This window comes from Centroberyx affinis, unplaced genomic scaffold, assembly GCF_046629955.1.
Source record: "Centroberyx affinis isolate AG114_WGS23_722 - 3 ecotype Tasmania unplaced genomic scaffold, CSIRO-AGI_Caff_v1 ptg002696l_1, whole genome shotgun sequence".
Lineage (NCBI taxonomy): Eukaryota > Metazoa > Chordata > Actinopteri > Beryciformes > Berycidae > Centroberyx > Centroberyx affinis.
The window spans coordinates 195459-267547 of NW_027280874.1; the positions used below are offsets into that span (position 1 = coordinate 195459).

A 72089-nucleotide genomic window follows, 5' to 3' on the forward strand; every position below is an offset into this window, starting at 1 on the left:
GAAGCACTTTGTAATTATGTTTTGAAAGGTACTATACAAATAAAATGTATTATTATTATTATTATTAATATTATTAATATTCATATTATTATTATAGCTTTTACCTACTGTGTACAAAAGCATGAAATCATGGGCGTATGACAAAGCCAAAGTGGGTCCAAATTTTATCTTGTTTTATCTTTGTTTTTATCATTATACCACAAAACAAAGATAAAGCAAAAACCACCAGAAATGTATTTGGAAGCTAAAAAAAATATCATCAGGGGAGAATCAGGACCAGTGTTCTCTTTGAGTTTGTTGACCTATGACTAATAATTTATCACATTGAGTAAATAATACTATCTTCTCATTTCCTATGACTAATAATTTGCCTATGTCTTTGTTAGGGATTTATTTGTCTGCATAATAATGCAGTATAAGACCACTGACTGTCCATTTGGGAAATCAGATGCCCCTTTTACAAGCCAGATGCGCTCTTTCTGAATCTGAATCAAAATGGTTTTATTATCATGGCCAATATGGCTACTTGTGTTGCCAAAGCATTCATGGATATGAATTAGTATTAATATGAAATGAACACAAATAAAAGCAAGTTTATACATGCATACAATATTTACAAAATGCATAAAAACAGTGAATCGCAATCTTTCAGGGACTACAGGAGTTTTTTCAGCTGGTTAATATTCACGTCTTGTTTGTTATTCTTTAATACATGATATTACCTGCAGTAATGCCAGTTGTCTTTCTCTCCTCAACTCATACAGTTTCCATCTTTTGTTTGAAGTCCTTGATTCAAACCACTAAACATCTCTGACAGGAAGATATTTAGGAATTTAATCTCCAGTCTCATTTAGTTTACAGTGTGAACAGAGCCGTTCACATCTTTCTTGCCAGGAATTTGAATGATGGCTTTTTTCAGTTGCCTAGTTGTGGTTTAGATTCAGTAGGGGAGCACGGGGTAAAATGAGCCACTTCTTACATTTTGTGCTACTATACTTGTTTTGTATACATAAGCTTGTGGGGCATTCATGCAAATGAAAACATTTTCTGTTACGACCCATTAGAAAAGTTGGTCTTTTGGCACAACTTGCCCCAGGCTTAGGGGTAAGTTAACCCAATGGGTTTCAACGTGGGGTCCGGGGACCACCAGGGGTCCTTGAGGGGGTTCCAGGGGGTCCCCAGCAAATGGAAGAAATGTTAAACTTCAGTATTATTTAATTTACAAGAAGTTAACACAATTAGAGAATGTAGAAGAATGACTGTTTTGATCATAGTTTCTCTGTTATCTCTCTACCTACAATACAGATAGTCATGGAATTCTGAACAAAATCATATCTGACAATAAAAATATTCTCAGATTTGGGTCCGAGAGACAAAATCTTATCAAATGGGGGTCCGTGGCTCTAATGTGGACTAAATTAGGGTCCTTGATATAAAAAATGTTGAGAATCACTGAGTTAACCAAGTTGAGCCCTATGGGGGTGAAATATTACGCAACTTAAAGATGGCCAACTGAGTTTTCGGTCATTATTTGTGCTTCCCCCGAAAACAATAAAAACAGCCCACCAAGTGACGCAGTACACAATATTGTTCCAGACTGTTTTCCCTCTCCACTCACTCAATAACCATGTTGGCAGAAGAAAGAGACACAGCTGAGTTTGGGAAAGCTGGATGTAAATGCTGTAGCCTTGTAAACCTTTTAAATCAAGACTTTGGGAACGTCTTTGAAGGTAATACGGAGTCATTGGGGTCTAACAACATAATCTATGTCTGCACAAGTGAAATTATGAATGGAAACAAATCCATGTTGTTTACATGCCCTTTTCAGTCCTTTCACTAGGGCCTTTCCAGCCACTAGAGGGCAGACAATCTCTTCTGAGAGTCACATTCTACAACATAAGTGATGTTTACGTCTGCATAACATGGTCATAATTTCTATTGTCAAAAAGATAATGCACAACTTGGCTCAACACAAGTGTGTGTGTGTGTGTGTGTGTGTGTGTGTGTGTGTGTGTCATAACCTGTTCACGGTAGTTCTCCTTTGTCAGTTTTCTCAGTGTATCTCTTTAGTGTCATTATCTCCTCTGTTGCCTTGTCACTGATTGATTTGACTTTTCACGCAGCAACTCAGGCCCACAGTTATGAGTTTATGGCCTCATGTTTTACAATCTTATAAAGCCTCAAATGCATCTACTACCATTTAGACACAAGAATCATGACATCTTTAAACATGATGAAATCACCTGACAGCAAAAAAAAAAAAGCAGAACAACAGTTTTTGACCTGGCTCTCTTTCCACTTTCTGCATGTGTTTAATTAATTTTTCTTCCTAAATCTGTGATCACATAATTGATTTTGTGTACAGTTATCTAGCTACAAGAGGTGGCTCAACTTACCCCATTGTCCCCTACTTTGTTCAGTATTTTCGTTTGAAGTCTTTTAATGAGACAAGGTATTCTGCTAGATTATAATGTCTATAACTATCTATCTGGCTTTATTTTCTTTATGAATGTGCTTGTATGTCTCTCTCTCTCTCTCTCTCTCTCTCTCTCACTCTCTCTCTCTCCCCCCTCCTCCCTCCCCCCACCCCCTCTCTCCGTCTCTCCGTCTCTCTCTGTGTCTCTCTGTCATTGCGCTGCTCTTACTAAGCCAGCCAGCAGCAGTCTTTACTGTTCAGTCCTTGTCTTTATCTTCCCCTGTCCGGTCCGGTTGGCTGCTGTTTCGGAAGGGAAAACACTGGAAAGTTCCGATTTCTCAGCCTGGATTCCCTCATTTTCACCAATGGACAGAGATTATTCACCAGCAAGTACAGTGACATCTTAAAAAGTGAGTATCCTTTTAACAAAAACTTGAAAGTTTAGCATCTGCAGGTATGTAGCAACTGATTAACAACTACGGGATAATGTAAAAACTTGTCAAATTGTAATAAAATGTCCCTTTCAATTACTTAAAATAATTTAAAAAAAAAGGTATCTAACTGATTGCCACATAATGTAATAAAATCTTCAGACTTATGATAATTATAAAAAAGTTAGGCTACACCCTTTATAATGTAATATTTATTTGTCAATGTAGTAATGCATTACAATCGGGAAAAAATGACTACAGTAGCAGGTTTTATCATATTTGTGACTAATTTGGAAGGAATTTTTTTCACAATATGAAAAGTTATTACATTATCCAACGTTTATGACAGTATCGGTTGCTACAGGGCATTTACGTAAACCTAGATATGTTCATTCCCTGTTATACAGAAGTTTTGTATTTATTTTTTATTGAACTGTTTATATTTTTTATTGATGTATTTTCATGTCGAGACTTCCATTTGATCATATTTAGTTCCAGGGACCCATGTGGGAAGATTTTAGTTACTGATTTAGAAATGAATTACAGAACTGTCTGCACTGTACGTGAGGAGATAATAGTGATTATAGAGATAACAGATAATATACTGATTAAATACTGTATATAGGATAATATGTAGTATATAGGAGATCATAATGATAATACATAATAGATAATATATAAGTGATAAAATAGTGGTAGTAGATTATAGAGATAATAGGTAATAGTGGTGTGAGTGAAACCTAGGATTACAATAGTCATTCTTATACATTCTCTAATTTAGATAATTCCTAATTAATTATATTACAGTGAAATTAAACTATTCCTTATTTTTACTGGGGATCCCCTAGATTAGAACCTCCTCAAGGACCCCTGGGGGTCCCCGGACCCCACTTTGGTGACATTAGTTGGTGACATTGTTTGTCTTCTAACCTCAACATCTTGGTGCGATTATTTGCGAGTTCGTTTTATTCTGGAGAGAAAAATTGTGCCGATATTTCCCAGTCTCTCCATCAACTATTAAGATGCAATTGCATGTTACTGTAATAAAATGTCTGCCCAAGCTGCTGAGGGACCGTGGTAAAAGTTGCTTTCAAGTCTTTCTTTCTCTTTTCTTTAGTGACACTCCCTCTTCCTTTCACAGCACTTACATTGCCACTAGGGAGCGCCTATGTTTTTTGTTTTAGATGTCATTTTAAAATAGCTAACCAGTGAAACTTCCTTTTTTACAGCCTTCGCTTTACCACTAGGGAGCATCCATGTAGCTATATGGTTTTGAAATAGGATATTATTATTATTATTATTATTATTATTATTATTATTGAAATATTATCAAGCCAACGTCCTCTTGTTTTCACAGATCTTTAATAAAAATATGGGAGTGAGTAAGATAATTTCACAATTCCATGCTTTATGGTGTAATAGGACACATTTGACAACATATCAGCTTCAAACCAGCTCTCATCTGCTTTTCACAGGTGTTTATTTGTCACAAAGCCATATATGAGGGACCTATTACAAAACAAAAGCATGGAATTGTATAAATAATCACCTAGCCTATCCAGGCATGTATAAAGACTTTTCTGACAATCAATCAATCAATCAAATACAAAGTAATAAAATAAAATTGCCAGGTCGCCATTGTAAATAAGAATTTGTTCTTAATGACTTGCCTGGTTAAATAAAGGTTAAATAAAATAAAAAAAATAAAAGTAACGCATACAGTTGGGAGCACAGATTACTTAAAAGCTACAGTAGGTAAAAAAAAATCAAGGTCAGATCAGCTATAAATGTATTAACACATACTTATGTAAACGCTAAATTAAAAAGGTATGCCTTAAGATTTTGTTTAAAAGTGATGACATAGGACCACAGGAATCGAGAAGGAACATTGCATACCTTAAAATGACTGGCGCCCCTCAGTGGCAATCCAAAGAAGAGAGGGTGTTACTGATTATACTAGTCTGAAGTTTCTATAACATAAAACAGAAAAGCTGTTCAAGTATATTTTAAGATGTAATAGCTATTAAAAATGGCAATGCAAAGGCTGTGGAAGGAAGAGGGGGTTTCACAGATGATGACAGAAAAACCCTAGGCTTTCTCAAAAGCAAATTATAAGTAGCAAATTATTTATTTGCTCGCTGGCGCCCCTAGTGGCAATGTAAGGACTGCGAGAGGAGGAGCGGGCGTCACTGATCAAATTGGTCAGTGTTATTTTTATTAGAAAACAAAAGTTACTGCAATTTGAAACTACCTATAGTGCACTTTTACCACGGTCCCCAAGCAGCTTGCACGGACGTAGTGTTGGGTTGACAAAGCAAATTACACCTCCAAAGATTGCCCATCTATCTAGCCCCGATACCTTCCGTTCTCTTCAACACAACCGCTCGCCAAACTCCATTCAAAATTGTGACAATTGAATGCTGCCTTGCGTATCAGCAAACGTTCTCGCCGAGTAGAACATGACTAAAATCATTTTACGATGCGAGAGAATCCGCTGTTCAATTCGGCATACATGCAAGCCGCCAAGCAGCGATCATTTATATAAAATGTCAACTTTTAGAATTGGATATTTCCACAACCTGCCACCGAAACGACACCGCGGTGGGCGGTAGCGAGCAGTGTGAATCTGTTCTAAAAGTTGAAGTTTATTGAAATAAAGTGCGGCTTGGTGAGTCACGCGTATGCCGAATTTACCAGAATATACTCAAGATTAAAGTCATGTCTTAAGTCATGTTTTACAAGGTGTGTATGTGTGCCAATAAGCAAAGAAACAATTAATTGCCAGATTTTTGAATGAAGTGTGGCATTGGAACCATGCAAGAGAACAGCACGTATCGGGACTACGCATCTATCTGGCTCCTGTCAAGCCGGACTTATCCCATCAGTTAGAAACTATCCCATTCATCAACACTGAAGTCACTAGCCATAACACAACACAAAAAAAAAAAAAAAAAAAATGATGAACGAAAATAGAGACAGAAAATAGATTTATTTTGAGTTCACAGACAGGAGGATGATGACGGTTTTTCAGGATCAATATGACAGCGCTATATGATTTAAGTGATATAATATGATAATATGATATTGATATGGTATTATGATTCCTCCAGAAAAATGTGGCTTTCATTGTTAAAGGTAGCAGGCTGTAGGTTTATTTCTCTAGTCACCTCATAAAGAAAAATGAAATAATAAAGAGACTATAATGTACTGTATATCTTGATGATGATGATGATAATGATGATTATTATTATTCAGTCTATTATTATTAGGCCTGTGGGACGTGGCTTTATGCCATGCAGTCTCCTGATAGGTTTAGGTGTATTGTTTTGTTTTGTTTTTTTAATAACCAGAGAAAGCAAGAAAGAAGAAGGCAAAGACAGACAATAAAGGCTCTAGATTTCAATTTCAGTCAATTTCTAGTGAATCCAGTTCCACTGTTTTTCACTGAAAAATTTAAAAATGAACTGATTGATTCTATTCTATTATGATACCTATAGATCCTCCAGGCGGTCTGTGTTTATTTGGTAAAGAATAAATATAATAGAATTTCTGAAAAAGAAGAAAAAAGAAGCAGGTTATGTTCTCTGTGTATTAACTGGAACGTGTTTATGACTCTACAGTAAATCCATTTGGAAAATACTGAAAATACAAATAATAATCTAGGCTATGCTGCTAAATAAATGTTGTTAACTGTCAGCTGAACGCAGATACAGGCCTATAGGAGTCTTCTGATGTCTTTCCTTATCTTTGTCTGATGGTATGAAAAGTTTATCTCTGCTTCTAATTGGATTCTAATCTTCTTGTAACGCATCACTCTGCACTCTCCGCTCGTGTTACCAACATGGTCCTGCTCTCTGATTTAGGTTGAAGTTAATCAACTATTCATTTAGCCACATTTAAGCGGTTTAGTGTGGGGTTCCTCTGTTTAGTAGTAGCACATTGTAAGGTTGGTTTAGCGGCTTTAATGCACAGTGAGCAGGGATTTCAACAAAGCACTGAAGTGGGTTTCTTTAGCTTCTATTTAGCAAGTGCTGATTGGTCCCATCGTTTTATTATGTAGGGTTAGGGTTTAAACAATTTCATGTCACAGACTCCCATTCGATCAGATTGAGATTTAGTTGTTGATTTACTATTGAATTGTACTGTCTATACATGGGGAGACGACAGTGGTGAAGTTGAAACCAAAGGTCAGAATAGTCATTCTCTACTTCATTTCTAATTTATTAAATGATAGTGAAAATAATCTATTCCCCATTTTGCTGGGCCCCCCCCGGACTCCCTGAAGGACCCCTTGAACCCCCCTCAAGGACCCCTGGAAATGCCTAAAGCACCCCTGGAACGCCCTCAAGGACTCCTTTAACCCCCCTCAAGGACCCCTGGATCCAACCCAAAGACCCCTGGGTGTCCCCCGATCCCACTTAGAGTGAATAAATTCTAAAATTATTCCTCGTTTTGCTGGAGACCCCCTAGAACTCCCTCAAGATCCCCTTTAACTCCCTCAAGGACCCCCTGAAACCCCTTCAAGGACCCTTAGAACCCCTTCAAGAACCCCTTGAGGACTCACTGCGTTAGTCTAAGATACTGGGGATGTTTACTGTGTTTGTTTCTATGTGATTTATCAGTTGGAGGCTACTGAGTGCGACTGTACATTTGGCTTCCATGTGTGCCAGTAAAGTGAATGGAGTCTGTACTGAGAGTGTGTGGTCTCAGTACGCGTCTGTACAGACTCCCAGTGTGTCGCTTGAAGTGGTTTTGTGTGTGTGTGTGTGTGTGTGTGTGTGTGTGTGTGTGTGTGTGACCTTTCATAAACCACGACCAAAGTCTAGCAAGAGCTCATACTTTTTTTTTTTTTTACTGCAATAATTGGTTGAAAATATTAACAAACTTAGAATTGATATTACCATAAACATTCTAAAAGACTATTTTAGACTACTGATTAATATTCAAGCAGCAATAAATGTAACAGTATACTTAAATATCAACATAAAAATAGGTTTTTCATATTGGTATCTCAATCAGCATAGGTCTGTTTTTTCAAACATTTTGATTCCTAACCTCAGATTAATATTTATTTGAAGATTTATATTGTATTAATCACAAGGTGAATAAAAGGCAAATTGCTTTAATTGCCACACAGAAACATTGTTGGAATTTTAATCAGACATGAATGAATGAATGAATGAAAAAATAAATTGCCTATTGCATACAGTAACCATAACCATATAGTGAGATGCATATGAATGTATATACTAAAGATTATATATGTGCTATTTCATTTTTTTTCTGTCATTTTGCAATATATACAGTTGCTACATAACTTATTCATGTAGGATAAAGGAAGCCGTTTTGCACCAAGAGACGTTCAACAATCATACAGGGAGAAATCCATTATAGAAGAGGAGAGAGACCAATTTCTGGAAGTTGATGAAAGGCATTCTGGGAAATGTAGGAAATTGCTAACTGAAGTACAAGTAGACGAGGCAGGTTAAGGGAAAGTGGGCATGCCAAAAAAAGTAAATTACAACACTACTACGTCTGGAATGCATTAACATCACAGATTGATGAGATATAAGTATCTGAAGTTTTATTTTTCCTTTAATGTTGAAGAACACAGGGGGAAAACATCTGTCTCACTTCGTTACAATCTCTTAACGTCTGTGTGTGTGTGTGTGTGTGTGTGTGTGTATGTTGTGTGTGTGCATGTGTATTGGTGTATCCATGTATATGGATATGTGTGTGTATACATATCACTGTAAAATGTTTGACTGTAAATTTACAGTAAGTTACTGACTACTAGTTGCATTACTTTTACAGTAATTTACCTTAAAAATTTCACAGTAAATTACAATAAAACTACAACTGTATACTGTGACTTCACAGCTGACATGCCCATGGAATTACTGTGATATAGCCGTATGTAGCTGTGGAATTACATTAACCTGCTGTACCTCAATTACAGTAATTACCTGTATTTTTACACATATACTGTAATAGTAATGCAACTCTGTAGCCAGTAATTTACTGTAAATTTACACTTTAAATAATATTGTAAAATATTGTAAATTTGACTTTTTATCACACTCTCACACTCACACTATCGCCGATTTTACCACAACTTACAACAAAAAAACAGACAATATCCATTTCATATTTTTAATTCAGCAGTATTCAAGTGCAAGTACAAACACATTTCAAATGGACAATGAACTATGTGTCTATGTATGTGCATACATTTGAGCAAAAAAAGCATTTGACAGGGAAAATGTGATCACCACTACAGGACAGTTTGTTTAATACAAACATATTGTACAGATTGTATTGTCCAATTTTATTTTTTTATTTTTTTGGGGACTTTTTTTTCCTGTTTTCCTTCTCAGAGTTGACAGTATATCGGCCTACAGTGGTCTCATCCTCTGCTTCTGTTATTCAGTGCACTTGCATTTTAAAGGGGCTTTAAGTAATCTATGACTTATATCGCCCTCTACTGGCGACTTGTGGGAATTGCAACAAAATGGACGGGCCTCTGGGGGCAGGGGAGTGTGTGAATGTGTGGCGGGGGGTAGTGTTGGGGGGTGGGGGGTTGGATTGGCAGTGTGTTGAAACTCCAGTGGTTGGGGAGTTTTTGTTCCAAAGCAGAGTGCAGGCCAGGAAGTGAGTTTTGAAAGAACAGAAATCTCAGCAGCTGGCCAAGTAATCACTGAGTCACTTGTATTGATCAATTACCCTATCCACCCCCTGCAGATATATTATGGTCATTTTGTGTTATGGAACATATTAAAAGCACAGCACTTACTTCCCCTTTAACTTTCAAATGAATGGAACTGAATTTGATCTGCTCCTCCCATCCAAAGGGGAATTGTGGTAACCTGGAGTATGTGCAGTATATGTAGCAGTAGTCCTCTGCTGATGTAAAGAACTATATGGCAGTGGTTCTCAATGTGGGGTCCGGGGACCAACAGGGGTCCTTGAGGGAGTTCCAGTTGGTCCCCAGCAAACTGATGAATTGTTAAGCTTCACCATTATTTCATTTACAAGAACTTAACACAATTAATGTAGAAGAATGATTATTTTGGTCATAGTTTCACTGTTATCTCTCTACCTACAATACAGATAGTCATGGAATTCTGGACAAAATCATATCTAATGATAAAAAATATTCTCAGATTTGGGTTTAAGAGACAAAATCTCATCAAATGGGGGTCCGTGGCCCTAATGTGGACTAAATTAGGGGTCCTTGATATGAAAAAGGTTGAGAATCACTGCTATATGGCATGCAGCACATGTTCCTATCATCAAAAAAGTATATTATTATGAATATCTTTAGTTCACATTGGTGGCTATTCTCCATACAATGACTCAAGTTCTTAATCACATCACATGGCAGTATATCATGTCATATAGCAATTCATATAATATAACCTTTTTACACTAGTACGTGTTTGTACAGCATCATTCAGCAGGGAAAGGGATGTAGTGCAGGGTAAGTCCACAGAAACCTTTATATTTGCTACATAGTCTACCACCTTTTTAGGCCTGACCTAAATTTTCATGACCTAAATTCATAGTATACATAGAAACTAGTATCAAAATCATGAGTTATATAAAGATAGGGTACTGGGGAAATAGGCATAAATTAATGCTCTTCTCAAAGATTGAATTTGTTTATATTAGAGGTTCTTAGCCTCATGATGATCACCGAATGTCATAGTTGACCTTATTGTTCTAATATGTAGTATTAATGGTTAAAATTAATGTGCCGCTATGTGTGTTTCTGTGTACTCTTTCAAACCCCATGGCCGTCTCTCTATTTTTTTCTCTCCTCCCTTTTAAGTCTGGTAATAATTCCTCCCTCATTAATGACTTTAATATTGCTCTGGTTAGGAGGAGAAAAGAGGAAGGGAGGGTGGGTGGGTTGAAGGGGGGGGGGGGGGGGGGGGGTTGATTATAATCCAATGCCTGCTTTTCCCAAGTATTCTAAAAATGTGTTTATTAAAAGCAGACCCGACATGTATTGCGGAGGAAAAGAGAGAGAAGAAAGAGCGGTGACTGGACTAGACCGGACCGGTGTTGTGCTAAAATTCGTACCCGCTAAATAATGTGTCTCCCTGGCCGCGTGTCCTCGTTTTGTCCTTGGTTTGTGCTGTTGTTGTTTTGCCGGTGCACAAGGAAATCATCATGGAGAAATACACTTAATATATGACAAGTAGACTAATTTGACAACTTTTAGTATCAACAGTGGACATTGTGGTTTGAGATAATAAGATCATAAACAAGCTTGATCTCTGTTCATTATGAGGCAACTAGGGAGGTCACGTCTGATTCTTTGTAATCCCGTAAAATGTTTTTACAACGCTTCACCATTTGAAACCAGCGAGGGGAAAACAATCCACAAAAATTGAAATTATGTTATTTTCTTCTCTGACGTAAAATCAAGGCGGAACACAATTTTTGAGGGAAACAAATTTTGCCGCAACACTGAACCAGACAAGGGGTTGAAAACTTCGGAGGTCTCTGGTTTGGTGCTCTGGAACATGCCCAGCAATGATTGAATCTAGTTTGTGAGTAGCACTTTACAATAAGGGTACATTAATTAAGGGTTAGTTAAAGCTTAATAAGCATTAATTAACCCTTAATTAACAGTTAACTAATGTGTCTGGTAATAATTTACTAATGGTGTTCATGTTAACTAAGGTATTAATTTATACATTATTTAATAGTCATCTTTATAAACTATTAAATAATGTATAAATTAATACCTTAGTTAACATGAACACCATTAGTAAATTACAAATTAGTTAACTGTTAAACCCTTAACTTAGTGACCCTTATTGTAAAGTGTTACCAATAAGACATAATAAAACGGAGTCTTTTCAAGTGTTACCCGATGGGGAAACAATCCACAAGAATTGAAATGATGTTATTTTCTCGCCTGGCGTGAAATCAAGGCGAAGACACAAGGCGCAACACATTTTTTAAGGGAAACAAATTTTGCCGCAACACTGAACCAGACAGGGGTTGAACACTTCGGAGGTCTGTGGTTTGGTGGACTGGAAAATGCCCGGCAATCATTGAATCTAGTTTGTGACAATGGATTGATGAGTAAATTAGCGAAGGCAGCGTGGGCTGGTATAACAACAAGATCAACATGGAGTCATCTTGGTCATTTCAAAATAACTGCTCTTAACGAGTTGGGAGCAGTTGATTAATAGGCTGGAAACGGCCAATGCTTTGGATGTTTTGGATTGGAGGGAGTCATTCCTATGTTCCCAGGGTCCTATGTTCCCCAGATTTATATGGCACATAATGGGAACATGACAAAGGGTCCTATGTTCCCAGGGTCCTATGTTCCCAGGGTCCTATGTTACCAGGGTCCTATGTTCCCCAGCTCTATATAGCACATAATGGGAACCTGAAAAAGATGTTCCCCAGCTCTGTATTCGCTTAATATGGTTAGTTAGGGTTAGGGTTAGGGTTAAACATAGGACCCTGGGAACATAGGACCCTGGGATAGCACATATGTAGAACTGGGGAACATAGGACCCTAGGAACACAGGACCCTTTGTCATGTTCCCATTATGTGCCATATAAATCTGGGGAACATAGGACCCTGGGATCATAGACACGCTCCCGACATTCAGTATCTTTTTGCATTCAGCCCACATGGCATACAGTGTGGTTACAGTGGTAGAGGAAGTGTAGCGAGTGTCCATAGTGCCTTGTGTCCAGGGGGTTGACAAAATAACGAACAGGAAGTGATGCGTTTTACGTTCCTGGTTTGTTTGAAAAAAGTGATATCACACACACACGTTGACCAATATGCTGTGTTTTTGATTCTTGTTTTATTGATTGTATTATGTATTGTTGAACTGTTATGACTATTGATAGTCATTATATGATGGAGTGCTAACCCAGCACACACACACTCACACACACACACACACACACACACACACACACACACTGTACCTTCATGCTTTGGCAACATTGTTTGTAAACTTTCATGCCAATAAAGCAAATTGAATTGAATTGAATTGAATTGATATCTTGGAAGTGCAGTGCAAAAAACACCAGTACCTAAATCACTATTACAAAGGCATCACAGGCGAGACATATTAAGTTCAATGCCAATTAGCAGTGTGTGCCAGCTTTAAAAGAGCTCTGACAATCATCGCTTTTATAGTTTCCAAAGCAACATGTGGGAAACAACAGAGGCCCACAGAGGCCAAAATAGTCGGTACCTGAATTACTGGAGCACCAGTCACAAAAGCTGCAAAATGATTTAATGTCAGCAGGAACAGTCAGTGACAACATTTACCAAACACAGACAAAGGAACAGCAGTGACAAGTGGAATTGCTCACTGACAGAGACTGACAACTAGGAAGGAGAAGGGAATGAAACGGCTCTGAAGGCAAAAGGCCCTTGGTGTTTCCATATTCTGTCCATCTCCTATACATCAAATGTCAAAGATAAATGCGTCTATATAGCTCAAATTTGGAAATTCTTAAATGACATAGTGGCCGGTTGATGGAGAGCGATCTAAACATCTCGTCCCCAGGCAGTAGGGAAAGACAGAATCCCATGGGTGGGTTTTTTTCTTTCTTTTTTTTTTTTTTTTTCCAACAAGCAAAGCGGGGAGGGAAGGCCTGGTTTTGCTCCATACTGTATAATATTTTGTTTGTGTTGGACGGGCTTTTTTTTAAAGGCAGCTATTAATTTTGCATGTGTGTTTTATTGTAATCATGTGCCGCTTTTTTGGGGCCCCGGATTCATGTGTCGCTGCTGGCTTTATGGTCATGCCGTCGCAAACCGCACTCTGTGAGGAAAAACACAAAAGCAGAGAGAGCAAGGCAGCAGACCGCTTTCCTAAAGATACAGTTTATTTGGCAAAGCATTATGCTGCGAAATTTGGGTATAATCATAATTTTTTTTTTAAAGGGTTTTTGACTTGGAAATGTACAAAATGCTGTTTTTAATCTTCGGCTTTTCACAACTCAGAGTACAAGTGTTTCTCTTACAGTAAATGTCTACAGACACCACCGCTTATAATTTAAATATACATGTAAACCTCATGTTTACTGTCAGTCCTTGGGTTAGAACAGTGATTCTCAACCTTTTTTTATATCAAGGACCCCAAATGTAGTAGATGTCAGATATGATTTTGTCCAGAATTCCATGACTATCTGTATTGTAGGTAGAGAGATAACAGTAATGCTATGAACAAAACAGTCATTCTTCTACATTCTCTAATTGTGTTAACTTCTTGTAAATGAAATAATGGTGAAGTTTAACAATTCATCAATTTGCTGGGGACCCCCTGGACCCCCCTCAAGGACCCCTGGTGGTCCCCGGACCCCACGTTGAGAACCACCGGGTTAGAAGATCAGACAATACATTTCATAGTGAAAGAATTTCTTTAATCCAATAAAGCACTCGGCAAGGAAAGTCAGTGGTTGGACAAGCGTGTTTCGAAAACTTCTGCCATACCGTAATTACTGCAGTAGATTGGGCCTTTAACAGTGAAAAAGGCCAGATACAGGTAAATCAAGCAGTTTATTGTATGAAGTGCTGGCTCTTCTCTGTTTGAAAATAACACGTTTCAAAATGTATTTTTATATTTGCCAAAGTATGAAGTGAAGTGAGAGGTTTGTCAGGTTAAAGTATGCCATCGTTCAAAGCTTCTGAGATGCTGGCATTTGCCCGCACAGTATTCACTGCATTTGTTCTTCTCTATACTTTTGGATCAGCACTCATGATTTTCTCTTATTTTTCATATTGTATGACAGTATGGGCTCAAGCACCACCATCTACAGTCAGACACCTCACATCCTTATACAATCAGGCACTGAAAATAATGGACAAAAAGCCTGTCCGGTGGCATCACTATCACATAGCCTACTAAAAAGATACAATCTACTTAGCCTTGAGAACTTTACTCATTTTTGTTTTCTCAAATTAGTTTTCAAATGTATCAACAGTCGAGCCCCAGAACCTCTTTCCAGATATATCCAAAGACAAGACAGTAACAGAGTAACTAGGAGCATGGTGAATGGCAAGTGTAAAATATCACATTGTAGATCTAAATTTGGACAATCAGCTTTCTCCATAAAGGGCTGTCAACACTGGAACACATTACCAACTGAAATCAAATTCATTCCAGATAAACCAGAGCTGTACTAATTTTTTTTCTAAATTACTATTGGTGTATGGTGTATGTGTATTGGTGTATTGTGGTATGTGTATTTTATTGTATTTCCATATCTGTAGTGTATTGTGTTTTTATGATACTGAAAGCTGTATATTTTAATTACACTGTACATGTAAAAGCCCAACTAGGGACAAGAGTTGAAAATTAGCAATAGCTATAAACTCTCTGTGCAGCACATCAGTTTCATGCTCTGTATTGGAACTATGTTAAATTGCATCATATTATATCATCTTTGATTTCATGTCAATCAATCAATCATTCAAGCTTTATTATTTATTTTATTAATATTATAGCACATTTCATGCAAACAAATGCAATGCAATGCGCTTCACATTAAAATGAATAAAATATATATAAAATGAATAAAATAATTAAAAATACAGATAAAATAATAAAATACAGACGGATTTCTTTGGCAGTCCAGAGAGCAGTCATATTTCTGATATGTGCATCAAAGCTTATAGGTAACTTAACTGAAGAAAATTTTGTGCCATCCATAGGCTGATCTCAGAAATACAGTTACTAAGGACATTCAAAGGACGCAGCTTGTCTGGCATGACTGAGATATAGAGCTGTGTATCATCCACATAGCAGTGGAAACTGATGCTGTGTTATGAGTGGTGTGAATAATGGCCCCAATGGGAGTGTATAAAGGCAAAAGAGAATTAGGCCTAAAATCGAGCCTTGGGGTACACCACATGTAATACCAACTCTCACCCAAACAAACAAAGTCACAATTTATCAAGTAGGACCTGGCCCAATTTAAAACCATGTCATGGCCTCCCATGTCATGTCATGTCATGTCATGTCATGTCATGTCATGGTGATAAACACAATATCATATTTTATATCATGCGATTGTACCTGGGCCCAAAAAAACAAGCCCGACCCGACCCGAGCCTGTGCACGTTTTGTCTGAGCCCGGCATGGGCCCGTCCCATTGGCTGCATTTATGGGCCCGAGCCCAGTTTAAAAACGGTTTAAACATTTTCTTAGTAAGTTGGCTGTTTATAAGTAAACTAATTCCGAGTTGTTTGAATGACAAAAATCTGTTCAGAATTACGTGCGGGATCTTACTGAATAGCCTACTTCCTCTCGAGTGGTGCCGTAGGCAGCGGAAACCCGACACTCACATTTCAAATCGTAACCTTTGATTGACTGGTGATAAAAACATAACTGACACGAGGAATTAACAATCAGACTTTGCGGATTACAGAGAAATTTGAATGACAGAAATCTGTTCAGAATTATGCATGGGATCTTAATGAATAGCGCAACATGGAAGCAAAACTTGTTTCAGTTGGTTCAACAAACTAACAAAAAAAAAAAAAAAAAGACGTTATATCTGACCACGAGACCTGCCCGGCCCATGCCCCGAGGACCGAGACCGGTCTCGGGTTTGGGCAGAGAATCAAACCTCTGGTGTCCATGTCCGTGTACATGGTACATTTGGACTGTGAGAAAGTACTGTAGAGGGAAAGAGTAGGGGAGGCACAGGGGGGAAAGCTCTGGAAGGACTTAACCACTCAAACATCACTGGGCACGTAATGCCATCATTTATACCATTGGCCATTACATCTGCCCAGACATTTTAGCTTCTATGTGTTTTTTGTTTGCACTTTTGACCATGTACATTGTTATATGGTATTCCCCACTAACTTTTATGCCTGTCATCATACTGTTTTCTTGGCCAGGTCTCATATCTGGTTAAATAAAGGATAAATAAAATAGATGTATTCAGTCTAAGAACCACAGGCACTAGTCAACTTCATTTACCCAAATAAAGAGTTTGTGATTTGGCCCAGATGCCCGGGGCTGTTCTGTTTGTCTGTTGTGGTCGTCCCCGCCTCGTCATCTGTAAATAAAAAGTAATGTGTTCAGCATGGGCTGGGGAAGGGAATGACCACAGCCCCCATGCTTGTCACACAAGAGTTGTTGATGGAGCAGTTAATCCAGGCTCCCTACTGTCAACACCGGCTAAGTATGGGAGATGGTACTTGATGTAGGCAAACTTCAGCACCACCGTTTCAGTTTGCTTAAAAAGATGGTCAGTGGTTTGTTTTTGTCAGCTCTGAGTTTTTAGTTCACTGAGATCAAGAGGGGGGAACCACAACTAACTACACTACTAAAGGTGACATGGCTGGAAATCTAACGTTTTCAGGTGGGTCTAGATTGGACTTCGTAGGAGATTTAGGTTAAATACTACCGTATTTCCTCTAATATTGGCTCGGGCATTTATTGGAAGCAGGCTTATATTAGAGACAGGCCTTTATTTCTAATTCCCTCTGTTTGATAAGTATATTTGCTCATATTTTAGTACGAAGCCTCCTTGTTTTCTGATCTGCTTCTGTTGGGGTTCGTTAGGTAGCCGTTTTTTTGTTACTGCAACGCATTACCGATAATTACGGTCATCGACGACGGCACGCTCCAGAGATTTCCGCCGGCCGAGCCGTGTTGTGGCATACTGCCATCTTGTGGCGCTTGTACGTTACTACAAACTACAGTTACATTATATAACAGGCACCAGGACTTTACCGGTATCCACCGTTGTTTTTTCCTTTGTTTTTTTCCCGGGCCTGTATTTGGGGCCGGCCTTTATTTGTTCGTGTCGACCACGGCCCCGGCCATTATCGGAGACCCGGCTTTTAATTGACTACCGGCTACTATTAGAGGAAATACAATCGTTAGTCTTGACCTAACCTCAAAGTCCTTACACCTAACTCTAAATAAAAACTGAAAAATACAATCTGTTTTCAACGATATAGAAGGTACAATTTTTTTTACTTTGCAGCTTAGCCAGGCAGTGAAAACCTTTCCTCATGTTCTTGACCGATATCAATATCTGACCAATAGCAATATTTTTGGATTGAAGCTGACGGTAGTCAATGCTGTACCAATGTATCGATATTCAGCACCTATAAATTTGGCTGTATTCATCCCAAAAATTACAAATATTAAGTGTTTCCCACAGAATTGTATTCTTGGCAAGGTAGAAAAGCCTCTGAAACTATAGTTTTGATAATAATAAGCAATATTCATGTCTACTTGGACGTGGAATCCGATCAAACTGTTGCATTAGAATGAGTTCAGGTTAAGGGCTTCCATGATGGACAACCCGACAGTATTGAGCAATCTAACTGTATCATATCCATCATACCAGAGGTGGACCACCCTGACTGGACCAGATCTGATTTTCAATAAAAGGCCGATATCAGTCTAACCTAAGTTCTTTTATGTCTCCTCCCAGCTCCAAACACTGTGCTGGGTGCTCTCACCGGAGTTTGCAGGGGGATGGAGCAGCGAGGAGGAGGAACAGATAGCTCCGGCCTTCGGGACAGCACCAGCCCGGAGGAGAGAGGGGAGAGAGGTGAGAGCCCGGTGCCCAGCGGCCCCCCGCCGGGCAAGACGGGCCGCCTGGAGGTCAACGGCAGCCCGACGGGGCCACGAATTCGACACAACGGCACACTGTTGAGACCGCTAGGAGGTGGGGCCATGAACACACACATACCACATGAGTACAGACACACTAGGGTTCAATTGAAATAAACAAAAATTCAAAAAAATTACAAGTAGGGCTGGGCGATAATTCAATATTATCGTTTACCGTCTTTCAGTGGAATCATATTGTGATGATATGAAGATATTTTGATATCGTTGTCTGAATTGATGATGACAAGCAAATTTTACTTAAAAACTCTCATAAAATGAGTTATGGTAGGAATATTATTTGAATATTTCTGTTTTGTTTGACATCACACTCATTACCATTCAGTTCAATGAGATGAACATTAATTTGATTATTTAACGTGATTTTGCATACATGAACCATATCGTGATATATATTGATATCGAGAAAAATCCTTATGATTACAAGTATTGGTAACATGTTATTGCTGGGTCTGCTATTTCCTAATAAGTTCCTTGAAAGGAGTGGATATGTTTCCCGGAAAGAACCATGACATTATGTACTAATTGGGAAAATGGAGGAAGAATTCAATTGTACCTGGCAATTTCTTTAGGAGTTTCCAAGAAAGAACCATGAAATAACGTAATAGTTATGTAGATAATAGAAGAGCTCAGTTTGGTAGAGTTGATAAGAAACTCACCTGTCGAACATTTCTATATATTTATTGTAGAATTGATCAAAATCACACTTGTCTATGGGAAGCCCATAACCTGAATTGATTCTAGTGCAACATTTTGATTATGATTATTATTACCATTATTATTATTCTCCTGGGTTACAGTGGAAAGTTTTAGTGTCCCATAAATGTTGTTTCAGAGGCTTTTCCACACTGACAAGAATACAATTAGATAGATAGATAGATAGATAGATAGATAGATAGATAGATAGATAGATAGATAGATAGATAGAGTACTTTATTTATCCCCAAAGGGAAATTACAGTGTTGCAGCAGCAATTCACAGAAATGATGAAAAACACACACAATGAGGTAGGTAAAAAGTCAGAACACGGAATTACAAAATATATATATATATACACAAAAACTACACTACAACTACTATATACTATACAACTACTATACTACACTACAACTACTATAAACTATACAACTACAACTACTATATACTATACAACTACTATACTACACTACACTACAACTACTATACTAGATCATAATAAACAGAATATTCTATATACAAATTATATATATACAAATATTCTTTATACAATTCTGGGGGAAACACTGAATACTTGGGTAGCGCTTTATTTTCCAGGCCCGCAATTTTCCTAGAAAGTAGTCGATATGTCACTCTTCATTTCTTTGAATGTTTCCTATCGTTCATCAGAGTGAACAATGTACCAGGGACACATCAATTATTTTGGTGATGTTCGCATCACTTAACAGCAAAGTGGACAAACAGGACAAAGGAAATCGGTGTGTTCCTTTAACATTGCGAGAAAAGAGAGTGGAGGAGAGAGTGGAGCTCGCCTTTTGTAGCTGAAGCTCATTGGCTGGTGTTGATGAGGGCTCTTTCTCTGAACTGAGGAAAATCAGTGTGACTCTTAAAAACCACAGCTTGGCGGTGGGGAGGGGTAAGGGGGGGGGGGGGGGACCACACACACACACACACACTCACACAGACACATTCTGCATCGATACTACAGGATACACGCTGGCACGCATATTCTACAAATACATATCGCAGAAAACACACTCGCCCGCCATTCTCTCACGCAGTTGACAACGCGGTCACACAAACATTTGTAACAGCGCATACATACACACGCCCACGCAAACAGACATCATGCTGGTTTGCCTCCCTCCGCCCTGCCATTCAGGGGTTGAGTTATTGGCCGATAGCGTGCGTGACGCTGGTTTTGGGTTTTGGCTGAGGCAGATCTGTCACTGCTTCGTCAGGAGGAGGATTGATGGCTCGTGAATTAGCAGTTCCGTCGGGAGAGCGCAGTGTGCAAATGGATGTGAATGGTTCCAGGCTCGGAGTGGCTCTGAGCTCTCAGTGCTTGACGAATAACCTGGGGCCGGATTCACCAATGTGTTCTTAAGATATAGATGACAGAAGAGGATATTTTAGGAAGTTCTTAAGAAGGCTCTTAAGTGCAATTCCTCAATATTTTCTTAGTAACAGTCTCATTTCTTACGTATTTCTTTAATTTTCCTACTTAAGAACTTCTCAGAATAGGGCCTGAATGAATTCTGGTTAATAAACTTTAGGCTTACTGCCATTGAGGCTAGGAGACAAGGCTAGGAGGCAACCCAAAGTGCTTCCATCTACAAAACAATTGGGGAAAAACCTATTTAGAGCAACTAGAGCAAAGATTTAAATTGGTTGCTGTTGGTAACTGTAAAATTTGCAGCTTATTTTCAACAGACATGAGACAGAGGCCTACCTGGCCCTACACCAAATAAAGCTTTACAATAAATGTTCATCTTAATGTTAGGTGTAGGGGAACCTATGAAGACTTTGAACTATAACCTACTTGTCTAAAATGTGTTTAAATATATGATATTAGAGCCTTTTCACTGTAGGAGTTTTAAGACAGGTGAAGGGCCGTCTTAAAGTTAAGAAAAAAATCAAGAACAAATTTGAGAACTTTCATTTCAAGAATACCATTTACTTGTAAGTTTTTGCTTAGGAAGTAACATAAGAAGAAAGTTAAGAAAATATATAAGAACTGTTTTTGAGCATAGCATTTTTTCCTATTTTTTTTCTTAAGACTAACGTTACGAAAAAAAATGGCACTTTTTTTCTTAAGAGGGTTTTGTGAATCCGGCCCCTGGTCCATAGGAATCAGCCTCACTGCTGAATTTCCCCAAGGGGATTAATAAAGTGCTATCTTATCTTATCTTATCTTATCTTATGGCATCTGCTCCTAAACTATATAAGTATTATACTCAGTAATATTTGAAGAGCGGTTTCTGGAGAGAAGGCTTATTCCTTGTGGCTTTTGATGTGTTGCAAATAGGCTTAGGCGATATCCCAAATATACGATATTATCGCTCAATTTGCTCATTCCTGCTATTTCTAGAAAAACGGGCTGATTGTGGAAAAGGGAACCCACTTGAATTAAAAAGACAAATTTTTCACTTCAAGTATGATTATTTTTGTTTATTTTTTACCGTCCTATCACTAGTAGATTATAGGTTTATATGTTTAAAAGCTTGTACAATTGTGATCTAGGCAACTCGATATCGTGGGAAACATTGCGATATTCAGTAATAACGAATATCGGCCCAAACCTAGATGCAAATGGAAATACACTTGTATAATCTTCCCTTTCCGCTGTAGTATGATGACTGATGTGAAATAGCAAGGCAAATGTCAAACCTATCTTTTTCTTAACCTTTATTTATTATAGGTAATGTTGACTGAGCATGCATAGTCTTTAACCAGCAACACCCTGCTAGACTGAGCTGCTCCACTAGACCTCTAGACCAGTGGTTCTCAACGTGGGGTCCGGGGACCACCAGGGGTCCTTGAGGGGGTTCCAGTTGGTCCCCGGCAAATCGATGAATTGTTAAACTTCACCCATTATTTCATTTACAAGAAGTGAACACAATCAGAGAATGTAGAAGAATGACTGTTTTGATCATAGTTTCACTGTTATCTCTCTACCTACAGATAGTCATGGAATTCTGGACAAAATCATATCTGACAATAAAAATATTCTCAGATTTGGACCAGAGAGAAAACTCTCTCATCAAATGGGGTTCCGTGGCTCTAATGTGGTAGGGGTCCTTGATGTGAAAAAGGTTGAGAAGCACTGCTCTAGACTACCACCGTAGCCAAAGAATTCAGACAATCAGAACCAGAAAGTGATAATTTACTTTGATTTGAAACACACTGTGAGATAGACTTAGTTTCTCCAGGGTATGTACGGTAATTGTAGTCATTATGAGCTATTTGTTCATTTTAATCCTGTCCGGAGTGACCGTGTTGGTGATTTTCCCCCTCGACCCCAGTATTAATTTGCACTGTTGTACAGATGTCCTGATAGATGGTTTGATCATTTTAGTCCGCTCTGGGTTTCAATTCATTTACAGATGATGTGGATGCTATAACATTACTTCCTTCCTTTTTGTCTGTGAAATATAATAATATGAAATAACCTACACCTAAACCATACACTCTTTACTAGAAGCTGATAGAGAGATAGATCCTGCAAGCTTCCATGATGAGTCACTGTAAGGACAGCCATCTGTAGGCTAACCAGGATTTTTTTTCTTGCCCTTTTTGGATGCCATGTTGAACTTTTGACTACTTTTTGTACTGGAGGCAATTTGCAGGGTTTGCATCCAGGAATGTCTGACCAAACAAGGCGCCTCTGTCTGCAATTTGGCTAAAAACTGTCCAAAATGATGTGTCAAATAACAGGGGAGCTTGGCTAATATTTTATTACCCTTGTTACCCTGCAATTCTAATCCCATCCCAATGGGGCTTACAGTAACTCCCTTCTCCTAAATAACTAACTGTGTCTTCTCTCTGTCTGTCTGCCAGGGGCCGGATTCACCAATGTGTTCTTAAGATAGATCTTAAGAAATGACATAAGAGGAAATTTTAGGAAGTTCTTCAGAAGGCTCTTAAGTGCAATTCCTCAATATTTTCTTAGTAACAGTCTCATTTCTTACTGATTTCTTTAATTTTCCTACTTAAGAACTTCTCAAAATAGGGCCTGAATTAATTCTGGTTAATAAACTTTAGGCTTACTGCCATTGAGGCTAGGAGACAAGGCTAGGAGGCTAGGAGACAAGGCTAGGAGGCTAGGAGACGAGGCTAGGAAGCTAACCAAAGTGCTTCCATCTACAAAACAATTGGGGAAAAACCTATTTAGAGCAACTAGAGCAAAGATTTAAACATTGGTTGCTGTTGGTAACTGTAAAATTTGCAGCTTATTTTCAACAGACATGAGACAGAGGCCTACCTGGCCCTACACCAAATAAAGCTTTACAATAAATGTTCATCTTAATGTTAGGTGTAGGGGAACCTATGAAGACTTTGAACTATAACCTACTTGTCTAAAATGTGTTTAAATATATGATATTAGAGGCTTACCTTTTCACTGTAGGAGTTTTAAGACAGGTGAAGGGCCGTCTGAAAGTTAAGAACAAAATCAAGAACAAATTTGAGAACTTTCATTTCAAGAATACCATTTACTTGTAAGTGTTTTCTTTGGAAGAAAGTTAAGAAATTATATAAGAACTGTTTTTGAGAATAGCATTTTTTCCTATGTTTTTTTTCTTAAGACTAAAGTTAAGAAAAAAATGGCACTTGAGAAGATTTTTTTTCTTAAGAAGGTTTTGTGAATCCGGCCCCAGGTCTGATGATCCCGGTCTACTGTGTGGTGGAGCACGCGGACGTGGGCGTGGCCTCTGACGGCGAGGGGCGTGGCGACCGTCACGCTGAGTTTGTGTTGGTTCGGAAGGACGTCCTCTTCACACAGCTGGTGGAGACGGCGCTGGTCGCCCTGGGATACTCCCATAACTCAGCAGTACAAGCACGAGGCAAGTAGTGTGTGTGTGTGTGTGTCCATGCATGTGTTTGCATGGAATGTGAATGGTTCTCACCTAAAGCTGGACTTTTGATGAAATTCTATTCTGCTTTGGCATGACAGACCAATTTAGTATTAATTGGTTAACAGTAACCAATTGAGGTGATATTATACACTTCAACAGATGACTTATAATGAAGCAAAAATCAATAAATATCAGTCATCTGTGTTTATTAGAAATAAACATTCAATAACAATTTAATTCATTCAATAATTCAACAGTTTAAGTCAGTGATTCTCAACCTTTTTCATATCAAGGACTCCTAATTTAGTCCACATTAGGGCCACGAACCCCCATTTGATGAGATTTTGTCTCTCTGACCCAAATCTGAGAATATTTTTATTGTTAGATATGATTTTGAATTTTGAATTCCATCACTATCTGTATTGTAGGTAGAGAGATAACTGAAACTATGGCGAAAATAGTCTTTTCTTCTACATATTCTAATTGTAACTTATTGTAAATTAAGTAGCCTAATGGTGAAATTTAACACTTCCTCAATTTGCTATGGACCCCCTGGAACCTACTGAAGGACCCCTGGTGGTCCCCGGACCGCACATTGAGAACCACTGCTTTAAGTCAATTAACCAATTAACTCAGTAGAGCGCAAACCTCTGCCAACGCTGAACAATTTCTCCAACTTGCAAAGCTGAAGCCTCTGTAATGGTTTATGTTTGTTTATCGTTTGTCTTCCGTCCGATTGTTTGATTTTCTGACAAAATGGCATGTGAACGCAATGCAGCTGACGTGGAAGCCCCAGATCCTGGACTTTTCCACCAGTACAGGACTGCGGCATAATAGTAGTTATGGCAAAAAAACAAAAACAAAAAAAAAACGATAACGAATCCCAGATCGGAATGTCACCAAAATCTTATCAAATAAACATTCGTCCAAGAGCTGTCTGTCCACCAGATTTCAGCCAAATCTGTTTGTTACTTTTTGAGATATCTCGCTAAGAAACAGACAGACGATTGAAAACATAACCTCCTAACTTCACTGGCGGAGGTAATTATAATGTCCTCCCTGTAATATATACTGTATGTGGGATGAAAATGAGTCCATATAGAGATGTGTGTTTATATATAGACAGACAGACAGACAGACAGACAGACAGACAGACAGATAGATAGATAGATAGATAGATAGATAGATAGATAGATAGATAGATAGGTACTTTATTCATCCCCGAAAGGAAAATAGAGCATTACAGCAACTAATAACAAGACAGTGCAAAATAAAAATTGAGTAACAGAAAAAACAGTAAAAACACAGTACAGTACAATACAATAGGGACACAGTCAAGTTAAATACAAGTAACACAGAACATAAAAACAGTGCAGAAGATAACAGTCAATAAAATAATAACGGATATTTCTGTAATAGAAATAGAAACAAACCGTTCTAAATAAGAACAAAAAGTACCAAGTAATATACAGTACATACACACCCGCTCCCATCATATATGCATAATGTGTGTATATGTGTATAGTATATGTGTATTTTTGAATGGGAAATTCATGATATTCTTTTGCAAAGGGAGAAACTTCTAATCTAAAATATTACAACCACAAAGTGAAGTGAATTACACAGTTAATGACTGAGCTGCAGCAATCAATGGTCATCAGTCCTGGGATAATGCTGCCTTCACTGTCTCCTTGTAAGCTTCTACTTCTGGTCTGAAGTTGTAAATATTGACTTGTCCCTGCATTGCAATGCATTTGGTAGGAAATAACAAAATTGAATTTGCAATAAAAGTAGTTTTAGTGGTACAGATCTACTTTGTAGTTTTAGTAAACAAAATCTGAAACATCCTACAATACTAATTATTCACATAGGATGCCAAACAATAATATACAATAATAAAACATCAGTCGTTGGCTTTCATGATCTCTATCCCCTAAACCAGTGATTCTCAACCTTTTCCATATCGAGGACCCCTAATTTAGTCCACATTAGAACCACGGACCCCCATTTGATCAGATTTTGTCTCTTGGACCCAAATCTGAGAATATTTTTATTGTCAGATATGATTTTGTCCAGAATTCCATGACTATCTGTAGAGAGATAACAGTGAAACTATGATCAAAACAGTCATTCTTCTACATTCTCTAATTGTGTTAACTTCTTGTAAATGAAATAATGGTGAAGTTTAACAATTCATCAATTTGCTGGGGACCCCCTGGAACCCCCTCAAGGACCCCTGTTGGTCCCCGGACCCCACGTTGAGAACCACTGCCTTAAACATCCCATCTTGGTAACTCAGGTATCAGAGAAAACCCAGATTTTCCCATTATTATACTGTATGCTATCATTATGTTCCCCAGTCTTATTTAACACTTTTTTGGGTCATTCATGAGTGCTCAACTCGTAATTATCCTATTTCCAACAGCACTTGAATGCAGCATAAATAGTATTGGCAAACCTACTTGGTGGCCAGATGGGTGGGGTTTGCCACATGAGTACAAAGAATGCCAAAAAAGTTTAGACAATCACAGGAAAGTATTTGAAAGTCAAAGTAGTACGCGTACCAATTTTCCTGATACGCGAAACCCCACCCACCTGGCGCTCCATGTAGGATAAACCAAACTAATGATTAGTCAGTTATTTTCGATGCAGGCCTGAGACACACAGATACGGAGCGAGAGAGAGAGCAAAAAAAAAAGGAGTGCAGACAGCATCCAGTCGGCCCTGAGACAACAACAGTCACACACACACACACACACACACACACACACTCACACTCACACAAAGGAAGGCAGCTCCTTTCACATTCCTGCTGTGTCCCGTAAACACAGGGCGCTCCGACCGAGCCGACCGACGCCCTGCGACCCCCCCTCGCCTCTCCCAAATGGATAGGTTTTTGTCCTGCGAAATAAGCCTTTTCTTCTCAAATAAATAATTTCTGGCTGCAGTCATGCATTTTTTCCCCCAGTGTGGTCACGACCAAAATTACACAGAGCCTCTTCTATTTTCTTCCTCCGATTGAATTGTGTCTTGCATAACTTTGGCCGGAGCAGTATTTTTAAACTCGGCCTGGCGCGGGGGGTTTTTTCTTTAATTAAGTTGCAGCAGTATACCTTATCAAAAAGAGGCTATTGCTTATTTAGAGTCTATGTTTTGCGCTCTGGATTTAACATGGATTAGGGGAATTGCTGGGCAACACAAAATAAACTACATTTAACTTGAGTCCATGTTTTGGTATGTATTCATTTGATATTTGAAATCATCTGGCAAAATAACTCCTTATTTTATGGCCTGTGAAAAGGTGCTGGATCCCCAAGAACAACCCAAAAACGTATTTTAAGAAGCTTCCCGCACTTAGGACGGTCCATCTCATCCAGATTGATTTATTTTTACCATAACTAGACGGTTCAGTCCGCTGCTTTATTTAAAGCCTATGGAAAGCTAATCCTGTGACTGCCTTGTAAATCTGTAATTTTGTGGTGTTATGTGCTTACAGAAAGTATGTGAAAAGCAGGGGAATTCAATTACATTCCAGTTTTGAACTATCAGTCTGTGCATTTTTCTCTTTTCCCGACACTGGCTCTAAATTAGGTGGAGATATACACGTAGACAGCTAACAGCAATCTCTTACGAGTAATAGGAGAAAGGGTAACACTTTACAATAAGGGTACATTCATTATAATTATAATAATGAATTAATTATTAATTAACAGTTAACTAATGTGTCTGGTAATCATTTACTAATGGTGTTCATGTTAACTAAGGTATTAATTTATACATTATTTAATTGTCATCTTTATAAACTATTAAATAATGTATAAATTAATACCTTAGTTAACATGAACACCATTAGTAAATTATTACCAGACACATTAGTTAACTGTTAATGCCTATTAAGCATTAACTCCTAATCAAATAATCTCACTCCTACTTTACTGGTCTGTTTGAGTCTGAGCAAATTCACAATGTGTTTCATAGCTAGCTAGCTATAGGCCCTCAATTCAAGGAGAGGCAGATAACATGGTAAGCAGAAAGATAATTTGACAATAAAGGGTTTTCAGGTGATGGAGGTCCACAGCTCTTGAGCAACAGAGGCTGAGAACAGCTGGTTGCGTTTCTGAACGTACAACTTGGCCGTCTCAAGAGAATTCAATAGACATGGTTCATTTCTGTACTTTTTGATCATTTCATCACTGCTACATCTCTTTGTGTTTAACCATCAGGGTATCCAATTCCGGACAGCAGCAAGTTTCTCATAAATTAACAATCCTCCATCTGTCTTTTTTAAAGTTTAATATCACTTTTACCTTAACTTGTAATGGATTTTCTTCCAGTCCCTGCAAATGGATGATAGCGCACCTATTTTTGAGATTCAAAATTCGTATCCAATTCCGGACACTTACTTTCGTCCGTGTCGGTGTATTCATATACTCGATATTAACCCTTTATTAACCCTTCCTGTACCTTCACAGTGTTACAGATACTTGTAAGAAGTACAGGCTAAGTACTCAAAGCTCTTATTTTTCCATTTATCAGCCAATACCGATTCTCTACATGAAGTAACTGTTGCCCAAAGTGGGATTTAAGGCTTCCCGCTTCTTGTTCGTGACTAAGTTCGTAACTTAATGTTTTATATGCTTAAATGTGCATAGATATATATGAAATTTGATACCTAGCTTCTGAAATGTGTATGAATTTACGTCACTTAGCTTTCGGTTGGGAACTCCGTATAAAAATGCCGGTAAACACCGGAAATTACCCGAGTGACCGAGTGGCCGGAATTGGATACAGTTCCGTTAGATAATTTCAGTTTGTTAGCTAGCTAACCATAATATTTGGTCCAGTGACCTAACCGTCGCTGTCTTGGAGTAAACAAATCAGATTTTAACTAAAAGCTAGCATTAGTAGTGACTAGTAGTTGCAAGTTAACATTGGTGGCTTTGCTAAATTAATAAAAATTTGGAAACAATCTACCTTCTCCGAGTGTTCACTTTTACTTACAACATTACTGAATTGGCCGACACAGACATCGCAACAATCTCATACAGGTATTTCTCTTGTTTTAGCACAGTTGTATTTAGACATTATTTGTCAATTCGCGATTACGATAGTTAGCTCAATTTCGTTAGCATTGGGCAAACTTCCAAACTTTAAATTCCAAACCTGTTACACAAAACTGCTTTGCTAGCTCAATTGCAACTAAAATATTTTTTTTTCACTACCAGAGAGTGTCGTTTCCCTGAGTAATAGACTAACTAGCCAAGTAATTGTTGAGCCATTTGAGCCAATTGTTGATAGCCAACCCTATCAGAACAGATATTTTATGGTGCTTTTGTGCTATGGGACAGTAAAAACCTTACTTACTGCACCTTAACCATTTTTGAGATTGGCGGATGCTTAGTATGATGCTCAACTGTGATTTTCAACATTTCAGAGGCTTTAACTTATGTCTAGCTACTCAAAAAGGCAGCAAGACTAAACACCAATCTGCATGGTCGGCAAATATGTGAATATGTTGAAATAAGTCAAACTGGATGAAGCGTGGGTTGGTTCTTCAAATGAGTTAATCTGATATTTCAAGATGTACCATTGCTCTGTCTACTCCTGGAATATGCGTCTGCAAACACAATGGATGTTTAGTTCTATGATTTAATTTGATTTGATTTATTTTGGTAAAGGCAGACGTTTACATGTTCAAATAGCCATGCACAGTCATATCCGTAACCAGATGATGACATGTGAAAGCATTAAAAAAATCCAATCTAGTCGTCCTTAAGGCATAGGCATCTGCAGGACACATGATAACTGCCAATTATGAGAAAAAATACAGTATGCTTTCCAACAGGGAAACAATGACCTAACAGTATTCATTCAGTACATCAACATCAAAAACGATGCTCTCATTTGTGGCCTGTTTCAGTCTTTTAATGCCGTTGTGCTGATTTTACATTTCTCTTCTGATTAATCAACTACCACAGTCCAAAAAGAGCAGCCTTTGTTCTTTTGCCCCCATCACCACTATTCTCATGCAACACACACACACACACACACACACACACACACACACACACACACACACTTTAGGCTGGCAGGCCAGGGCCAGGCAGGGTCTGTGTTTGATTTAGCAGATCCTAATGCGATTAGGCCTGTTTAGATTTGCACTTCCAACTACGGTCGTCGGAAGGCCAGGGGAATGCATCACTGTTCAGCCCAGGATGATGCACCAAGGCTGGGGGGGGGTTTGAGCTTCCAGGCATCAAAAAATAATGATAATATTTATATATATAGCTGTTGCAAAGTGCTTTACAAAGGAGTAAAAACCAAAAGAATTTGAATGAATTTGGCATCAAAAGCAATACAAACAAGGTCAGAAATGTATATAGAAATTATGGTAACACTTTACAATAAGGGTACACTAAGTTAAGGGTTAGTTAATGCTTAATAAGCATTAACTAATACTTAATTAACAGTTAATTAATGTGTCTGGTAATCATTTACTAATAGTGTTCATGTTAACTAAGGTATTCATTTATACATTATTTAATAGTCATCTTTATAAACTATTAAATAATGTATAAATTAATACCTTAGTTAACATGAACACCATTAGTAAATTACACATTAGTTAACTGTTAATTAATTATTAAGCATTAACTAACCCTTATTAAGCATTAACTAACCCTTAACTTAGTGACCCTTATTGTAAAGTGTTACTGAAATTATTTTCAACCTGGGCCTTATTTCCTAGTTTTTGATGTTATGACAATTGATTGTATTCAAAATTTTGTCACTTACTTCACTGTAGAGCTTGATGCACGCCACAGGTGCAGGGACCACTGTTCTCCCATACACACCCAGGGGGCCAAAGCAATCTTAAACAGTTGAAAAGTGATTAAAATACTTGTAAATATAGCACAAAAATGTTGAGACGAGTCGTCCATTGCTGCTACCTGCATCGATTTGTGAAATTTTGGGACATAGATATCTTTCTAATATCAGTTCAAAACAGTTTCTGTAGAAGTATTATTATTAATTTTTACTTTGCCATAATATCATATTGTGAAAATGTTACATGGCACTGTCTGTCAAATGCTTGCTAGGCTTGATAAGCTGTCAGTATACTAACAACAAAGTCAAATTTTCCCAAAATAGAAACACAGTCCAACATGTTGCTGCATACAAGCCATGGATATTCACACCAGCTAAATGCATAAAATGGTATTTTATTTTTGAGGTTTGAAGTGTGACCAAGTCAACTTTGCTCGAGTCCCAAGTCAGTCTCAAGTCTTGATGTCTCATGTCAATGTGTGTGTGTGTGTGTGTGTGTTCTCCAGGTATCATTAAGGTGGGCCGTTGGAAGCCCATGCCCATCCACTACCTAACAGACGCTCCAGAGGCCACGGTGGCCGACATGCTGCTAGACGTTTACCACATGGTTACCCTCCGCATCTTACTGCACAGGTCAGCCTTCTGTGTGTGTTTGTATGTGTTGTATAAGGGTTGAGCTGATTTAGGTTTTTGAAGGCTAATACCAATATGTTTGGATTTAAGCTGCCAGTAGTTGATATTTTGTACCGATTTTCAACATCGAAAATTTGACCATTTTCATGCCAAGAAAATCGCCCCCAAAATTTCCCCCCAGAATTGTTTTCTTGTCAGGGTGGAAAAGCCTCTGATACGATACGATACGATACGATACGATATGTTACATTACCGTATGATATGATGAGTTACGATACGATACGATGCGATACGATATGTTACATTACCGTATGATATGATGAGTTACGATGCAATACGATGCGATACGATATGTTACATTACCGTATGATACGATGAGTTACGATACGATACAATACGATACGATACTACACGATGCGATACTATACAGTTCGGTACGATACAATACGATACTATGCGATACTATACGATACGATACGATACTATATGATACAATACTATACAATACAATAATGTACGATACGATACGATACGATACGCTACCATATGGTACAATACGCTACCATATGGTACGATGCGATACAATACGATACGATACGATATGACAATGCAATACGATGCGCTGCGATACGATACCATATGATACGATGCAATACGATGCGATACAATATGATATGATATGATGCGGTACAATATGATACGATACGATATGACAATACAATACAATACGATGCGATACAGTATTAGAAATAGCAGTTAGACCATCATGGGACACTAAAACTCTCCATTGAAACCCAGGATACAACAACTACTATTGTTACTACTACTACTACTAATAACAATATGTTTTACTGGGGACACATGGATGATTTTGGTCTCAGTGATGGCTAAGTTGACCAAAAACTCAGTGCATTCCATGAAATGAATGAGAATGTCATGTTGTGGATTTAAATAAAGCCTTTAAACTGTGCAGCTTTGCCAGGCTGGAGGACTTGCCGTCGGAGCAGTGGAACCACGCCACGGTGAGGAACGCCCTCAAAGAGCTGCTCAGGGAGATGAACCAGAGCACTCTGGCCAAGGAGTGTCCCCTCTCCCAGGTAACTGCTCAGTTTGAATTTAAAGTAATAATCTGTGGCAATTTCACATGAGGAAATGTCCGTTTTGCTATTCTCTATCAGTGATTACAACATCATAGTGATTCCATCTATATCCGTTCCAACCACGTTTTACGTTTCTGGTTTGTTTGGAATAAATAGAAGAACTTCAGTTTCAACTATTGTTTCATGAATTTTGCTGTATGTTAAGATCTTTTACTTATATCTTATTTTATTGTTGATATCTGTTAGTTTTATGCAATGCATTTCATGGCTAAATTCTTTAGATTTTATATTATTGCTATTTTTTACGCTTCTCTTTTGATTTTATTTGTTATCCTTTTTGGGAGGCAATTTGTAAAACTCGTTTAAAAAGGTGCTATTATCATTATTAGTAGTAGCAGTATAGTAGTAGGAGTGGTAGTAGTAGTAGTAGTTGTAGTAGTAGTAGTAGTAGCGGTGGTAGCAGCAGTAGTAGTAGTCGTAGTAGTAGTAGTTGTAGTACTAGTAGTAGTAGTAGCAGTAGTACTATTAACAGACTAAGAAAAGAGCACTTAGCATCAAAGATGGAGACTAAATTAAATCAAGGAACTCATGGATTACCACTTTCTCATAATTCGTGAAGTGATGAAGTTAATAGAAGTTACTAGAAGTTCACAAAAATGTCAGTTAAATCTTAAGTAAATATTGATGCTGTTCCAATTCAGCAATTTTGAAACAGAACTTTACTCACTTTACAACGACTCTACTTCACAATGGTCTTATTCCCGTTTATTAACCGGTGTATCAATCTCTTGATAAATATTGAAAGTACATATGTAGTTGTACATAAAAACCTAAACTATGACCTCCAGTCAGTGATCATCATAAGTCAAACAACAAAAAATAGATTTTCACAATAAAGCATTATTTCATGTTTTCTTGCCCCATAAAAGACCTTGTCCTCTTAACTTACATTACACCGTTTGATGTGTATTATTTTGCTATCATGTATATTATGACTTGATGTCATAAAGATTCATGTCAGTCTAAAAAGGTTTGCAAAGTTGATTCTGCAAATAAAAAGTTGGGTAAACTGTTTTTATCCTTCACTACATCCTCAGTTAGCACTTAATGAAAATGTGCTAATGCATGAGGCAGTGGTTCTCAACGTGGGGTCCGGGGACCACCAGGGGTCCTTGAGGGGGTTCCAGGGCGTCCCCAGCAAATTGATGAATTGTTAAACTTCACCATTATTTAATTTACAAAAAGTTAACACAATTAGAGAATGTAGAAGAATGACTGTTTTGATCATAGTTTCACTGTTATCTCTCTGTTTACAATACAGATAGTCATAGAATTCTGGACAAAATCATATCTGACAATAAAAATATTCTCAGATTTGGGTCCGGGAGACAAAATCTCATCAAATGGGGGTCTGTGGCTCTAATGTGGACTAAATTAGGGTCCTTGATATGAAAAAGGTTGGGAATCACTGGCATAAGGTACTTTACTACACAAACATAATTAATTCTGTTAGTAATTCACGAGCCTATTGTTAAAATAAAGTGTTACCAAAGTTATTTTCTCTTGATTTAACTGTCTTTCTTATACTGACATCCTGGCCTAAAAAGTTTTATTTTTAGTCCTTTGCATTATACCTTTTGCAAGTAGTTAGTACTGAGAAGAGCATCTACAGTACAAGTTTTAATTCCTTGAGTTTTTTCCAGAACTAAATGTTCTGTTTTTCTGGGTTTGATTCACACACACACACACGCACACGCACACACACACGCACTGATAGTTGAGTTGCTTCTGAGTATTTTCTCAAAACATATGTGGTTTCATCATCATTTCACCACACAGTGCACTGTGTAATCTCTCTCCCTCTCTCTCTCTCTCTCTCTCTCACACACACACACACACACATATTGACACCATCCCATGGGAAAGGATACACACACGCACACCTCAATTATCATCTTCATACACACCCTGTAGTCATTAGACTTGAGAGTGTGTCATTTAGACTTCTGATTTATATACAGGACTTAGTCATGATGTAATTAGTGATTAGGGGAAGTATGTGGGTGGTGTGTGTTTGCAGCCTGACTCATATGAGTTTTAATCCTCAAATTTTCCCATGTAATGCTTTCACTATAGTCAGTTATAACTGAGTGACTGGAAAAATCGGATTTAAAGGTGCAGTCACTAAGGTTTTTACTGTCCCATAGTACAAACAGACCATAAACAGGGGTGGTCTTACCATTAGGCAAAGGTAGGCGACTACCTTAGGCCCCAGCAGCCAGAGGGCCCCACAATGTACTAGAATACAACTTAAATAAACATATTTCTCATCAGTTTAAAAGAAACAGACACACTAAAAAGAACCCCTCTTTTTGTTACAATAAAAATGTTTTAATCTTATGTCAGGTTATAGTGGTAATGGGCTATTCCACTTCAACCTCTAGCACAATATTGCCTCTTGACGTTAACCTTATGAAAAGATGCAAAGAACTTAGCAAGTGGTGGAAAAGTGGTGGAAAATAAAAGGTATATAATACATTAGATAAGAAATACAGGATAAGATAAATTAAAAAACAATTAAAGAGATAATACTGTAAAGTGTATAAGAGGAGAGAATAAATTATAATAAAAGGGTGAATGTTGGGATTCAGGGGGCCCCATATTTGCCTTTGCCCAGGGCCCCCAAATCACTAAGTCCGCCCCTGAACATAAAATATCTGGAGGGGCTTGATAGGGCTTGCACTCTCTTTTAGAACAAGTGTTGGGGCTGTACCAGAGACTTGTGTACTAGGAGACAAATTCTATCAGTGTTGTTGCAATTACTGATCACCAGTTGCATCACTACTGCATCACTTCCTGCGTGTCAGAGGATTGTAAAAAGCTTTCATGAACTGGATATAGATTGAATCGCTATGATGTGTGATATCAATCAGTGATAGAGAGCAGCAAATGTATGAAAATGTCACTGATTATTACGTTAACAAGTTGCAATACAATATCATGTTCATTTTTGTGCATGTAACTCATTTTCTATTTTACCAGTATCCATTTTTTACCTCTTATATTTATATATATATTCTTTTTTCAACTGCCCCTCCTTTGTCTGTCTATCTATCTATCTATCTATCTATCTATCTATCTATCTATCTATCTATCTGTTCAGAGTATGATCTCAGCGATAGTGAATAGCTCCTACTATGCCAATGTCTCCACTTCTAAATGCCAAGAGTTTGGGCGCTGGTACAAGAGGTACAAACGCATCAAAGGTAACTCTCACACCACCCTCCAAAGCTGTGACATTAGAGAAAAGGTATGGGTTTGGTTTCGGCAGCAGTAGCTAGATATTTGTGTCCAGAAAGTTGAAGGCTTTGAATCCCTGAAGCAGCCTGGAAAATCTGGGTTTTGGGAAGAGAACAAGAATCGCTCTTCATATTTTAGTAACTGGCTTGGATGAAACTGGCTGGGGAGGTCTGAAAGTGAATCAGTAACGCTTGAAACCTTGGAATATGGGAACAGACCTAATGGCTTCCACTAGATGGCATTATATTGTTACAGGTTCAACACCGTTAATGGATAAGTTTGGCAATTTTGGACCTATATATAATTTGTCTCTAACATACCTGTAGTACTTGGACCCACATAAAATATTGGCTTCAGAGTCAGCTGTCGGTTGAAACAGCGAGCTCCATTGCCTCTTGCTGCTAACAATGAGTCTAAATGGGATTTGTCAAAATGTCTCCAAAAAAGCCAGTCTGTGAAAACAATATGGTGACCAACATTTCCAATACCAAACTCTGTTTACAATCTGACCTGACCATCTAAAACTAGATCACTCCGCCAGCAATCTCGGAACCCATCGTCTATCGGTCTGACAGCGATTAGACAACGATGCGCCGGTCATTGTTTACAGTCCGATTAGCAACTTGATACGTGAGAATGGAGTTGGAGTTGAGTACAATACACAAATATCGATACTTTTTTTTTGGTGTTTTAGGTCCAGACGACATTTCGGCTAATCTCTATAAACAGATATCTGCATATGAGACGTCGTCTCTCAACTCCAACTCCATTCTCGTGTCTCAAGTTGCTAATCGGACTGTAAACAATGACCGGCGCATGGAAGAGGAAGTCTTGGCCCGGATGCCCGCTGGCTACACCGGAAACCCCGAAATATTGGCCGTCGCCCCCAGGGTCTAATCGACATTAGACCGATAGACGATGGGTTCAGAGATTGCTCCGCCAGCAACACACTTTCACCCCACAGCAGTCGTGGCAGAGAAAAATACTTCTGTGATTCCCTGATTAGTCAAAATATGCATAATGGGCGGAATTGTGTCATGTTTCCTCTCCCCTGTGGAGCCTACAAACAGGTTTTTTGGAGATATTTTGACAAACCATGTTTGGACTTTTGTTTTTGTTAGCAGCGAGATATGAGGCGCCAAACCGGACAAAAGCCGAGCGAAAATTGCGAGAGGAAACGAATGTACGCGAGAGATGTTGAAGGACTGTTAAGGTGCGCGAGAGAGAACGAGTTCCGGGCGAGAGAGGTTGAAGGACCGTTTAGTTCTTGTGAAGGGTGGAACAGCTGAACCTTAGCCATGAAGTGCCTCTGTTTACTCATGCTTCTATTTCACATGATACAATGCAATGATTTGCAGCAGTATTTCATTGAAATTAAAACCTGTGTGCTGTTTGCTGAAGAGAGTGTGCAAACACGCAATTAAAATTATCTTTAGCACTTATGATAACTCAACTTTATTATTTTATTCGAAGATTGATACATTTTTCATAACTAGATGAGGCTGTCAACCTGCTGGCAAAGAGGGAAGTAGGGAACTCTTATTTTGAAGGTGGCACAGCAGAAAAATAATTGACAGAGCGCAGTAACCAATGAGCAGCAAACCTGCCCACAGGTGGAATAGTAATGGTACTAGTAACTAGTAATAGTAACTTGTCCTTTCTCGTACAGTATAACCCAGTCTCTCACGCAGTAACTCATACAGTATAACCCAGTCTCTCACGCAGTAACTCATACAGTATAACCCAGTCTCTCATGCAGTAACTCATACAGTATAACCCAGTCTCTCACGCAGTAACTCGTACAGTATATCCCAGTCTCTCATGCAGTAACTCGTACAGTATAACCCAGTCTCTCTCATGCAGTAACTCGTACAGTATAACCCAGTCTCTCACGCAGTAACTCATACAGTATAACCCAGTCTCTCACGCAGTAACTCGTACAGTATAACCCAGTCTCTCACGCAGTAACTCATACAGTATAACCCAGTCTCTCTCGCCCAGTAACTCGGTCTCTCTCGCGCAGTAACTCGGTCTCTCTCGCACATGTATCACCGTTTTCTCTCGCAATTTTCGCTCGACTTTTGTCCGGAGAGGCAACGGAGCTCACTGTTCCAAGTACTACAGGTATGTAAGAGAAAAATTATATATAGGTCCAAAATTGCTAAACCTTTCCTTTAACAGTTGGGAACAGACATTGTGGATTGAAGGCTTAATTTGTCTTCCTCCAACTGTAAACCCGTCTGGATGGAGGAAAAAGACTGAAAGACTCATCAGACCACATTACATTTTCCATCTCTCAGGTACTCCTTACACCAGGTTATGACTCTTTGACACAAGTGGTTTCTGAATGGCATAAACACCAGCTTAGGCAAGCTCAATACAGTTTATGTTGAGACTGTCACAGAGGTGCTGGTTCAGTTCTGTGGTGATTTCAGAGTCTGTAGTTTTGTGGAGTCAAAACTCTATCAGTCTGTGTCAGTGAACTTTCTCTTGCCCCCACTGTTGGCAAATGTTGTCACAATTTTCCATGTTGTTCCTCTTGCCATATTAAATAATTATTCCGTTTTTGTGACTGATGGTCCTGCAATTCAAGCATCAACTATTTGGCTTCTTTTGACCTCTGTTATTTGCCTCATGCTGCTTTGAGAACTCACACAAAAGTGGTGATTGACAGAGCTGTTTTAAAACTGACACTCGGTGCTAATTGGAATTCAACGTAAGATGACTCACCTGTGTTGCTGCCTTTGTAATTGTGATTTAGTTACTTCAAATGTAGTCCTTTTTAATGAAGTTTTTCCATTATTTTGTCCACCCCCTGTATGTGTACAAGCACATATGTCAACCTGCATTTGTCTAATCTGACCTCAGCATGCCAGTAGCAAGACGTCTGTCAGTGACAGTTCCCAGTAGGAAGGAACTGCGACGCATGGTTCACATTAATGTCACCCTTAATACAGATGACAAAACTAAACGCTCTTAACCCCTAATGGAAAGCAGCCCCCTCCCCCCCAAAAAAAACAAAAAAAACCCAGAGCTCTACTTACACGGAGCCCCCAACACACACACACACACACATACACGCACACACGCTAGGTAAAAGCCCGTTTTCCTGCCAAACCTCACCCAAACTTTTATTCCCCTAATAACCCAAAACGTGACTCCAAACCCAAACAGTAGAACCGTAATAAGAAGCAGATCCACATCGAGAAGAGAGGAGAGGAGTTTAAAGTCGAGCAGAATAGAAAAGAATAGGTTAGAATACAGTGTAAGAGAGCAAGTGGAGGTAGAGAACAGAAAAGAGTGGAAAGGAGAGAACATTTGGCATTTAGCCGGCAACAAGTTACAGCAAGAAAGGGTAGAGGTTCAAGGACACATCGATGTTGATGGTCACATTGGCTTTTCCAGGAATCAAACCCGAGACTTTCTGGTTACGAGACAGTCCCTTTAACCGGCCAATGTGACCACTAGTCCCTCTCCATGAAGCCCACAACATCAGTTCTTTCCAATGTCTACCAGACAAACAGCCAGTGGTGGAAAGTAACTAAGTACATTTACTCAAGTACTGTACCATTTGATGCTACTTTATACTTCCACTCCACTACATTTCAGAGGGAAATACTGTACTTTCTACTCCACTACATTTATTTGACAGCTTTAGTTACTTTTCAGATGGAGATTTGACACAATGGATAATATAACAATTTTTTTTTTTTTACAAATCCGTTCGCACGGATTTACACATTGAGTTTTTTTTTCTACCATGTGACCCCAGAGGGGCTCCGTATTAATGGGAGAGGAAAGAAGAAAAAACAAAGTTCTGATACACAAATCTGTTTTCAGTTTTTGGACTTTTTCTCTAATCTTTGATTTTTGCTGAAGTATTGGATCATTTGAACATTTATGGAAATAAAGCCATGTGAGGTTTAGAGGGAAAAATCACTATTTGGTGGAGCTGTTAACAACTCATAGACATCTGAAATGTGACCCGACTACACACTGCTTTTTGTAAGACGTCAAAAGCCAAAAAGTTTGGAAACCACTGGTTTCATCTTTAACAATGTGTTGTATTTTAAAAGCTTGTTATATTATCCATTGTGTCAAATCTCCAGCTGAAAATAACTAAAGCTGTCAAATAAATGTAGTGGAGTAGAAAGTACAATATTTCCCTCTGAAATGTAGTGGAGTGGAAGTATCAAAAAGTAGCATCAAATGGAAATACTCAAGTAAAGTACAAGTATCTCAAAATTGTACTTAAGTACAGTACTTGAGTAAATGTACTTAGTTACTTTCCTCCACTGATATTTAAATGGATAGATGGGAGGAGGGATGAAGTGGGAGTTTATGTACAGTACATATGGTGGATGGATGGAGGAATAACTAGATATACAGACAGATTGACTTACTGTGATATCTTGCCCTCTATCCAGGTGAATACCTTGAGAAGATGTGGTCAGCGCGGGATAAATCAGATATTAAAGGTGAGTTAATTGCCGGCCATATTTGAAGCCCACAACTCTTGGGCAACAGTGGCAGTTATCAACTTATCATTCAACAGAATTGAATAGAGATGTTTAATGTCTGTGCTGTTTTTGACAGGGAACTGATAATTTTGCCACTGATAAATTGGATCAAAGAAAAGATGCAAATTTCAAGATAATGTCAGCTTGGTAGGTAGATAACATTGTAACTGATCTGCTAGCCATCACTGTCTTGTTGTAAAGAAATCTGATTTTGACACCACCAACATATCAACTAGAAGCCAGCATTAGTAGCAGCTAGTAGTTTCATGTTAACATTAACATTAGCAGCTTTGCTTTTTAGCCTGCTGGTAATAATAATAATAATAATAATAAACTTTTTTTGTATAGCACCTTTCATACAAGAAATGCAGCTCAAAGTGCTTTACAACATAAAAAAAAAATAAAATAAAATAAGATAAAGATGAGAATAGAATACATAGAATGCATCTTCACATGAAAATAGACATAGAATGAGCATAAAAACAGGGATAAAATGCCATAATTCATGTAAAATAAAACGGAGAATAAAACCCACTTGATAATAATAGTAAAAATAAGATAAAAGTGAGGAATGCATAACATAAGATGGAAAATAAAACCAACTGAATAATAATAATAAAACTAAAGTTAAAAAATCGGGTACATAGAGTGCATAAAATCAAGTAAAATACCGACCATTTTCCAACGTATACCATACTTTCTTAGATTTTTGATTGTTTACCCGATTTCCCTACTTTTTTTTTTTGTTTAATCATTTGTTCAGGTGATAACATACCTTAACATTCTCTGCTGCTCTTGCTAATATTCGTATCTGGGTTTAGAAGTCATGGATGAATTCATTTAGTTCATAAAAGAGAGGTGAGAATATAAATTGTGCATTCACGTGCCAACAGATATATTGGACAAATTTCTTATTTCGTAGTTAGTCTGGCTAGCTAGGATAAAGACAGCCAACTCCACATCATCCTTTTCATGATGTCCATGTGTACTTATTGTTTGTCTTCTGGGTTTGATTTTCTGACAAAATAGCACACAAATGCAATGCTGTTTGGCAGCCGACTTGGAAGTCCCAGCTTCCCAGCTTCTCACCGGCACATGAACGCACCAGAAGACATACATTCATCTAAATTACCACACAACGTTAAAGTAACTTTGACAAAAAAAACGGCGGGTAGCATGGTCACAGTGATCGATTACCAATCTCAAGCAAGTTTCAAGTCAAAATGAATGGAAACTAATGGCTGCCTGGAAAGTAGGAAAAGCGCATTCAGACTACTAAAAAAGTATGGTATGCTTTGCAAGATGGTCGGTAGTAATGTGAAGTATGTGTGCAGTGTAGTAAATGGGCTAAAACATGCAAAATTTCGTCCTTTAAGGCAGTGGTTCTCAACTTGGGGTCCGGGGACCACCAGGGGTCCTTGAGGGCGTTCCAGGGGGTCCCCAGCAAATTGATCAATTGTTAAGCTTCATTACAAGATCAATTATAGAATGTAGAAGAAGCACTATTTTGATCATAGTTTCACTGTTATCTCTCCACCTACAATACAGATAGTCATGGAATTCTTGACAAAATCATATCTAACAATAAAAATGTTCTCAGATTTGGGTCCAGGAGGCAAAATTTCATCAAATGGGCGTCCGTGGCCCTAATGTGGACAAAATGAGGGGTCCTTGATATGAAAAAGGTTGAGAATCACTGCTTTAAGGTCATGGTTAGGGGTTGGGGAATGAATGTAGTCAATGAAACATCCTTTCAAGTATAGTAATACAAACCTGTGTGTGTGTGTGTGTGTGTGTTTGTGTGTTCACACAGTGGAGAGGGATTTAGACCTGAGTGTCCTTGGCCAGCGTCCTCCCTCTCTCTTACCCTCCCCCGCCCATTTGGGCACCCTGGGCTGTCCGGGACCTCTGCCCATCAAGAGTGGCCTCGGGGACCCCCAGACCCCCGCCCAGCCTCACCCTCTGCCCCACCCCGCCGGACAGCACCACCCCAGCCCCCCGCTGCGCGCCCAGGCCCCGCCGCCCGCCCCTCCCGCCTCCCTGCCCCCGCTCCTGGGCCACGGCGGGCTCATCTCCCCCCAGCTCTCCCCGCAGCTGGTGCGGCAGCAGCTAGCCATGGCCCACCTCATCAACCAGCAGCTGGCCGTCAGCCGCCTGCTGGCCCACCAGCATCCTCAAGGAGTCAACCAGCAGTTCCTCAACCACCCGCCCATCTCCCGGGTCTGCAAGGCCCCCGGCGGCGCCATGGAGCCCAGCCTCAACCCCTCGGCCACCGAGGTTTCCTTCGACATCTACCAGCAAGTCAGGGACGAGCTGAAGAGGGCTAGCATTTCCCAGGCCGTGTTCGCCCGAGTGGCTTTTAACCGCACCCAGGTAATATAATAGAAGAAGGCACTAGCCGAAACCATCTGTGCACGATTTCCCTTCTGCTTTTATAAAAAATAAAACAAAAATGAATATCATGAGAACATAAAAGGTCTTGGAAAACGTATGCAAACCACTTTCTTGACTGAAGACGTTTGATTGGTTCTTAAAGGAATAGTTCACCCAAAAATGAAAATTCTGTCATCATCTACTCACCCTCATGCCAAATGAAACACAGGTGAAATTTGTTAGCACAACTTGGTAGCAGCCTTCTCCAAAACAACTGAAGTCAATGGGGACCTGTTCTTTAGAGTTCCCAAACAAAAACAGCCAAACAATCACACTGTGAATAGAAAGGGTGAGTAGATGATGGCAGAATTTTCATTTTTGGGTGAACTATTCCTTTAAACACCAAACAAAGCAAAGGTGAGCGCAGTGATTTCTCCTATAGACTTAATAATTGAATGCCTCATGATGTAATGATGATTACAATATCAAGTTTTATTACATTTTCTACTCATTTTGAGGGACATTCTATTCCATTTTCCAAAATTATTACATTATGTGGCCATTATTACATGAATACCCTTTATGAAGAAACCGGATCTTTCTCAAAACAGGAAAAAGGTTCAGGACAGCAACATGTTCCCTTCAATCCTTTATTGGCTGACGCGTTTCAAAGCAAACTTCTTCACCAGACCATAATGCATGAATGAAAAACAGTGCACATAAAACCACACTCAACCAGCAATTAAAGGTGTCTGTGGTTTTCCTGTTTTCAAATTTAATTTGATGTGTGTGAGTAACTATCTGTCTATGTGTGTGTGTGTGTGTGCGCGCGCTTTGGCTGTAGGGCCTGCTGTCAGAGATCCTTCGTAAGGAGGAAGATCCTCGCTCGGCCTCCCAGTCCCTGTTGGTCAACCTGAAGGCCATGCAGAACTTCCTCAACCTACCGGAGGGTGAGCGAGATCGCATCTATCAGGAGGAGAGGGAGAGGACCGCCAACCCCAACCACAACCACTCCAACAACCATATCTCCAACTCCCCTGTGCAGAGACACACACAGGTACACATACACACATAAACACACTTTCTTCAGTTAAAGGTCCCATATTCTACACTTTCCAGTGTTTTATTTGAGGTCCATTAAAAGCTGTTTATGTGGTGTCATGTATAGGGCTGAACGATTTTTAAAAAATATCTAATTGCGATTATTTTGACTGATATTGCAAATGCGATATGATTTGCAATATTAGAGGGAATGATAATTTTGATAATCATTATTCTCATTTTCATTGAAAAACGTATTAAAATGATTATGGTGTGATTTTTGCGGGGATCTGTACCAAACAAAGATGTTTTCTTAAGTCTGTAGAATATGATGTGTAGGCGAGGACATCTCTGCAGCACCACAATATTTCATTTAAAATGGTATTTTGACACATTTCGCCTTTAACAAATATTGCGCCTCCTGCGATTTGAAAATTGCAGTAGGCCATATTGCGATTTCAATAAAATTTTGATTAATTGTTCAGCCGTAGTCATGTACCAAAAACACTCTCAATCCATTTTGACACGTCCATTTTCCAGCATCTCTCTGAGCCTTACCAAGAACAGGCTGTTTCTGTCGCTGTGCCTTTAAGGCTCATTAATATTAACAACCCCTCTGTTCTGATTGGCTAACCGTTTCAAGAGTGAAACGTGACACACCACAGAGCCGGCAGCTGCAGATAGCGCGAGGCAGGGAAAACTCTCCGGTAATAAACAATGACAACCGCTCAACTGCTTTGAAAAAACGCTGTTATACATACAAATATGATAATGAGCGAAGTGTTTTGATGCTTTCACAATGTTTAGAGAGCACATCCAACTCCTTTATAATCAAAGAGGCAAGGGAAATCCTGTTTTACACGACCTTTAAAGTAAAGGCTAGATCACATTAGATGATTTTTATGTTGATTCTAAGCCCAGCTGGACCATCTGGGCTAGTTATCATGAGTTGGGGCTAGTCGGGTAAGTCTTTAATAAGAAATGTATCACTCACAGTAAGGACGCAGTAACGTCCAATAAATAAAGCTAAGGAAACAGGTATTACAGTAAATAACTTGATTGTTTACTAGTAATTACTCATTTGTTACTCATCTGTTTACTAGTAAAGTCCTTCCTGGTTTGTCTATAAGGAAACAGAAAGTACTGAATAATTTAGGTTAGATTAGTGTTAATTTAGTAACATTTTTCAGATACATTTACTGGTAATTAAAGGAGCATTAAGTAATCTATGAATTTAATCGACCTCTATAGGCCACTAGTTGGAATTACAACATCAACAGGTCTCTGGCACAGCTCATGGTGACCTGTAATGGACAAAAATGATAAAGTCACAAAAGAGAGGAGTAAGCTAGCTAATTAAAGCAGCGATCCAACAGAAACGCAAAGTGAAGGGTACTAACTGCAGGTTAACGATAATTAATTTAGGACAATGACACTGAAATTAGTGAAGTTATGGTATATTTGCAGTTCGCTGCCAATGAAACTGTGGTGTAGTGGTGTCTAGAATGGATTTAAGGAGATTTTTGCATTATTATTTTATATTTTGCTGCTGCAACATTAAAGGAACCTTAAATTTTCCTCTCGTCTTACCTCTCCTGTCCCCTGCAGACCAAGTCCAGCCTGGTTGCTGTAGAGCTGCCGTTGAAGGTGGAGTCATTGGTGAACATCACCTCCGGGATCTATGAGGAGATCCAACAGGAGATGAAGAGGGCCAAGGTCTCGCAGGCTCTGTTCGCCAAGGTGGCCGCCAACAAAAGCCAGGTCAGTCCCAACACAACACTGAACAGCGTAAAGGGTAATACCACCCACAACAACAGCAAAAGAAATGACATTTACATTACATTTTACGCAATCTTGGAACCCATCGTCTATCGGTCTGACAACGATTAGACTCCTCTTCCAAGACTTCCAGGGCCAAGACTTCTTCTTCCGTGCGCCGGTCATTGTTTACAGTCCAATTAGCAACTTGAGACGCGAGAATGGAGTTGGAGTTGAGAGACGACATCTCATATGCAGATAACTCTTTATAGAGATTAGCTGAAATGTCGTCTGGACCTAAAATACCTACAGAAAGTATCACTTTAATCCGGTCGTAGACGTTGTCTCTCAACTCCGACTCCATTCTCGCGTCTCAAGTTGCTAATCGGACTGTAAACAATGACTGGCGCATGGAAGAGGAAGTCTTGGCCCGGATGTCCGCTGGCTACACCGGAAACCCCGAAATATTGACCGTCGCCCCCAGAGTCTAATCACGTCAGACCGATAGACGATGGGTTCCAAGATTGCATTTTACGTGGTTACCTGAAAGTATTATCCAGTGATGTAAAGGTGGGTAAAGAATGACCTCCAGTCAGTGATCATCTTTGGAACATTTCATCCTTTCTTAAACTGTTCTTTACAGCCCCATAAAGGTTCTATGTAGAACCATTTGAGCCATTTGATTGAACCGTTTGAGGGCGCTTTCACACCTGATAGTCCGCTTCCTTGGATCGCACCTGATGCGAGAATGATACATTGTTTCGTTCTTCAGTCGGTCGGGTTCGCTTTCACAAAGCCAAAAATCAAACAGTCCAGAGCTTGTAAACAAAGCCATGTGGTTGAAAATGCTGTTTGATTATTGGTCAGTTAGGGGGTAAAAATACAACAAAACCCTTGCAACTTCTGCCTATACTATATCGTACATCATGGCGCAATATCAGGTTCTGTTCATGTCGGTCTCAATCTCGGAACCCATCGTCTATTGGTCTGACAACGATTAGACTCTGGGGGCTACGGCCAATATTTCGGGGTTTCTGGTGTAAGCCAGCGGACATCCGAGCCAAGACTTCCTCTTTCGTGCGCCGGTCATTGTTTACAGTCCGATTAGCAACTTGAGACGTGAGAATGGAGTTGGAGTTGGAGACGACGTCTCATATGTAGATATCTGTTTATAGAGATTAGCCGAAATGTCGTCTGGACCTAAAACACCTACAAAAAGTACCGATGTTTGTGTATTGTGTGGAGAAACGTTCAACTCTCGCGTCTCAAGTTGCGCTGGCTACACCAGAAATCCTGAAATATTGGCTGTCGCCCCCAGAGTCTAGACCGATAGACGATGGGTTCCGAGATTGTGTCAGTCTTGATTTGGAGGCAGATCAGCATACTCTAGAGGATTGCGCATATGAACACCTGTCCAAGAATGCGGGTATAAAAATAATGTCATAATACAAGCATTTGGAGGAAGACGCTCTGCAGTCATGCAAAAAGTGCATCCAAAAAGTTGTTCCATGCAAACGCCAGTTTCACCAGTCACCAAAACAGGATATTAATATGTTGTTTTTAACCAATAAAATGCACAATAAACTTCACTTGGAAGCGGCCTGAGACCAGCTCTTCGAGGCGGACCAGGGAGCTTGTTTGGTTGTTTGGTCCGCACCAGGGTTCGATTAGGGTGTTCACACCACCCCAAACGATCTGAACCAAGGGGGTAAACGCTCCGGGGTTCGACTCAAACGGACTAAACAAGGTTGGTGTGAAAGCACCCTGATAGTGCTATAGAGAACCTTTCTTAAAGGATTCTTTACAGCACCATAAAGGGTATTACTATGGTACAAGAGAACCATTTTTCTGGTACTATTGTATCACATATCCCTTATTTCAAGGACTGAAGATCATGTTGCTGTAATGTTGTCACATTGGCATGCTGAATTAAGTTTTTGAAATACTTGTACACACATGTACATTTAGTTGTACACTCGTACACTGGGCATACTTACACAGGCAAACACACACTCACACACACATGATGAGGGTGTAATGGGGAGGGGTGGTACTGTGTGTGGGTGTGTGGGCATGTGTGTGGTATCTGATTGCCTGTGATGGCATACCATCATGTCTCCGGTGATGGTATTGGCATGAGAGAGAGAGAGAGGGAGAGAGAGAGAGAGAGAGAGAGAGAGAGAGAGAGAGAGAGGTGATTAGGGGTTTCAGTCCCAATCAAAACCAGTAGCACTACAGCAGTAGTATTGGTACAGAGAACAGACTGAAAAAGATGGATTGAAAGAAGGATGGAGGGAGGGATAGAAGGAGGGAGGAAGGAAGAAAAGATAGAGACAATGATGGAGGGATGAAAAGATGGAGGGATGATCACATTATTACCATTGATTTCTAGGCTGAGGCTGTGCATAAACAACAGCTGGTGGCAGATCTTTGGTCAGCCTAGCGGAGATAATCCAATCTTCTCTCTCCCTCTCTCACATACACACACACACACACACACACACACACACACACCCACACACATACACACACGTATTGTTCTCAGACTTTGCCACTTTTTTCTCTTCACTCCTTTTTTTTCTTCTCTACAAGAACAATCTCTTTGGAATAGCTTCTATTCTGTTCTATTCTAATAAATAATATTTTTATTTTACATGTTGAACTAATCGAATCGGGGTGGCAGCAGCATAAAATTATCTGAGAAGAATTTGGCTTGTGACTGAAAATTCAATTTGGTATGCCAAGGCCTAAAAGTGAGTTTCAAACTGAAGGACCAAGCTGATCACAACTGACCAAGTAATAACACCTTGTCTATCAGCAGGTTTAGTAGTTTTCGTGGTAAATTATGTTAGATGCAGGGACTTTGCTTAGTTTATCTTAGCTTAGCTTAAGGTGTTGTTTAGTTGGTACAAGTCTCTTTTTTCTATCTTTCTCGCTGATGTTTAGGACGTACAAGTAGGTACAGTAGTTGGTATGTTGGAGTCTTTCTGCTAATGTTTTGGAAGGTACAAGTCTTTGTGCTGATGTTTTGGAAGGTACAAGTCTTTCTGTCTTTCTGCTGATGTTTTGGAAGGTACAAGTCTTTGTGCTGATGTTTTGGAAGGTACAAGTCTTTCTGCTGATGTTTTGGAAGGTACAAGTCTTTCTGTCTTTCTGCTGATGTTTTGGAAGGTACAAGTCTTTCTGCTGATGTTTTGGAAGGTACAAGTCTTTCTGTCTTTCTGCTGATGTTTTGGAAGGTACAAGTCTTTCTGTCTTTCTGCTGATGTTTTGGAAGGTACAAGACTTTCTGCTGATGTTTTGGAAGGTACAAATTTTTTCTGTCTTTCTGCTGATGTTTTTGGAAGGTACAAGTCTTTCTGTCTTTCTGCTGATGTTTTGGAAGGTACAAGTCTTTCTGCTGATGTTTTGGAAGGTACAAATTTTTCTGTCTTTCTGCTGATGTTTTGGAAGATACGAGTCTCTTTCTGTCTTTCTGCTGAAGTTTAGTACAAGTCTCTTTCTGTCTTTCTGCTGAAATTAAGTCGGTACAAGTCTCTTTTTTTGTCTTTCTGCTGAAGTTTAGTAGGTACAAGTCTCTTTTTCTGTTTCTGCTCATGTTTTGTTTTGGAAGGTACAAATCTTTCTGCTGATGTTTTGGAAGGTACAAGTCTTTCTGCTAATGTTTTGGAAGGTACAAGTCTTTCTGTCTTTCTGCTGATGTTTTGGAAGGTACAAGACTTTCTGCTGATGTTTTGGAAGGTACGAGTCTCTTTCTGTCTTTCTGCTGAAATTAAGTCGGTACAAGTCTCTTTTTTGCCTTTCTGCTGAAGTTTAGTAGGTACAAGTCTCTTTTTCTGTCTTTCTGCTCATGTTTTGGAAGGTACAAATCTTTCTGCTGATGTTTTGGAAGGTACAAGTCTTTCTGCTGATGTTTTGGAAGGTACAAATTTTTCTGTCTTTCTGCTGATGTTTTGGAAGGTACGAGTCTCTTTCTGTCTTTCTGCTGAAGTTTAGTACAAGTCTCTTTCTGTCTTTCTGCTGAAATTAAGTCGGTACAAGTCTCTTTTTTGCCTTTCTGCTGAAGTTTAGTAGGTACAAGTCTCTTTTTCTGTCTTTCTGCTGATGTTTTGGAAGGTACAAGTCTTTCTGCTGATGTTTTGGAAGGTACAAGTCTTTCTGCTGATGTTTTGGAAGGTACAAGTCTTTCTGCTGATGTTTTCGAAGGTACAAATTTTTCTGTCTTTCTGCTGATGTTTTGGAAGGTACAAGTCTCTTGCTGTCTTTCTGCTGAAGTTTAGTACAAGTCTCTTTCTGTCTTTCTGCTGAAATTAAGTCGGTACAAGTCTCTTTTTTTGTCTTTCTGCTGAAGTTTAGTAGGTAGAAGTCTCTTTTTCTGTCTTTCTGCTGATGTTTTGGAAGGTGCGGGTCTCTTTCTATGTTGCTTCTGAATTTGTAGTAGGCACAAGTCTCTCCTCCCAGTAGTAGTTAGTATGTTGTAGTCTCTCTGCTGATCGTTTTCTGTCTTTCTGCCGCTATTTGATCTCTCCCAGGGTTGGCTGTGTGAGCTGCTGAGGTGGAAGGAGAGCCCCAGCCCTGAGAACCGGACCCTGTGGGAGAACCTGTGCACCATCAGGAGGTTCCTGGCGTTACCGCAGGCCGATCGAGACCTGGTCTATGAAGAGGAGTCCAGACAGCAGCACAGCGAGAGGCTCCACACTGTCCTCCACCTTCCAGACCAACAGATCCAGGTAGAAACAGGCAGCCAGGCACAAGACCATGCAAGTTAGGAGTTGAGCGATATGGGTTTTTGAAGGCCGATACCGATGATAGAAACTTCATATTTACACCACAGGTTCCCCATATGGAGTAGATGATCTGATCAGATTTTGGAGTAGCTTGCTGAATAAATTTGCATATTAATGAGGAAAAACGGATTTTCTTGAAACTAGGCTACGATAACCCTTTAATGCTTTTAGATACAGAGTTACATATTAATAAGACCCATGTGTTATGTGAAGACAAGTATGTTGACATGGAGATAAATCTCAAGATCTACAGCTCAAGTGTCTCTTGTTTTCATGTGATGTTCAGATGGTTCTTTAGCCAGAGAGCAAGGGTGGAAACAGGACTAAAATATCCTCCTCAAGTAGAGGTACTGTTGCTTTCCTGAAATTTAAACTAGAAGTAAAATTACCGGTACAAAAATTTTCAAAATCAGAGAGAGGGAGAGAGAGAGAGAGAAAGAGAGAGAGAGAGAGATTGATTTAAGAGTCAAGATTTAAAGAATAAAAGAAAGAGGAAATACTGAAAACTCTCTCTCTCTCTTTCTTTCTGTCTCATTTATGGCGGTTTGCCCTCGCCCCTTTGGATGTTCTGCCGCCGATCAACACTCATCTCCAGTGTCACCACACATGTTAACCAGCTGCAGCATTACAGCTCACCCATTCACAAACGCATGCACATACTGTACACATACACATGCACAGACATGTTATTTATGACAACTGATGCAAGTGGGGGACAACAGCGCCCATACAACTTTGACAATAATTTGAAATAACATTTTAATAACACAATATTCTCAGATGCTACTGTCAGCTCCCTACTGTGAACTGCGTGACTCTTTCTGATACCATGGCAATGACAAGAGTATGGAACTGCCATAAACCAGACTTGCCTTGAATGTCCTAATCTTACCGTTTTGTCAAGCAGTGGATGATGCTGCATACAAGCATCGGTACGTGGAAAAAAAACGTTTTTCTGTGACAACAGTGTCCTTAGGAACACTTTTGAACGCTCTGTATTACAATTCATCGGTGTTCCTAAATATGAAATATAAATGATAATATGTATGTCAAAACTTTAGATACAGACCACTCCCCATTCAAAGAGATAGGAGTCTTGTCGTGATAGTCACAACCTTGCTGCCCAGAGGTAGTAACCCAGATGCCGCCCGAGTGAACCAACTTCTCTTAAAGGGACTTTGTTTAGCCACCCCAAGAGTATGGAATAGGTTAATTTCTGTGCTGCTTTGACTGGATAATCAATTCATCATTGATAAATCTGCTGTTATTAGTTAGCTAGCTAACCATAGTATTGCTAATCGGACTGTAAACGATGACCAGTGCACGGAAAAGGAAGTCTTGGCCCGGATGTCCGCTGGCTACACCGGAAACCCCCAAATATTGGCCGTCGCTCCCAGAGTCTAATTGTCGTCAGACCGATATACGATGGGTTCCGAGGTTGCTTTTACTTAGAACATTACTTAGTGGACCTATATCCACACCATAACAATATTTTCAGGTATCGCTCTTTTTCTAGCCTGGTTGTTATATATTTAGAAACATTATCAACTACTAGCCAATTCTCTAATGGACCTCCATGATGGAGCCAGACGTGGTTGATAGATTTATAATGTAACTGCAAAACCTCACCACAGTATGTTCAGACAGCAGGCAAATCCAGTTTGTTTTCAAATCTGATCTTGAAGGCCCACATTGTGTCCACATTGTTATTTGCAAGTGACCAGTTCAGTTTGGTGTGTTCAGACAGTATTCATAATATTGTGGTACCACACGGCCATCTTAGTGGGATAATAACAGGTGATTGTAATATGAACAGGTGATTTTAATCAAATGACGACCACCACCAATGAACTGTGTATATGGTAAAGCACCATATTGATAGGAAATGCATGTGACATCATGGGAATACTATGAATAATCATTTACTGTCATTACAACATTGGTTGTCAAATTTGTCATCAATCATTCAAATCTGATCTGAAAAGATAGGATTCTGTGTGTGTTTTTGCTGTTCAGACAATATCCAACTCATATCAGATATGCCAAAAAAAACCCTGCCTATCTGAACATAGCAGATAAAACCAACACAGATACGTTTTGGTCATGCTGTGGTCTTTATCAGCAGGGGTGGTCTTACCATTAGGCAAAGGTAGGCGACTACCTTGGGCCCCGGCAGCCAGAGGGCCCCACAGAAGACATGAATAGAACAAATGTAAACTTATTTTTAATCAATTTAAAATAAATGTACCTATTGAAAAACACCTGTCATGGTCCCCCCCCCCCCCCTACTCATTCAGGCTACAGTGGGCCACTGCTAATTTTACTTGCGACTGCATCAGTAGAGAGAAGTAAAAAAAATAAATAATAATACGGTAATAATCAGCAAAGCTACCCATGTAGAGCGGAAAAACAAAAAAAAAAGTCCTTGCATGCATACTTTGCTCAGCCCAACTTGAAGGTAATGTATAGAAAGGATACATTAAAAAGGGAAAGGGTTGGGATTCAGGGGGCCCCATGCTTGCCATTGCCTTGGGCCCCCAAATCACTAAGTCAGCCCCTGTTTATCAGGGAGTAGCACCCAGAGTTCTTGCTCAGTTCTTTATGCAGTTTGGTTTGTTGGCCACAGCATGGCCAAAACACATTGCACTTGGTTTTAATATGTTCTTCATTTAACAATGAATTGTGTGAGAGTATATTCATGTAGCACTCAGCATTTGTGGAGCATATCATCACCTTGGGGGAGGGTTACTCAGACACAAACAAACTGACACACCCCCATACACCCCCACCCGTTATACTCACTTACTCACAGCAGTGGTCCTGGCATTACATGTGTATTAGAGGTGAAGCCAAGCAGAAAGCTGATTGATGAGGGTTACATATTAAAGTCTCCCAGACCTACTTGCACACTGACACACACACGCACACACACACACGCATGTAAATGCACACACGCAAGCAGGCATGTGCAAAAACACAAACACACACACTTTGACCCACATCTATTCTTGTGTTTGTGTTTGAATCTGAGCGTGCCTCTGTGTGTTTATGTGTGTCTCGGCACTTACATGTGTGTGTGAATGCCTTCATCTCCCCCCATCAGAAGTGTGTGTACCCCACAGGGACGTTGCCATTGGAAGGTGGATGAAAAATTATAATAATAAGAGGCACTTGAGTTGCCTAATGTCCTGCCACAATCACTATGATATATTAAACATAACCAGTTATGCTAATGATGTCATTAATTAAGCTAATTAATGTATTAATTAGCAAATATTTCTATGTCAACACACTTGTCTTTACATAACGCGTTTGGTGTTAATATTAATCTGTATCTTAAGTTATAATAGTTTCAAGAAAATCAACAAGACCATACTGTATACCTCAAGTCACACCCAGTAATAAAACTCTCACAAAATTCATATAATTTCCTATTATTCTGCTCCTTACAGATGACTTGCACTCTAATGTAGTGGTTCTCAAAGTGGGGTCCAGGGACCTCCAGGGGTTCTTGAGGGGGGTTCCAGGGTGTCGCCTGGCAAAACAGTTTAATTTTGCAATAATTTAATTCACCAGAATGTATCTCAATTAGAGAATGACTATTGTAATAATAGGTTTCACTCTCAACACTATTATCTCGTCATGTACAGATGAGACAGTTCTACAATTCAATACTAAATGCACAACAACTGAAATCTTCCCATGTGGGACCCTGGGACATGAAAACATTTGAGAAGCCTTGATATAGTACACAGTGATTACTGTTAGCCAGTGATGTAGTGGTAAATAAAAAGGAAGATAAATTATGATCATCATGAGGCAAACAACCACCGATATAAACAAAAAACAATTCCATTTTCAGAAAAGCATTGTTTATGCCTTTTTTCCCTTTATTTTGCACCAATTTGATACTACTTACTATGATGTGTGCTATGAATTTAGGTCATAAAGATTTATGAGTTTAGCTGGGTTTACCACCCACTACATCCATGCTTTTGGCTAAATTTCACACTTTCACAATAGTAATGTGATTGACTTCATAGATTCCACATTCCACTGGGTATTAGCTTGAATTTCTTATATTACAGCTTGCTATTGTATGAAACCTTACTGTATTCAATATTTTCTCTATAAAAACTGTTAATTAAGTGCTAGTTAATGCTTATTAAGCATTAACTAACCCTTAACTAATATACCCTTATTGTAAAGTGTTACCAATAATTTATAAAAATGTAGTTTAATTACATCGCAATTGACCAAGTATTACATTCTTTCGCAAATGTAGTGCAAATTGGACCCTATGCAAAAGATACTCATCAAAGTAGTGTACATGTGTAAGAATGAACATTTTTTTAAAATTAGCATCCAATTCCATTTTTTATAATGTATGGCTAGGTGTGTTTTACAGTCTCAAAACACTTGCTTATTTATTGGGTAACACTTTACAATAAGGGTCACTAAGTTAAAGGTTAGTAACCCTTAATTAACAGTTAACTAATGTGTCTGGTAATCATTTACTAATGGTGTTTATGTTAACTAAGGTATTAATTTATACATTATTTAATAGTCATCTTTATAAACTATTAAATAATGTATAAATTAATACCTTAGTTCACATGAACACCATAAGTAAATTACACATTAGTTAACTGTTAATTAAGGGTTAGTTAATGCTTATTAAGCATTAACTAACCCTTAACTTAGTGACCCTTATTGTAAAGTGTTACCATTTATTGAATCAATCACTTGGCTGGAAATACCTTTTTGTAGAAATAGATTCATGTGATGAAACAGGTCTGTCGTTGCTTTCAATAGATAGATTCAGCGTCTCTCTCTTTCTGTCTCATCCCACCACCTGCTTCTCAGACCGGCCCTCCTCCCCGTCATGTTGGGTCCCATAAGTCATTGAAAATAGAAGTGGTAAATGACTATCCCACACATTTCCTGCTAAACACTCCTTCATCCCACCCCTCCCCCCCACCCCCCCGAACCGAAATACTCGGCAGTCTGGCCTAACCTCAATATTATTCAAAACATACCCTGTAATTATTGAAGCAGGAAAAAAAAAGGAATTACCATTATCTTTATTTAGGGCCTTTCATTTTGATGGACCACAGATTTATAGCGCTGGATTCCTGTGTTTGGGCGTGCTAGCCACCCCGCCCTGTTAATAAGCGCTAGTCGTCTGGTTGTTTGTGTGATGAGCTCGGGACTTTGGCATGTGTGATGGTGGGTGATGGGATCTGGTCAATCAGACGTCCGCTTGTACTACATTTTCCTAAATGACTCTGCCGAAGGGGGCACTAAAACGGAAAGTGAATGGATCTGTGTCACCCATCATTGTGGTTGTGGGGAGTTTGAGGTCTATATGAATGACTATTGTAATCACATGGCATATGGTCTATTCACATAGATTGTGGCTTATATGCCATTGTGGTGGACACTTACATCCAAAGCGCCTTACCAAACCATGACTGCATGGGTGGCCTCAGAGGGAACTGAACCTCTAGCATTGGAAGTGTTAGTGCCTTGCTCTACCTCTTCAGCTACACAAGAACACATATAAAATTACTGGACTCAGAATTCCAAATGCAATTTTGTGTGTATTAAAGGAATAGTTCACCCAAAAATGAAAATTCGGTCATCATCTACTCACCCTCATGCCAAATGAAACACAGGTGAAATTTGTTAGTCCATATAACACACAGGGAGGTTGCCAGCACAACTTGGTAGCAGCCTTCTCCAAAACAACTGAAGTCAATGGGGACCTGTTCTTTAGAGTTCCAAAACAAAAACAGACAAACAATCACACTGTGAATAGAAATTGCACTAAATGATGGTGTAAATATACTGTAGGTCTTTTTGGAACTCTGAAGAACTGGTCCCCACTGACTTCAGTTGTTTTGGAGAAGGCTGCTATGGAGTTGTGCTGGCAACCTCCCTGTGTGTTATATGGACAAACTTCACCTGTGTTTCAACTGGCATGAGGGTGAGTAGATGATGACAGAATTTTCATTTTTGGGTGAACTATTCCTTTAAAGGTGCACTGTACTGTAACATTTTACAATCAGTAAATCATTACCACATTAATTTTGAGACATTATTATAATTACTGTAAACAAATGAGAACATAACCAGCCTCTACCGGCCTCTACACTGCATTTTACATTGTGTGACACCGGGTCGGATTGGAGGGAAATCTGCTGAAGAGGACGGTGTTATTCCAGCGCAAACAGATATAAAGCTTTCAGAGTTTCTTGCCAATGGTACATGGAGGAAGGAGTGAACGTCCGATGGAAAAATAACTCTAACTAAGCATTTTTATCCTCTTCAGGGATGGGGAGGGGGGGTGGGAAGCAGCAAGGTTTATAGGAAATGTGGTAAATTTGGAGAAACACTAGCACTAACAGTACCACTGGCAGGAGATAGAGGTGACCAATCATCTCCACCATGGTCTCATTTATTTACTATGGAAGCCCATTTCCGCCAGTGTGATGGGAAAAAAACGGTCCTGTAAGTCATTATAATAAGAAACTTTCTCAAAATAATGACTTAGTCTCTCAAAATAATGAGATACTGAGAATGAGAATAATGAGAATTATTTTGAGATACTAAGTCATTATTTTGAGAAAGTTTCTCATTATAATGACTTACAGGATCTTTTTTTTTTCATCACACTGGCAGAAATGGGCTTCCATAATTTACAGTATTACACCCCGGTATTACAATTCATTTGACAATGATATATCGATGATACATGTAGCACCTTTAAACCAGCAAGAATGGAATTTATTGATGATTTGTTGATTTTCTCAACAGACACTCCACAGACAGCCCCTGCCACCATTGAAGGACCCATCACCAATACATGAGGAACCACAGCCTGCCCCCTTACCCGGCTCGCGATGCTCAGAGGACGGGCTTCAGCTTGGGGTTAGCCCCGGCCCTGGAGCTGGGGCTGGAGCTGGAGGTGGAGCTGGAGGTGGAGGTGGAGGTGGAGGACCCAAGAAGGCCCGTTCGCGGACACGAATATCCCTGGAGGCGCTGGGCATCCTGCAGAGCTTCATCGGCGACGTGGGCCTCTACCCCGACCAGGAGGCCATCCACACCCTGTCGGCCCAGCTGGATCTGCCCAAGCACACCATCGTCAAGTTCTTCCAGAACCAGCGCTACCACGTGAAACACCACAGCCAGGCCAGGGAGCCCGTCCCCGGGGAAGACGACAGGGAGAGCCTGGGTCCCAGCGAGGGAGGCGTGGGCTCGGTGGAGAGCCGAGGCGAGGAGGGGCTCTCCGGGTCCGAGGAGTCCAGCGAGGACGGGAGAGGACTGGGGGAGGCGTTCAGAACAGAAGTAGACGGAGGAGAAGGAGGGGAAGGGGGAGAGGTGGAGATGGAGGTGGAGAAGGAGGAAGGGGATGATGGGAAAGCCTCAGCCCCAGGAACTTCCTCACTGTCCCCCTACAGCAGTCTGGACAGTCCCAACTCTGCAGAGCAGCAGAGATAACAGAGAAGAGGAACAAGATGGAGAAAATAATTAGACAGACGCAAAGGACCACATTGTGAAACTGTCACAGAGACAATCTTTGCATCACTCTATTGTGAACGAACATATACACAAACACACACACATATCATCATCATCATCATTGTCATCTTAACAGAACTGATTATCAGAGCTGGTTTATAGTTGAGGAGCTATGGAGTAAGTCCAGCAACCAAAGGAACTAAGGAGCAAAATGATAATGTTGCTAGGGTTCGACCAATATTGAAGGCCGACACCGATATCAATATTTTTGGATTGAAGCTGCCAGTAGCCAATATTTTGTGCAATTATTCTAAGTCTTTAAACTTGATCATTTTCGTGCCAAAAAATCCCTTATATGAAAAAGTATTCAGTATTCAGTCAAGATTCTATTCTTGTCAGGGCGGAAAAGCCTCTGAAACAGCATTTAGGCCATCATGGGACACTAAAATTCTCCATTGAAACCCAGACCAATTCAATTATTTTAGGGTTAGCAGCTCTTTACGGTATGCTGGACCCACCACGCTCATTTAAAGGCAGGGGAAAATCTGAGATACATTACTGGTTTTAAATGAGGAATTAATAAAATGATTTAAATGAAAGGCCAATACCAGTCCCATATATAATCACACCAACATGTCGGACCAATCCTAGTCGGAGCTTACTTGTTATGGGTGATGAAGCGCAGCTGGAATAGGGACCAAGTATAAAGGGTAGGGGTGTCACGATTTTGATTCTAAATCGAAAATCGATCGGAATGAGCGTTCGATTTCGACCTTCGAAATCACAAGCAGGTTTGCGATTCTCCCAGTATTTTTTTGTTTTTGTTTTTTTGCCGTTTGTTTGTTTGTCTGTTAGCAGGATTACGGAAAAACTACTGTCCCGATTTTCATGAAACTTTGTGGAAGGGTGTAGCATGGGCCATGGAAGAACCCATTAAATTTTGGAGCGGATCCGGATCCGACTCACGAACAAGCAATAATAGCACAAACCTTGGCGGAGGTCTGCGCTCTCCGAGTGCCCTTCTAGTTTAAATTATCTTTCTAACTGGAGGGAGAGTGTGTAGTGTCGGAGCAATGGCCGTTTGTTTTCGGGATAACGGGCTGTCGGACAAATGGGCTTTCGGTCCAATGGGACATTTTTCGGACTATTGGGGCTTCGGAATAACGGGGCCGTCGGAACAATGGCATGGCACCCACTAACAATGGCATAGCCGTCAGTGCTGAAAAAAAAAATGTTTAAATGGAAAATCGAATCGAATCGTGACCTTAAAATCGAAAGTCAAATCGAATCGTGGATCTGGAGAATCGTGACACCCCTAATAAAGGGACATCCAGTGCTGACAACAGAGTACCTCACAAGAAGGGCGTTCACTTTTGGACGATAGCAGCATACAGGGCAATAACACTAGGGCTGGGTATCGTTTAAAAAATTACGATACCAGTACCAATACCAGTACCCTTAAAGTGATACCAGTACCCTTAAAATGATAGAGCACTTCATTCGATACCTTTTTTTTACGTTTTGGTGGCATCTCGGCACGCTGAACTGCCAACTCCGTCACATAGAACGCTTGATTGGCTGCGAGCAAAACCATACAAATAGTCATTTTTTTCTAGATCTGTGTACAAAAAGTATCGAATGCAGGTATCGTTTGACTGGAGAAGTTTCGATACTACTTGGTACTGGGTTATTTCGGTTGATACCTTAAAGGTATCGAATACCGATACCCAGCCCTAAATAACATGCTGCTTTAAATAAAAGAACCCCCACCTTTCCCAAACAGCAGCCCATTTCACATGACATGCTTCATCTGTTTCATTGGTTGGCCCAGCATCCTTCCCAAGATACTTTGGGAGGTCCATGCACCGACTGAGCTGTATGTGCAAATCGGACACTCTCTCCTTTAATGTTGCCAAATCTTTTCCATCCCATCCGTCATATTTATTGCTGTCTTTAATCAAATCTCAGTATTATTGTTGTAATTATGGTTGGTATTATTAATTTCTTTAATATGACTGAACATTGTCTATGTGAAAGTGAGAGAAAGGGAGGCGACAAAGCCAGAAGAAGTTGTTACACATCTAAAGATGTAAAGCGCAATCTTTTATTTACTGTTTCTAAAACAGACTGTGAGACTTTTCTGGAAATGGTTTTATACAGTAGAAGTTTATATATATCATGATGTAAATGTTGACAATCAACATGCAAAAATGAATCTGTAATTATGATATGTGTGCTGCAACATGACACTGTTTGGTGTGCCATATTGTGACAAATTTATGTCGCAAAGAACTGAAAGGGGGAATGAAACCCAACTTATTTGCATTTACAATCTATTTGTATCCAACTTTATTTCGACAATCATCTCTGTCTTGGATGGAGCACAAAAGGTTTGATTAAAGTCTTATTTGTTTCACTTTATGTAACATATTTCTCTGATGTTACAACTGTCACATTGACATTTAGACAATACAATCAATTTTATGGAGAATAAGGAATGTGTTACATTGCTTTTTTTAACGGTATAAAATAGGAGGTCAAGGTCTGCTGTTGTCAAATGACTTTGTTAATTTATCCCTTGGTCGGGTACAGGTAAAGGCAGAAAGTAAAAACCTCTTGCTAAGTGGGAAAGTCTCGATCTTCCTCGAGAGATAGTTGCAGTTCTCTGCAGTAACAATTGACTTATCTAGTTCAGTCAGTACTGTTGGAGCCTTTTTTAAACCAATGCACTTGCTCTTTTTAGAAAAACTCCTCCTCTTAACACCAAAGTGCTGTGGTAGCACAGTGTTGTTGTAACTAAGAGGGAAGTGTATTTATGTTCCCAGGGTCCTAAGTTCCCAAGGTCCTATGTTCCCAGGGTCCTATGTTCCCAGGGTCCTAAGTTCCCAAGGTCCTATGTTCCCAGGGTCCTATGTTCCCAGGGTCCTATGTTCCCAGGGTCCTAAGTTCCCAAGGTCCTATGTTCCCAGGGTCTTATGTTCCCCAGTTCAATATTCTGTTAACACACATTAACCCTCCTATTGTGTTCGGGTCAACTTTGACCCGTTTCAAGTTAAAATATTTCATAAATATTGTCCAGTTTTTTTTTTATTGGAACAAGGCTTCAAAACAGCTATATAAACACAACAAAACCAATGGTTATCATTTTATTTGTTTTTGAAGGTTTCTAACCCTAACCCTAAACCAAACCCTAACCCTAGAACCGGGGAACATAGGACCGTGGGAACATAGGACCCTTTGTCATGTTCCCATTATGTGCCATATAAATCTGGGGAACACAGGACCCTGGGAACATAGGAATGACTCCACTAAGGGAATCAGTGAAGACAATATTTAATTCATGCGTTGACTTAGCCACGACAGTTAGAAAATCACTACTACTACTTCCTGGTATGTGAATGTACAGCACACCACTCTTGAGCAGTGTTGCCAACTCTATCCCAAGGGAAAAAAGCTATTGGCTGCTCAAAAACGGTAGAAGTCGCCAGATGACATCGACCCAGAGGCTGCAATTGCATCTATGTAGCAATCTGCAGCTACAAAGGTTTTTGAACAGGTAACTAATGATTTTTTCACTGCTCTAGCATTGCCTTTCATCATACTACATTGTTTTGAAGGGTTAACATAGGGGAGCGTATCTATATTCCCAGGGTCCTATGTTCCCAGGGTCCTATGTTCCCCAGATTTATATGGCACATAATGGGAACATGACAAAGGGTCCTATGTTACCAGGGTCCTATGTTTAACCCTAAACCCTAACCCTAACTAACCATATTAAGTGAATACAGAGCTGGGTAACATCTTTTTCATGTTCCCGTTATGTGCTATATAGAGCTGGGGAACATAGGACCCTGGTAACATAGGACCTTGGGAACATAGGACCCTGGTAACATAGGACCTTGGGAACATAGGACCCTAGGAACATAGGACCCAGGGAACATAGGACCCTGGGAACATAAGACCCTGGGAACATTGGAATGACTCCTAACAGAGCTAAGTGCTAATTAGGTAGCATTAATCAATATGAACACACAACGTTTTTTTTAAATGACTTCAGAGCTTACTATCATCCCAAACAATGGATTCAACCTGCATCCATTACATTGCATTGCATTTATACCTAGTCTTTCAAATAAAGGTTGTAGAGAACTGGGTTTTGAACGTCTGTAATCGACTTCTCATCCATTTTGCACCGACCAGGCTGAACTATTGTTCACGAAACAAAATCACATCGGTTGGGAAACCAGGAAGCAGGGAAATCGGATCATCAGCTGTGGCCAACTTTTCAACTTTTCGGCCGACAAGCTTCTTGACCATCCACACATCGGCCGAGTTTCCCTGGTCGCTTAGCTCTACAAAAAATGAAAAGTCTTCAGGTGACATGTTGATCGTGTTTGCATGACATGTAGGTTCAGTGTCAAGCTAAATGAACCAAACATTTTTCGCAATGTATTATGGCACAATGAAAATTAATATTAAAACAGCTTTGGAGCCTTTTTTGAAGAGATATCAGAAAGATATTTAGGTCCCAGTTTCACAAAACTATAGAGGTATAGCAGCTATGGACAACTACGGACATCATCTCAACTTTCAATTTGTTACAATATTTATACAGGTTTTCAACATTGGTGCAGGCCGTTGCATCAATATCTATTCAACATCAAAACTAAGAAAAAAACAAAACCAGAAAACTGCTGCCTCTCAAATAAAATCAAGAATTGAGATGTGCGAAAAAACTCATTAACTTATTGAATTAACAATAGCAAAACTGGTTACATAGATTGTGAAATATTAAAACATGAGGTAAATAAGGAAGGCATAGTCACATTTCCCAAACTCAACTGCAACCTAAGTTTTTCAGCTTGGTTAACATGAGTGTTTCTGCCATTTCTTACTTTTTATCGATTCTTTGCTTCGGAAAGGGAACTATAACTGTATAGTTGTTCTGCCCTCCAGATTCATGTTATGGCAGACACAACTACAGTTCTTGATTCCAGACAGGAGGCGAAACACACTGTCATGATGACACACACATAATCACACACTCCTGCTCTGCAGCATGTACAGTAGTGAGGAGGCTGCTCCTCCTCTTTTTATTCCTCTAGTGTTGCAACTACGCATCTTCTGGGGTTTTTTTGGCTGCTAAACTGAAACTGGTGTAAGTCTATTCTGGAGCAAAATGACTAGCACCAATCTCTGCCTAAATGTTGCATTAGTCCAGAAAGTGCAGCCAAATCACATTTACAAGCCAAATCAGAGGAAAAATAATACATTTGTATGGTTTGTATGGTAAATTTATATATTTTTTTTCCTATCCTATAAATCAGCTCGAGACCCCCCAAAATTATCTTGTGACCTCCTGGGGGGTCCCGAACCCCAATTTGAGAACCACTGGTCTTCAGAACCATAATGACTCAAAGAACGATCTGATTTGTTAAAATAAAATAAAAAAAAACTAGTAAATCAGAATAAAGAACCCAGTTATTCTTGGAAAGTTCTTACAGCACCACAAAAGTCTATGTAGAACCCTTTGAACATGGTACAATAGGGTTCTTCACAGCACCAATAAGCAGTGGTGGAAAGTACCTAAATACATTTACTCAAGTACTGTACTTAAGTACAATTTTGAGGTACTTGTATTTTACTTGAGTATTTCCATTTTATGCTACTTTGTACTTATACTCCACTACATTTTAGAGGGAAATATTGTACTTTTTACTCAATTACATTTATTTCACAGCTATAGTTACTAGTTACTTTTCAGATCAATATTTTATATTTAAAACATTTGATCATCTTTATAAAATAACTATAACATAGCACTGTTATAGACTACCCAAAAGTATAGCTAAATTGTTAAGATTAGCTTCACGTTGACAACTTTAAAATGATGCTTACATGTACATGTATGTCAATAAATCAGTATTAATATTCCAATAATTTATGAAAAATATAACTCTCTAAATGGAGACAGTTTGCATAATGAGTACATTTACTTTGATACTCTAAGTACATTTTGCTGCCAATACTCATGTACTTTTACTTAAGTAAGATTTTGAATGCAGGACTTTTACTTGTAATGGAGTATCTTTACATTGTTGTATTGCTACTTTTACTTAAGTAAAAGATCTCAGTACTTCTTCCACCACTGCCGATAAGGGTTCTGCTATAGTGCAAGCCTGTGGCGCAGACTACTCTCTCTCACCAGGGTGGAGCTGGCACAGCCGGCTTGTTAAAAACAGATTAATTTACGAGTGCTGCTAACTTTCTGCAGTTACATGTCTTGCTCGCTTGCCAGGGCACCTGATAACAATTTGAAACGATTTAGCATCCGCCATGTGTGAAATGCAAGCATAAATGTGCCTCTCCTTGTCTCCATCTCCATCTGTCAACTTATTCTGTGCTATGTGTTCTGGCTGTCTGTGAACACTCGCTGATTCTCACCATAAGAAGAGCGATGCAAAGTAGAGTAAGCATCCACACTGTTATGCTAGCCAGAAGGACTAGCATGCCCATGTGCTGATGTGTCTAGCATTTTCATAAGGTCCTTGTTGAACTGTCATGTCTGAAATACCTGTGGTAGTAATATTTATATTAAGTTACTGCTCCTGCAGTTGATTTGGAAGATTGACTTTTCCATTTCACATTTCTCTTTATCAAATTGCTTGTGAAAGCGTTTGGCTAGCTTGTAGCTGATTCAAGTTCCATGGTAAGTTCCATGATAAGGTAAGTCGTGGCTTTTTTTTTTTTTTTGTCAAGGAACGAATCACTCATATGCCGTGTCCTTTAACCAAAAGGTGTAGCGGTGTGTTCAGTGTGAACGAAAGATCAATTCAGCAACTGAGCTACTAACCCATACACCAGCAACTGAACTGCTGAATGAACTGAATGAATCATACAGTGTTATGCTTGTGCTTTGAAGGAGTGTGTCACCTAACGATGACAATGAATGTATTGAACAAGGACGTTGTGACTGTGGTTGATTAAGCCCTTTTTGGAGAGTAGCCAGTCAGCATTGCAGCCATTGCCAAGATAAGAGATGACAACTGTCTTTGTCCTGAACACTCATTTTGTGGCTGGCTTAGAAATGTACGGAGTCCAACCACAGATGCTGAACTGATGTGAAATTTCAATTCAGTTTCATTGGCAAACTGATTCAATTTGTTCACTTTAAAACATAGTTCAAGTGAACAATTGATTTTGATTGTTTGATTGATGTGAGTCCACCCATCACTAGTCCATGTGCTATTGATATAGTTTATAGTCTTGGAAAAGAAATAATAGAGTGTTTTCCAGTAATATTTACATTAATACAATTTTACGTTTTCCCAAATACATCCAAAAACCTATAATTTATGACAAATAGTTGTCATCACCATCTGCTAGAAGAGATATTCTGTTGGCAGACATTCCAAACCCTTAACTTTGACTTTCCATCCTCTGCACAGTCATCAAACTTATTAAAAAGAAGTTGGTCTGACTGACGCATGTGGCAGTTCCTGCTTTCAACAGCACTATTTAGAGACCCAGAGCTTTTTTGAGCTCATTTCCAGTCTGGGATGAGTGACCAATAGTGTCCAAAACCAGCGTTATCTGTTCAGTATTATCTTACCACCAACAGACATACATCACCAGAGCAGTGCATCTCTGAACTAGGGAGCATATCTATGTTCCCAGGGTCCTATGTTCCCAGGTTCTTATGTTCCCCAGATATATATGGCACATAATGGGAACATGACAAAGGGTCCTATGTTCCCAGGGTCCTATGTTTAACCCTAACCCTAACTAACCATATTAAGCAAATACAGAGCTGGGGAACATCTTTTTCAGGTTCCCATTATGTGCTATATAGAACTGGGGAACATAGGACCCTGGTAACATAGGACCTTGGGAACATAGGACCCAGGGAACATAGGACCCTTTGTCATGTTCCCATTATGGGCCATATAAATCTGGGGAACATAGGACCCTGGGAACATAGGACTCCTTTGGGGGAAACTGCCACAGGACAAGAGGTATCATTGGAGGAGGGTAACATCACCTAAACCCACTTTACTCACCTTTTCATTTGTGAAATAGAATTTTCCCAACTCCCAATTCCTGGAGTATCATGGAATTTTGTATTCCGGGCAAGGAAAGTCATGGAATGGAACACTTTTAGGTCATGGAAGTGCTATGGCTTAGTTATGGAAAGTCTTGGAAAAGTCATGGAATTTTACATCAGGGCCACTATGTTATGAATACAAATTCATAACATAGCAGAGTCTGTAGTAGATACTATCAGTCCTGTGTTACACAAAAATGTTTTACTCTAGATAAATAAAAGAATAAAATAATAAAAAAAAAAAAAAGAATGAAATAAAATAATAGATAAATCAAGCCAATTCTTAAAAGTTTTTTAAGGTTTATTTTTTTGGGTTTTGTTTTTTGTGGATGTTTGAACTATGATGAAAACTAATTAGAGACCATATAGTTTACCCACCTTATTTTCCAACTGCATCAGTGTGTGTTGGAATGGTCCAGTGGATTTCAGCTCTCACAGCTGGCTATTAGAGCCGTATGGCAGGCTGATAGGGGGCCATTAGAGGTGTGTGTGTGTGCGTCTGTGTGTGTGTGTGTGTGTGTGAGTGTGATGTGGGACAGGGACGCAGGTGCTCCGCGGGCTGATATTACCCAGGATGCTCGGGGTGGGGGCGTAGGGGTTATGGGGGAAGGAGACTCTCTGCGGAGCTCGCAAACACACCTGTGATCCCCTGCTAGCACACTCACACACACACACACACACATACACATACACACACACTCCCCCCCTATCCCCATGCACTCCAGCACGTTAATACACACTCTGATAAACAGGCTAATACTCGCAGCGGCAGCAGTTTACACACCATCGAACACAACACACGGTAATCAGCGAAGCCAACACGTGGCACTGTGTGTGTGTGTGTGTGTGTGTGTGTGTATCGCAATACCGTGTGTATAAGAGACAGGGTACAGCTAGGCATTGCAACCTCATTAGAAAAGGGTGTGTGTGTGTGTGTGTAACAGACAGGGGAAAAACAGAATTTTCAAACTCAAAAAGATAAGAAAAGTGCTCAATGGTATATGTGTGTGTGTGTGTGTGTGTGTGTGTGTGTGTGTGTGTGTGTTTTCTTCAGTTATTATGTGAAATTACTTTACCATCTGTTGTGAAACCTAAATAAGAGCTCCAATTATGAGAGGCAGAATTAATGTGCACTGCAACATAAACCGTGCTGTTAGTGATTATGAAACACCAAATTGTTTCATTATTTTAAGATCAAAATTGGTGAAAATGCCAATTTTGACCGGATTGGTCAATTTTGAGATATTATGTTTATTTATTACTTATAATGTCTATACTACTGTAGTTTCATGATATATACGAAACAGTCAAACTAATATCTATCTTACATTCCCAACCTTTTCAACTTAACTAGTAGACATGGCCACCAAATTTCACATGCTGCTTCTTCACAAAAATAGCTGGTGATTTACAGAGACTTATGTCTTTTGACATTTCTATTTTATGGGGAATTTTACATTAAAAAATAACCAAAAATCAAAGATTTTCACCGTATAAGTATAGTAGGCTACATCAAAACAATAAAAAGACTTCTACAAATTCCTGTATAAATGACCAACTATTTTGTTATTCATCAGAATGAAATAAGAAAGCGACTTTATCAGTAGTGAAGAAAAAGTGTTCTATTTTTGTGCATATTCAAGCATTATTTATTAAATGTTATCCAATTTGAATAAGTTAATAACAAAAATAAAAGTCATAAAACAAAAACTATTTGTGTTTGTATCTATATTCAACATAATTAATTCTGATGGAATGAAAGGATTTCTTTTTTCTCTTATTCATGCGGTGCCTCACCTTAAAGGAAAAATCTGCCCTAATGGCCTAACTGATCCATGTAAAATCACCATATTATTTATTCAAGAACAATTTAACATAGTCTAATTGTTGGATCTTGCTGCATTAACAGTTGGATCTTGCTACATTGAATCTGAAGTGATTAAATATGGATAAAATTGAGCTAAGCTCTGTTGGTAATAACGTTAGCATTAATGTTACGGAGTCAGCTACCAGTTAAAATAGCGCCTTATTGGTGGCTTTTAAAAACTATTGGACCTAATGGTTTAAAATCTGATCATTCAAAGAGGCGTTTTTGAACATGTGTGATGGCCAGGAGTTTTACAGGCATTTCTTTTTTATGGGATGTCGAAGTCATTTTGGGCCCGAGGGTGTCACATGACTTGCAGTCCCGACTTTGGCCACTACGACAAAATCACCGCACTGCCCAGGGTCCTATGTTCCCAGGGTCCTATGTTCCCCAGCTCTATATAGCACATAATGGGAACCTGAAAAAGATGTTCCCCAGCTCTGTATTCGCTTAATATGGTTAGTTAGGGTTAGGGGTTAGGGTTAAACATAGGACCCTGGGAACATAGGACCCTGGGAGAGCACATACTGTATGTAGAACAGGGGAACATAGGACCCTGGGAACATAGGACCCTTTGTCATGTTCCCATTATGTGCCATATAAATCTGGGGAACATAGGACCCTGGGAACATAGATACGCTCCCCATCACATATGCTCTTCTGCTGGTCATGGGGATCGAAACAACAACCTTTCAGTTATTAGTCAGCCTCTTTACCTCCAGACCAACCTGCTATATTAAACTTTTTATTACCTGTAGCGATTCTTTGACTTTTTAACACATTTTTAAATTCCGCAGCTTAATGCTTTTGCTTCCTAGGACAAATGAACATTTCCATCAAAATATTAAAGAAGCATGTCTCGTTGAGTCATTCTGAGCTGCATTGTGGTCCTATGACTACTGTCTCAAATGTTCAAGCACAACACATTAGTGCCGATGGTAACACTATGCATCACAACTCTCAGAACATAACCCACACACACACACACACACACACACAGATGGCGAAAACACCCCTCATACACCCAAAGATGAAACGAGTCAGAAAACGACCACATCACATCGCCTTCAAAACAAACATTTAATTATGGCGAGTCCGTTGCATTAACGGCGGACCAATGGGTTTTGATGTGCAACTCTAAATAGCGTTACATTGAGCCAGTAACGGTTTTACACACACACAAAGACACTGAAAGCAAATTCCTTTAAGAGGAAAATGAAAAACAATTAAAGACTAATAGGGCTTTAACTTCTGAAAGTCTGGAATCTGATAATTTTATGTTCCATCTATTCCGTGTTGTAAAAAGCTATACTAGTTGTAAACATAAAAACATGCCAGCAAATGAATGTGAGGTTAAATTAGAGTGCTCAGTCCCTGTTGTGGAACAACTTTAAGAATGGGCAGCTTATTTTTGGACGGCTCATTGATGCGTGTGGTTAAGCACAATTGTTTTTCTACAGCTGACGAACCTTTTGTGAGGCTCAATATCCTGACAGAGAAATTTGTCTCTTTCTTTAATCTCTCATTTTTCATCCTCACCTCCCTAATTCATGTCTCCACAGCTTCTTCCTCCAACTTTACAGAGAAACGACAGCCAGTGGTGGAAGAAGTACTCTGATCCTTTACTTAAGTAAAAGTACCAATACAGCAATGTAAAAATACTCCATTACAAGTAAAAGTCCTGCATGAAAAATCCTACTTCAGTAAAAGTACATAAGTATTAGCTGCAAAATGTAGTTAAAGTATTAAAGTAAAAGTAGTGGTTTGGTCCCTCTGACTGATATTTTATTATATATGACATCATTAGATTATTAATACTGAAGCATCAGTGTGGAAGCAGCATGTTACTGTTGTAGCTGCTGGAGGTGGAGCTAGTTTGAACTACTTTATATACAGTTAGCTAGTTTAGTCCAGTGGTTCCCAACCTAGGGGTCGGGCCCCTCCAAAGGGTCACCAGATAAATCTGAGGGGTGGTGAGATGATTAATGGGAGAGGAAAGAAGAAAAAACAAAGTTCTGATACACAAATCTGTTTTCAGTTTTTGGACTTTTTCTCTAATCTTTGATTTTTGCTGAAATATTGGATCATTTGAACATTTATTGAAATGAAACCACGTGAGGTTTAGAGGGAAAAATCACTATTTGGTGGAGCTGTTAACAACTCATAGACATCTGAAATGTGACCCGACTACACACTGCTTTTTGTAAGACGTCAAAAGCCAAAAAGGTTGGAAACCACTGGTTTCATCTTTAACAATGTGTTGTATTTTAAAAGCTTGTTATATTATCCATTGTGTCAAATCTCCATCTGAAAAGTAACTAAAGCTGTCAAATAAATGTAGTGGAGTAGAAAGTACAATATTTCCCTCTGAAATGTAGTGGAGTGGAAGTATAAAGTAGCATCAAATGGAAATACTCAAGTAAAGTACAAGTATCTCAAAATTGTATTTAAGAACAGTACTTGAGTAAATGTACTTAGTTACTTTCCACCACTGCTCTTCAGATATTAACAGTCACTGTTAACACACACTTGCGTGTAGAATGGGGAAATTCATTGTGTTTCTGTGGCTAGGTTACTTGGCACAGTGGGATTCGACTGCAGTTTTCTCCCAAAGTCCCTGACAAACTTCACAAAGCTGCACAAAGTGATTCTTTGCAACCTGGGTTTGCCAGACTAGGGGCTTTTAAAAATTGACCGCATCGAAAATAATGAGTGTAGGGGTATGATCATAAAAATACGATATTCTGGGTTTGACTGAAAAGAGTTTTTGAAGGCTGATATAGCTGTTTTTGGATGGACGATGCCGATATTCATATTTTGTGTCCAATGCTGAATCCAATAGCTTGAAATTTGACCACTTTCATGCCAAAGAAATCCAATGAATTACAAATATTCAGCCTAATTCTGTCAGAATTGTATTCTTGTGAGGATGGAAAAGCCTTTGAAACTACATTTAGACCATGGGACACTAAAACTCTCCATTGAAACCCAGTATAGGCTACTACTACTACTACTACTACTACTACTACTGCTACTACTGCTACTACTACTACTACTGCTACTACTGCTACTACTGCTACTGCTACTACTGCTGCTACTACTACTACTACTACTACTACTACTACTACTGCTACTACTACTGCTACTACTGCTACTGCTACTACTGCTACTACTACTGCTACTTCTACTAATAGGCCTACTACTACTACTGCTGCTACAGTACATGCTGCTTCTCCTACTACTACTACTACTATTACTACTGCTGCTGCTACTATGACTTCTACTACTATCAATAATGATAATAATTCTACAATGAATAGGTACCTGCATCATATCCATCATATCCATCATATCGGACGTGGATGGCACTGACTCAACCTCATCTGATTTTTAAAGAGAGGTCAGTTATGATTATATATTCTAGATATTATTAGAATATCTGATATATCGGTGTAGCCGTACAGCAGCATCCGGGCCGTTAATGCATCCCTGAGCTTTGACCACAGCGCCGGCCCTGATGGCGACACTGATTAGCTAAAGTGAGAGAGTCAATGAGCTATTAAAGCATTAGGCGGTTATGTAAGGCAGCGGTGGCTTCACGCTCCGTAAATAATTGTGTCATTGCACAGCGAGCTGTGTGGGTTCGCTTCACCACTCTGGATTTCACACCGTATCCACTTCCAGCTTTGCCGCCATCAAACGAAAATCCTCCTTCTCAATCAAACGGTTGGAATGGAACCTTTTCCCGGGTCTCGCTACTCAATAGAAACGGTCTGTCCCTCTTTTCGGGGGCGATGATTTAATCGACAGCAGGGATGTGTAATAGAGTTAAACACGTGGGTCGGACACAGCGGTTCTCGACGTGGGGTCCGGGGACCACCAGGGGTCCTTAAGGGGGTTCCAGGGGGTCCCCAGCAAATTGATGAATTATTAAACTTAACCATTATTTAATTTACAAGAAGTTAACACAATTAGAGACTGTAGAGGAATGACTATTTTGATCATAGTTTCTCTGTTATCTCTCTACATACAATACAGATAGTCATGGAATTCTGGACAAAATCATATCTGACAATAAAAATATTCTAAGATTTGGGTCTGAGAGACAAAATCTCAAATGGGGATCCGTGGTCCTAATGTGGACTAAATTAGGGGTTCTTGATATTAAAAAGGTTGAGAATCACTGGTCTAACATACTGTAT

The 72089-nt window shown here is 39.3% G+C and overlaps 1 protein-coding gene across 1 annotated transcript; it reads left to right on the forward strand.

Moving 5' to 3' along the window:
- The first annotated feature begins 18344 nt into the window (after positions 1-18344).
- LOC139657510 (DNA-binding protein SATB2-like) lies at positions 18345-58661 on the forward strand. Its single transcript, XM_071535386.1, has 11 exons — positions 18345-18537; positions 23855-24040; positions 31387-31513; positions 32487-32610; positions 35777-35879; positions 40341-40391; positions 42247-42806; positions 43651-43863; positions 45456-45608; positions 50138-50335; positions 57212-58661. The coding sequence occupies exons 1-11, from the start codon at positions 18345-18347 to the stop codon at positions 57893-57895; spliced, it is 2592 nt and encodes an 863-aa protein (XP_071391487.1). The 3' UTR covers positions 57896-58661.
- The last annotated feature ends 13428 nt before the right edge of the window (positions 58662-72089 follow it).

Coding starts and splice junctions, on each gene's coding strand:
- LOC139657510 (XM_071535386.1), top strand. CDS start 18,345: ATGGAGCAGCGAGGAGGAGGAACAGATAGCTCCGGCCTTCGGGACAGC. Junction 24,041..31,386: donor CTCAGCAGTACAAGCACGAG/GCAAGTAGTGTG, acceptor TGTGTTCTCCAG/GTATCATTAAGGTGGGCCGT. Junction 45,609..50,137: donor TGGCCGCCAACAAAAGCCAG/GTCAGTCCCAAC, acceptor GATCTCTCCCAG/GGTTGGCTGTGTGAGCTGCT.